The sequence below is a fragment of the Silene latifolia genome, chromosome 11 (genome assembly GCF_048544455.1).
Source record: "Silene latifolia isolate original U9 population chromosome 11, ASM4854445v1, whole genome shotgun sequence".
NCBI lineage: Eukaryota > Viridiplantae > Streptophyta > Magnoliopsida > Caryophyllales > Caryophyllaceae > Silene > Silene latifolia.
Genome location: NC_133536.1, coordinates 8,228,841 through 8,300,929, shown reverse-complemented (window position 1 = coordinate 8,300,929; position 72,089 = coordinate 8,228,841). Strand labels below are relative to the sequence as shown.

Sequence of the window (72,089 nt, the reverse complement as noted above, 5' to 3'; positions counted from 1 at the left end):
AGCAAGAAAGCTCCTGCAACAGTCAGAAAATAAATAGCATTGATTCTGGTAGTAATAGCAATACACCACACCGCGCACGTGTCACGAGCCGAGCTGGACGGCGGCGGCGACGCGTGCGTGGGGAGACTATAGTCTATCCCCTGTAGTCTAGTTAACACTTGTTAACTCACCTTCATATATAAACATAACATTCCCCCACTATTCTTCCAATGTGGGACAAATGTTATCATATTTATATTTTGGAGCAACTTCCAACTTCCAACAATCCTCCACTTGGTCCAAACTTAAGAAATAAGAAAAAGAATATGAAAAAATGGCTATAACCAGGTGAACGTAGTCTTGAACCTGAAAATAGCAAGAAATGAGAACAGCTCCCTCGAGTAACATATGACCCCATGAAAAAACCCTGTCTCTTGTATTTGAGAATAGCCCACATCTATTCTCATAGGAGGCGGCCAACACTCCAGAATCACATAAGTGACTCCATCAAGTGTGTACTGCACACACCACTCAAACCATTGAGGTATGGAACTCATTAAGGACTACCACATGTCCAACCTAATCCTGCAGTGAATAAACATGCTAAAAAGAGATAAATTAAATAACCTCCTTTATTCATCAAAATAAATAGAATACAAGCAATGCTCGACGACTTTGTTTGACCGCATTGAATCTGGTAAACCATATTGGGTATCCATCGTAAAAGCACTACGTAGGTGGGCACAATCCCATGTTTTTAGCAGTTTTGAAACTAGTTTCTGTTTAAGGCCTTTGTCAATGGATCGGCTATATTACTTTCCGACCTCACATAATCTAAATAGATAACACCAAACTTGATCAAGTTACAAACAATATTATGCCTTAGGCGTATATGCCTACTCTTGCCATTATAAGCCTTATTCTTGGCTCCATGAATGGCAGATTGCGAATCACAATGTAGCGGCATAGATGGCACGGGCTTTGGCCAAAGAGGAATGTCCGCTACCAAACTTCTCAACCATTCTGCTTCTCGACCAGCCAATTCGAGAGCTATAAATTCAGATTCCATTGTAGATCTCGCAATACACGTTTGCTTGGATGATCTCCAAGATACAACTGCTCCTGCTAAAGTGAAAACATAACCACTGGTAGGGTGTATATCATTACTCTCCGAGTTCCAGTTAGCATCACAATATACCTCCAAAACTAGAGGATAACCACAATAAGATAACCCAAAATCAGTTGTACCTTTAAGATATCTAAGCAAACGAACTAATACACTTTAATTGTCATGACCAGGATTATGAGTATATCTACTCAATCTGCCAACAGAATATGCAATAGCAGGACGAGATGAACACATAAGATACATAACACTACCAAGAATCTTAGCATAACCAGCTTGATCCATACTTTCAGATAGATTTTTTTTAAGTGCACACTAGCATCAAAAGGTGTTCTGGCAGGCTCAACACCAAAATAACCAAACTTCTTTAAAATTTTCTCAACATAGTGAGCTTGAATAAGACGATAACTTTTAGTAATCTTTAAAACTCTTAAACAAAGAATGACATCAACCTCGCCCATGTCTTTCATTTCAATAGAAGTTTTAAGCATACTTTTAGTAGAATCAATAACATCTAATGAAGTGTCAAAGATAAGTAAATCATCCTCATAAAGTGTTATAATAACACTACCACTAGCATTGGATTTCACATAGATACATGTATCAGCATCACTAGCTCTAAAACCAAGAGAAACAATCACACTATGAAACATTTCATACCATTATTTTGATGCCTGCTTAAGTCCATACAAAGATTTAATAAGTTTATAAACTTTATGTTCTTGACCAGACACTATAAAACAATCAAGTTGATCCATATAAATCTCATCATCGAGACATCCATCTGATGAACAAGCAAGTTATACATGGAAGTAATAGTAAACATCATTCTAATGGAAGCAATCTTAGTGACCGGGGAATAGGTGTCAAAATAGTCTAAACCAGACTTCTGGGTGAAACCCTAGCCACCAACCTGGCTTTAAATTTATCAATAGTCCCATCCGCTTTGAGTTTCTTCCTAAACACCCATTTACACCCTATAGGCTTACAACCACGAGGCAAGTCAACAATCTCCCAAATATGATTAGACATAATTGACTCAATCTCACTATCAATAGCCTCTTTCCACAAGGAATCATCAATTGATCTCATAGCCTCATCATAGGTCTTAGGATCCTTCTCCACAATATACATGTCAATCAACTCATCATCTAGATATCCACCATCCTCCTCCATAAGAAAATCAGGCCCAAAAGATTTTTCATCTCTAGGTCTCTTACTCCTTCTCGGTTCTATTGGTGGTTCACTAGATGTGTCAACATGGGTTGGGGAGATACCACCATTATCCTCATGGGAAGAAGCATCAAAGGTCAAGTCCCGCCCCCAAAGAAGGTTTCAAAGGAAAAAGTTCCTCAAAGAAAACAACATCTTGATACCGTCGTTTCAGTACCAAAAATAAATACCTAGCTACTACTAACGGAAGTCAGCGGTAAGTAGAGTCGATCTCCACAGGGAGACGGTCACTATCTACTTGTCTATTCGGTCTGTCTACGGTCACAAGATTGGGGGGTTCGAAATGTTTTGACTACACTAATAAGATAAAGCAAGAGAAAAGGGAATAAGATAAATTAACAAGGAAGAGAGAGGGAACTAGGATTTCGGGTCATCAATGAACGTCAATTAATTGCGGTTAAGGTCATAGATTAGTCGATGTGTCGCTCTAAGGGGCAACGAATATCTCCTTCCGGTCTCAATTCGCCCTAAAGCACAAATAGCTTAGCTTCCGCCCTTACTACGGTGCCCTAATGTTCGCTATGAGTCTCACCCTTTCCAACCTTCCGGTCCAGGTCAAGGTTTACTACGATAAAATGACTAATTGCGTCGACTCAATTAGACAGGAACAATTAATTGTAGCGATTAACAGCATAGACATAACCACAATAGACGATCTGTAAACTTAATTAGCAATTAACATCTGTCCATTGACTACCCTAAATCCTAGCAGAGTAAATTAATTAAACATACTAAATAAAACAAAAGAAGAGGAAGAAGAAATAAATAACATTGCAAAATAATAAAGAGAGAAAGGAGAAAGAATTACTAAAATGAATCCGGAAAAGGAGAGGGAAGCAGTCAACAGTAGAAAAGAGAAAAGTAAAGTATCGTATAGTGTAGTATCAGATGATCAGAGAGAGTACAAATAACGTCTGATGCTTTCTATTTATAAGAAATATGATTCTTATTTAACCTAATAGCGAAATAAGACTAAAAAGCCCTAGCCCAATAGCAAACCACTCGATCGAGTGATTTTAAACCACTCGATCGAGCAAAATTAAGCTCAAACCACTCGATCGAGCGAAATAAATACTCGATCGAATAAAATTAAGCTCAAAGCGCTCCAAATTCACTCTTCCTCCAAATGCATGCTAAACAGACGGTAAAAGGCTCGATTTCACTATTTTCTGGTCCATTCCTGCAAATAGAACAAAACAAACCAAAGTAGCATATTCGGGGCATTTCGTAGTATAAAACTACGATAATAGCATAGAAATACGTGCATAAAAAGGCCAAGAAGGACTATATAAAATGCACGTATCAAATCTCCCCAAACCAAACCTTTACTCGTCCTCGAGTAAACTAAATGCAAACTAATGGAATGGAAAAGATAACTTAGAGCTAGCTACAAATGCCCACTTAAACCAATTTAATGCAAGCAAACTAACACTTATAGCAAAACAATCAAATGCAAACGAGTTATAGGATGTTCATAATAAAGCTGAACCGTCGACCTTGCAAGACCTTTAAAGTTGGACTCTCACGAGTCACTCTTCTCTCATGAAGCAAAGGGTGAACATATATATGTAAGAGAGAAAGAAAAATAGTCACTCTCCTAGACTACGACCCACATAAACATGCATGCAACCAATATGATAGACAATTCTAGCTACCGTACATACATTCCAACCAACAAGGTCCGTCACAGCCGAGGGCTTACAAAAATATGGTAAAGTGAGGCAATGGGTAGGAAAAGGCAAAACATTTATGGGAATGTGGAGGTATAGGCGGCCAAGCTAGTACCTAAACAAAACCATATGACAACATCTAGTTCTCACTCAATTATAGAATTAAGCACATGTGCCCTTCATTTGGCACAAAACTCACCAAACCGACCTGAGAATACTCCTCAAAAGATACAGATAAAGCATAGGAGCGAAACCGTCTCATCAAACAAAATTTTTTTTTTCCTCTTTTTCTTTTTCTATTTTTTTCGGTTTTTTTTTCTTTTTCAGTTCTTTTCTTTTTCTTCTTTTTCTTTTTCACGTTTTTTTTTCTTTTTTTTTTCCTCTTCATAAATTACCAACTCCAAATCAGTGGATACAAGCCAAACTCGGCACAATAAAATATATACCGCAAAAATATACACTAAACTAGCTTGACAAGGCAGACTAAATTTGGAATGTAGCTAAGGGTTAACAAGCAAATTTGGCTAATGTGGAGTTAAATGGGTAAAAATGAAAGAAAGGGAAATTGTAAGCACCTCCGTGCATGTGACACCAACCACTAACCCGAATGTATGTAGGCAAAAAGCAATTGAATTTCATATATGTGCAAATTGATGAACATGCTATGCAAGGAGTAACCACTCACAATTCTACATGAAACTGGTCACAAATGACACCAGTTTATACGGCTCTAAATCTTAGAAATTATAAGTAGCTTGCCAAAATTTTTGGTCAAGTCTATTCGTTCAGCTAAATTTCAACATAAACTCGTAGTTATGCAAAAGACAAAGCTAAAAGAATATATAGTTCAATGCAAGGCTTAAGCAAAAAGACGAATGCAGTGCAATTTCATCATTGAAATCTACCGTTTCGACTCAACCTATATGCTAAAATAAACGTGAAAATTTCTATTTTTTCGAGAATTTTTAATTTTTATGAGATTTTTGAATTGTATAAAAATAAACAAACATGCATACAGAAATTAAACGTGACAACATAAATGCAGTAAAAACATAAATGCAGACACAGATATGGATGCATATACCCTCCCCAAACCGAACTGTACAATGCCCTCATTGTACACAACAGCTAACAGCAGCAGCACAAATAGGGGAAAGGAAAAAAATGCAAACTAAAAGAGAAATAGTGTAGATGCGAAAAACTCACAAGATACGCGAATAAGGGACCTCCCCAAACCAGCCAACAACGTGGGAGGTCACTACTAGCTGCAAAACATCGTCACAGGAAACTAATCCAAGCAAAGGGCATCTTAAACAGCTCGATCGAGGAAGTGCGTACTCGATCGAGTGGTCATCTTTTAGCAGGTACTCGATCGAAAAGGGTATATGCTCGATCGAGTAAAATCTGCAGCAAAAGTTCTCGATCGAGTACAAAAAAGTACTCGATCGAGTCATCCTTCGTAGAAACCTGCAAAGACGCAACAAAAACAACCCGCAAAACTAACAAAGCAAGCATAACTGAAATAGTCTATGGTATGAAAACCAATTATTACAACTAAACTGAAAACAAAAGCAATGTTTGAAAAAACAACTAAAAATAAAATCTCCGGGTTGCCTCCCGGGTAGCACTAGCTTTAGACAGGTCCCGGCTCGACCTTCTTTTCTTCAACAGTTGCTCCAGTCACTCAGAATCAAAGCAACTCAAAACTCTTAACAGTAGATCATATAACTGCGCATGTGCTACACAAGAGCATAAGTAGCACCAAAGTATGATAGCAGCATAGGAAAATAACATGTATAAACGTTTAAGTCTAACAAATTTCCAATGAGAGCTCCTAAATTTGTCAACAAAATAAAGGAGCTCGGGAGCAATCATCAATAATTTAAGGCTCCGTTTCAGATTAAAAAACTTGTGACGACAAGTACGACGAAAAACTATTAAATTACTTGTCCAGCTAGGAGGGGGTATGGCATTAAAATATGGAGCATGAGTCAAATGAGGCAATGTACTATTTAAACAAACAATAATATAATTATCGTCAACTACCTCGGTTTGGTCGCTCTTAGTGATGGAATTATCGACAAAGGATGATATTACCTCTTCCGCGCTAGGAGCGATCACTGACTCAACTGTCTTCTCATCACCCTCCTTAGTGGAATCCGTCCCGTAAATCGCAGCCTCAAGTGCATCCAGCTCGGCCTTGAAAAGAGGCGATTCACCGTAACCATTATCATCATCAAAATCGTCATCTAGAACGAGCTCAAGTGACGTTTCATTGCTCTCTCTGGCCAAATCAGTCGATCGAGTAGAATTATTACTCAATCGAAAGCTTTCCTCTTGATTTTCACTCGATCGAGTATATGAAACAGCTCGATCGAGTACTTTTTCTAAGCAGCTGTTCGATCGAGTAGAATTTTCTGTTCGATCGAACATTTCCTCAGGAATTTCACTCGATCGACCGATATAATCTATTCGATCGAGTGATTCTTGCTGATCAGTGCATAAATCTTCGCGTGAGGCATCATTATCTGATAGATCTTCATATTCCGAGTCGTCCCAATCATCAGCAACACTAGGCAAGACAGGTCCTTCGTGGGAAAGACCACTCTCTGCGTAGGTAACGCAGACTTCCTCTGGTTGCCCAATATTCGACTCAGCAGCTAACTGAGCTATTTTAGACTCGAGCTCATCAATTTGCGCAAAAATTTGTCTATAGTGTTCTTGCTTTTTGAGTGCAAGTGCCTTCACCAAAGACTTCAGTTCAGCAAACTCTTCTTTTCGCTTATCAGGAGGAGGAGCTTGTTGTTGCGGTGGCGAGATAACCTAAATTTGTCTATCGCAGTATTTGTTTCATTTCTTTTGGTACCCGCGTGTTAATCTTTAACTAGTAATTTAAAAGTTTTTAAAAATCTCAAAATTTTCCGCTTTAATTTATTAGTTATAATTTCCGCTTTAACGCGGGGTGTCACACAAGGGGTTTGAGCCAAGGACCTATCGTCGGGAACATTTTAGAGTCTGTCGACTTCCGCGGAGGGTCGTTTAAAGTCCATTAGACTACGTAAGGAAGCTCGCCAGCCATAAGAAGAAACCATACCTGAGATTTCTTTCTCGAAACAAATAATATTGAGGACAGCAAGACGTCGGTAGAAACTGCTGGGGGAATTTGCTTGCGTCGGTCTCAAGCTGGGTTGAATCATTTCTGGAAATCTGCTTGTGTCTGCTTCCAAACAAACTCCATCTCTTGAGAAGTACAATCGGCTGTCATGAATTCTCGGTGGTTAAAAAGTATAGATAAAGGTGTGTCGAAACACCGTCAGAAATCCGCTCGTTGTTGCAAGCGAAGTCCTTGCTGGGAGATAAAATATTACGACGGTTCGCAGTCTGCTTGACAAAATACGGGTCCGGACAAAAAAATAAATGTCCAAAAGAACCGAATATATGATATATGGTATTGGAGAAGAGGTGCACCAAAGATGGGCCCACAAACAACTAACTTTTAACGAACTTTTGAAAATTGGGCTGGAAAGGAGCTGGGGAAGAGGCACAGCAGGTGCTGCGTCCTTTTCCGGGTTTGTCTTCGTCTGAGTAAAAACTCGACAGAACCGTGTTTCATTCACAATAAAAAAAAACATAATTCTTCTAAAAACTCTCTCAAATTCTAACCATTTTCCGCCGAAATTTGATCAATCCACTCCATTAATCATGACTAATAGAGGTATTCATCGTATTCTTACTTTTAATTCTTGTTTTGATCAATTAGAGCCGAAAAAATTAGGGTTTCCTTTCCCCTTATGTCGAAAATTTGGGGGTTTTGCCCTTAATGGATTTGTTTGATGAAATTGACATTAAAAATAGATTATTGGCAATGTTAGGAACATAACTGTTGGGCCCAGAATTACCCTGCCTCATCAGACATAAGTCAGGCGACACTAAAAGCCAAGCCTGGACTAAAATCATCTAAAGCAAGACAATTAGGACGCCTGGTCAGGCATCAACCAGGAGGGAAACACAAGACATGCAACTAATAAGCCTGGCCTGAAGAGACACCACGTCAGGCATAAGGGCAGCATTATCGTTATTATTAAGCAGCCTTATCTATTATCTTGCCTGACACACATATTCCCGGTCAGGCTAACCAAAATCATTTTATTAAATAAAATATGGATTTAGGAATTAGATGATGAAGTGTTTGTGTAACACCCCCATTTATTCGGGAGCCTTTAGCTAGACATTCCCAAATAAATAGGACCGTTACCATCTCGGTTTCCCGAGGTAGTAGATAACAAAGTCCAACTCACCAAAGTACTTTAAATTAAAACTTTAATGATTACATGTTTATTACAAATTATCCTACTAAAACTTAGTGTAAAAATAAATACAACTCGCAGCGGAAATTAAATAAGTGATATAACTACATTTGTGATCTAGACTCCTGCAGGTCCGAAAGCTCACACGCCCAAGCTCCCCATATCCAGCTAACTCAAAACCTGTTATTTAAATCTGCTCCCCATTTAACCGGAAATATTAAATGGTTCACCACAGGATGCCATCAATTAAAGCAGGCATCAATTTTATTTTGACACAGAAGCAAACACGTCAACCAATGGTTGAGTAGGATAAAATATATTAAAACAACCAATCTTTCACAACTGTCAATATTCCAATCTCAACTGATTCACATGTCACATCTCAACATCAACTATCCACGTTATCCACCAGAGACTAAGCCTGGGGCAGTCCAAATACTCACACACGTTATCCACCAGAGACTAAGCCTGGGGCGGTCCAATCACCACTCACGTTATCCACCAGAGACTAAGCCTGGGGCAGTCCAATTCTCATAAACCATTCTCGTAATTAAACACGACAATCATGTATATAAACCATCCAATTAAATAACATCACAAACTAAATTGCCAATCAACCATATATCATAACCGTATGATAAATAACACCAATTACACAATTAGTTGAGTAGATTATCCTACCTGGCAAGCAAGCACTCCAATTACGCAATCCAAATAAATAAAGCAAATCCAATCCGATTATAATTCTTCACAATTTCCGTCACCTATATAATAATAACAATTACAGCAATTATAATTACTAACTTTATTTGTTTATTTATTTATTCCTTTTATTCAATTATTCAAATTAATTATTTACTATAATTATTAAAGGTTTATGATAACTAAAAACCCGATTTAACTACGAACCCGACTCACCCGAGCTAATTAAATAATTAAAACCCGTCACACTACAAACACATACCACCTTAACATGGTTTATAAACCATGGCCAACACCTCTCTTAAAACCCACCAAACCCGACACCACAAGCCACCACAGCCACCACCCAACCTCGACACCCCTAGCCTGCAACCCCACGCATCCAACTCGCCCTTAACCACCAGCTAAACCACCACCAACAACGCACAAACCCACGCCCTATCACACGACACCAACCGCAACACTCACCTGACACCCCATAAAACCCGTCCCAAAACCACTACCTAACACCACCTTCACCGCCACCTACAACCACTAATCAACTCACCAATCTACCCTCGACAAAAACCACCCAAAACCACCCCAATCCAGGCCTCTTACAACCACTAAAAACCCCCTCGAAACAGCCTGCCCAAAACACGAGTCCTTCCCCTGTTTTCGCCACCACCGCCATAAACCGCCACCTGCCACCATTCCGCCACCACCAAAAGGACCGACCACCTTCCCCCATCACAACCCCTCTATACCCAGGTCAAGTCGAGGTCAATTAGGGGTTGAATTACTCATTCTAATCACCCACAACCAACCCGTATAACCCCCCTGACCAGCCACCTTTAGCCGCCCTAAACGCCACCCTACCACGGTCAATGACGGTCAACAATGGTCAGGTTATAAACTTGGCAGTCCAATGTCGCTATAGGTTCAATTCCCGAGTCCTATGGTGGTCTATATAAGTCATACTATCGATCTAAAGTTGCTTGCATGAAAAGAATATAAACCGCTTTAAGCTGAGTTAATTACCTCAAGTCAACCAATTGATTTTGTTAATTCTTCTTTCTTTCCGCCTCCTAAAGCTTCTTCTTTTTATTTGTAATTTATTTATCAGATTTAAGGTGGTATTTATAGTGTAAGATTTAGAGAATACGAGCCCAATTAGGATGTTTTAGGTTTTGTAAATTGTAAATAGAAACTGTTTATCGTAATATATAACGCCCTAACCATTCCCAAATAAAACTGCAGAAATAATACTCGACGGACCGGGTACTCGGTCGAGTATAGAGCATACTCGGCCGAGTATCCTCTACTCGGTCGAGTATTCCTCATACTCGGCCGAGTATTCCTCGGCAGAAGCCAAACAGAATACACTTTTAACATTACTCGGCCGAGTAGGCACTACTCGGTCGAGTACTTAACTTATAAAAATCCGTAGTGTTACAATCTTCCCCCCTTAAAAAGAACTTCGTCCCGAAGTTCACACTCTACTATAAAACAAAGCACAACACTACACCACAAGACTATACCAACCACATATAACAACACCAAGGAACTATACAAGTCACCACAAAAATCATTATCCCGACTCAAAGCAAAACAACAAACAAAACGAAACACGACCGCGAAGTTCCAACCCAACCTATAAAACATGGACACTTAACACCAACTCCACAAACCACTCTTCCTTCCACAACATGGCTCACGATATCGTCTCAACTATAGCATAGGCTCTCAATACTGACTCCATAACATTACCCAATAACCACAATATAATGTTGCCAACCTTGTATTACTTCCATAACACTCAATAGCACTCAATCCACAAAAGAAGATCAATCATCAAAACGGAATGTTACATTCTACCACTCTTAAAAGGAACTTCGTCCTCGAAGTTTACTCACACTCATCCACATCATCATCCAGCTGCCAAAACTCTCGAACTCATAAATATCATCATCCACTTTTATCAACACTATCAAAAATTCTCACACTCCTAAACATCGAACTACTACAAGCATAGCCATGGCCTTTTAACACTATCAACCACTATATGTACCCATCCGTTCCTTATGCTACACCAACACTCTACGTCCAATAATATTACGACATGCACCACCCTCAAACGCTCTTTGCCGCATCCTACTCCTCTTAAGACACATGTTACGTCCACGTAACTCACTAATACTAGATCTTTAGCTATACCTCTCATTATTTTCAACACCACCACATGTGAAAGATACCCACCTATAATCTAACACTTACTATATCCAAGGCTCTCTTACTTAAACAGTTCTCATACCTCAACTCATTCTGCACTCCATCTAACCAATGCCACACAATCCTGATCATAACAAACACTCTAACTCTTCCACATTACCGCAACACGACATACCCCTCTATATAAACTATATAAAACTCTTATCGCCAAAAGCATAATTCACGATCCACACTTGTTACGTACACTCACACTAGATCCTCAAGTTCCTTTCTTTCATTACCGCAAGACTCGTACATAACTTAACATGACCCTAAATACCCAACACCCTACACTCACTTTCTCAACAAAGGATTATGAACCATCTGCATATATCAGATCATTACCACACATGTTCTACGAATCACTTGCCATTACCATGTCTACCAAGGCCTCATCTAGAACAAGATCAAAATTACTGTGACAACCTATCACAACTGTGTCCCATCAACACAATATCACTATACCATGATAACAACGAAAACATATACAACTCTCTTTCATATCATACTCTACCCTCATTCCCAAACCGAAACCGTAAGAAACATCAACAAACAAAACAACGGTCTACATGTCTAACCGAAATTCACAAGAAACGACAAAGAACAAAACAACAATCTATGCATAATCGGTCTCAGTACTTTCAAAACTCAAATCGTAACCGCCCCGTATACTCCACCACAACCGGACGGCTTCAGAATACCGCCAAAGAATAAACCGCACAGCAGCGAAAATGCCCGCATCACAACACAAAGTACCGTGCCCGGATCACCACCCGAGGCACAACACCCACATCGATAAACATCACACCCACATATAATTCCCATAAACACTGACTCAATATGACATTTCGAACAAGAAAACTCTTTCAAAACCGTTTTACTAGATTATAACACAACATATTATATGGAATAAACATACAAGAATCTCATGCCTATCATCCATACCTTTTCACGGAATAAACATGTATCATCAATACACATACGATTTTAACTATCCATGCCAGATCAACCAAATTATTACCTTTTGAACCTCATTCCATTAGATTGTCGTACCCAACATCTATCACAACCATTCATATAACAACTTAAAGACTATCACACCTACATTTCTCGTGAGGTCGAACCTCACACAAACATTTATACACATCATAGACCCATAATCACATCCAACTAGTCAATCCTGATCACGTAAGTTACCACTTGACAATGAATACCTCTTATCCGGACTTAACTCAGGTGCCCTTCATAACATATCTTCTTTTACACACAATTATCACCACCCTGAACGTAGCCATATCATCCGTACTCAACTACTAACGAATACCTCATATATCCATACCTTAAATCCTCACAACCAAACATTAATCACCTTCACAAAATCAACCTCATTAGAACAACTAACTTCCCCAAAATAACATCATCCTCAACCACTAGTGACAATACTATGACACCAACATTTTTCATGTGACTACTCTCTTACTATCACTTCTTAATATAATAATCCTTTTCCTCCCTTTGGTTCTCATCCCAAACGACAAACATCAAATATATCAACAAAAATCACCTCAACACTATTTCCAATTTCATCCGTAATCGTATCGTCACCCGACTCACCACCAAAATCTCATATCGTGCAAATTCTTTACCCAACTTTTGCTTTCTTTAATTCCTCGAAACTCATGATTATCATGTTGTCCTGGAACTTCTATATAATCAGAACTCAAATCCTCATGATAGTATCATACATCTCTACGATTCCTTACTTTTATATCACATATCCTCAGTGAACATGTTCCTAGTTTTACTCCCCTTATTCTTTTCTTTTACCCTCGACAAACTCCCTTAATGATTCAACTCTTCATTATTTCTGTCTAACTCTTAAGTGCTCCGGTTACCTTCACATTGCTCCAAACTCAATCCCCATTATTTTATGTCGATATCATCTCACTCTTTCTTACCATGGGTCTTCTCTCATTATACTATAACTCCCAATTGTCACTAATATATCCATAAAATCAACGTTTAAAGTTCAAACAATTGCATCTCCCTTTTTACATCACTAGGAAACCAAAATTCATCTCATAACGTTAGCTGCCCAAAGAATTACTCACTAGGCTCACATCGTGAAAATTCCAAATTCCCAAACTTGGTCACCATCTACAAATCCACGTCGCGACATAACTCTATCTAAGTTCACTATATACCCCTCTTCTCCATCCCTCTAAAGCAACCTTTAATTACATATATCCTTAAGCAACACAATGCTAACCGTCTCCCTCTATAAGTCCTTACACATCCCGAAATGTCACACTTACTTTTATACTACTCAATACACGACTATATCACTCATCGTATCTCACAAAACATGCTCTTTACCTCGATTAGCTCATCATTCTTCCCTTTTCTTTTTCCACTATCCTTCACAACCACATTAACACATGTCTTCCTTACCCAACACATGTCCCTCATAAGCCATCATTCTCCATGTCATACCTTCCGGTAACTTACGTATCAAGACCGTCTCACATATAAAAAAATGCGTTAAGACTCAAAACATACATGTGTATATACCCTACGACTCAAAACAATGAAAAACATAGCCACCGGCTCAAAACAAAAGTAAAAACATAGACACCGACTCAAAACAAAAGTAAGAACATAGCCACCGACTCAAAGTGGCCGCCCAACGAGGTACTCGGTCGAGTACATAACATACTAGGTCAAGTACAAGGTACTCGGTCGAGTAACTATATTACTTGGTCGAGTTTTCGACTCCGAAAACTCAACTGTTGCAGCGAAGGATTACTCGGTCGAGTATTGGGAATACTCGGCCGAGTAGACCTTACTCGGTCGAGTATAAGACTACTCGGCCGAGTTCACGACTCCGACGCTAAACGATTATCACGAAAAGATTACTCGGCCGAATATGGAATACTCGGTCGAGTATAAAAGACACTCGGCCGAGTAAGGACTACTCGGTCGAGTATAGGCGCAGTTCTCAGCACCGTCCAGTTTTCGTAAAACAGTCATATCTCACTCGTTACTTGGTCAATCTGGGCGTGTGACCTATCGTTAGAATCGTAAGAGGACAAGCTATCACCTCAACTTGGAATCACAGCAATATCTTTTCTAGAACTCGGCTTATGACAGTTTTAAGACAACCCTTCCAAAATCGGTTTGTATACAAATCAAAATTTCTTTTCAAAACAACTTTAACATGCATAAAACAAACAATAACGACCCAATGCTTCTAAAAACCAGTACATAGTTGAACATTTATCATATTCACATTAAAATTAAACACCACATTTACATATACAGACGCATGACCTTAATCACATGCTTCTACCAACAATCAAGCATTAAAATCATCACATTCATATGCACATGTACCACTACCATACTTCATGCTCAACATTGTATTAAACAGGTAACATGATCACATTCGATCTTCATGCTCAATATCAACCAGATACAATTTCACAATTCACTTTTCATCTTTTACCATGTTCCAACACTTAACATGCCAACATATTCCATGCTCAAAGTTTCAACATCAACAAATCGTCGATACATCTTTCAACTACTACCATATTCCACTTCTTTCCTCATTTAATCCAACCATGCACAAGATTCAAACTACTGATATCAAACACACATAACTCAAACATACAACAGTTTCCCCCCCATGTGACCGGCTTGAGATCGTAAGGGCCTTAGTGCGACTCCGGGACGTCTCCCAAGTCTTTGCGGTAGCTCCAAACAACTCTCCCCGGGTTCATTTTATTTAGACTCCCTAAGTTCATTGAGTTCATTAGTTTTAGGTGCCGGAATCGTCGGCTCTGATACCACTTTGTAACACCCCCTCATACCAAGGTACCTTACCAAGACTACCCAAGTATGAAAGGCTGTTACCATCTCGGTTGCCCGAGGTTAGTATAGATCAAAAGCGTCCGTCCTAAACACATTTATTAGAAGTACTGTAAAGTATTAATGTTTACTACAATTCAAATCCAAACCAAAACCAATAAAGTGAATACAACTGAGGACAACTACAAAATCATAGCTAAGACTCGTGGATCGTGATACTACAACGGTGATGACGACTTCCCCATGACCGCCAAGCTCACCAAAAGCATTACTCATCACAATCCGCTCACCATCCCCGAATGGATCACCGCAGGTTTTACAAAACAACAACACGGGGTCAGTACTACTCAATCAATATAAGACAACAACAATACAACCAGCTGATCATTGATCTCACACAGTAACCGACTACACACCGAAGTGTGTAGCCCTGCCAGATTACCCATCGCAACAGGTAATCCTCGCCGCCAGTGGGTGACCGCAGCCCATCCCCACCTAGTCCAGCTCATCAACGAGCGACTAACAATCCCTGTCCCTTAATGTGCACATCCCCTCCCGTGGCGGGTTCCACGGAGGGCGAACTAGGGTGTGAAGCCACTCCCGCAAGTGACTCCACCACAATCACACATACCACAGCATCACAGCTGTCACAACACCACAACCGTCACAACACAACCACATCACCACAATCATCACAACACCCATCCTCCCATGATCAGCAGATAAGAACAATTATGAAACAAACACAATCTTAATCAATTAACAGTACTGAGTAGGCGAAACCCTACCTTTTCGCAATCCGCTTACGCTGCAATCAACCATACAAATGCATAACAAATACCACATCGTCACCTACAACAACAATTACATGATTCCAATCACTAACTGCAAAACCCCATTTCCCCCAATTCATGATCAAAGACAAACCCTAAATATCAATCATTGAATATAAGGATGGGGACTTACCGAAGATGAATCAAAGGAAAGAATACAATTGCTATGATTACCCAAAGGCGAGATTCAGAGATGATTAGAGCGTCGTAGGATGTTTTAGGTTTTGTAAATTGTAAATAGAAACTGTTTATCGTAATATATAACGCCCTAACCATTCCCAAATAAAACTGCAGAAATAATACTCGACGGACCGGGTACTCGGTCGAGTATAGAGCATACTCGGCCGAGTATCCTCTACTCGGTCGAGTATTCCTCATACTCGGCCGAGTATTCCTCGGCAGAAGCCAAACAGAATACACTTTTAATATTACTCGGCCGAGTAGGCACTACTCGGTCGAGTACTTAACTTATAAAAATCCGTAGTGTTACAGAATATGTTGCCAAGATAAATAACAATCTATAACAAAATACAGACAATTGTTTAGTCTTTTCTTAATAATGATATCTAACTTAAACATGGATACAATTATCGTGAACATATATATGGCTTAAGGCAACACATTCCGCATATCACTAGACATGTTATTCTACCTCACATAATTGACAACATCAAACATAATGTTCAAGAGATCAAAAACAAAACTTGTTATACATTTTACATGTTATAACTTCTAACAATCTTCAAGGCTAGGAAGACATGCTAACAATCATTAATATATAATAGCATAACTACTTATTGAGAACATAAACTTTTTAGAAAAATAAAGAAAGTTAATAAACCATTAGAAAAAGAATCAAGTCAAAAATTCAAAGGGTCAATTTATAATGCATTTTACAATTTACTTGGTCGAACAGAAATTTTACAGCAACTTTGTCAGAACATAGGTCAACTTGTAAAAATCACCATAAATTGTCAAAATATTTTCTTAAAACGTGGCTTACCAATTTAGAAACATACATGAGTCTATTAAACAGTGGAGTTGGAATTATAACAATTAATTACGTAGTTTTTAAATGGCAAATTTTACAAAAACATGGCGCGAAAACATCACTGTACAGGAATATTTGGACTACTGTCCACTAAAATATTTATTTCTCCTAAACCGTATATTATTTGAACATGAAACCAGTGGCATATGAAAGTTAACTCACAAGGGTATCACGCATAAAAATGTCGGGCAATAATTTTAAACCAACAGTAAATGACAGCCAAAACAATTAAGGATAAAATGTCGAGAAATCAACCAAAATCACATTCTTCACAATTTCACTTATACCCATCATACTTCACATATTAATCACAACTATGCCTCCCCAAATACATACCATCACACTTTTCTATAACCATACACATATACCAATGCTTAAAATCATATCACATTCCGATCACCTTAAAAGCAAGGTTACATTCCCGTAACCGCAATCATCAACGAAATCAATAGTCAACCAAGGCAACCAAAACTCTTAAGGCAAACAAACGGTTTTTCATTTTAGATTACCCCACACTCTCAAATATTCCCTCAGGGTTACCGGTTCAAAACTGAAAGGGCCGGAAGTTTGGTTTGAGGGGGCCTACTCATCCCAAGCCTTAAGTGGCTCCTAACAGTTTCTACCCAGGTTCATTTTATTAGACACATCCTATGTTCATTATTGCTCATTGGTTAGGCCTGAGGATCGTTTTGCTCTGATACCACTTTGTAACACCCCTATTTATTCGGGAGCCTTTAGCTAGACATTCCCAAATAAATAGGACCGTTACCATCTCGGTTTCCCGAGGTAGTAGATAACAAAGTCCAACTCACCAAAGTACTTTAAATTAAAACTTTAATGATTACATGTTTATTACAAATTATCCTACTAAAACTTAGTGTAAAAATAAATACAACTCGCAGCGGAAATTAAATAAGTGATATAACTACATTTGTGATCTAGACTCCTGCAGGTCCGAAAGCTCACACGCCCAAGCTCCCCATATCCAAACTAACTCAAAACCTCGTTATTTAAATCGCTCCCATTTAACCGGAAATATTAAATGGTTCACCACAAGATGCCATCAATTAAAGCAGGCATCAATTTTATTTTGACACGAGAAAAACACGTCAACCAATGGTTGAGTAGGATAAAATATATTAAAACAACCAATCTTTCACAACTGTCAATATTCCAATCTCAACTGATTCACATGTCACATCTCAACATCAACTATCCACGTTATCCACCAGAGACTAAGCCTGGGGCAGTCCAAATACTCACACACGTTATCCACCAGAGACTAAGCCTGGGCGGTCCAAATCACCACTCACGTTATCCACCAGAGACTAAGCCTGGGGCAGTCCAATTCTCATAAACCATTCTCGTAATTAAACACGACAATCATGTATATAAACCATCCAATTAAATAACATCACAAACTAAATTGCCAATCAACCATATATCATAACCGTATGATAAATAACACCAATTACACAATTAGTTGAGTAGATTATCCTACCTGGCAAGCAAGCACTCCAATTACGCAATCCAAATAAATAAAGCAAATCCAATCCGATTATAATTCTTCACAATTTCCGTCACCTATATAATAATAACAATTACAGCAATTATAATTACTAACTTTATTTGTTTATTTATTTATTCCTTTTATTCAATTATTCAAATTAATTATTTACTATAATTATTAAAGGTTTATGATAACTAAAAACCCGATTTAACTACGAACCCGACTCACCCGAGCTAATTAAATAATTAAAACCCGTCACACTACAAACACATACCACCTTAACATGGTTTATAAACCATGGCCAACACCTCTCTTAAAACCCACCAAACCCGACACCACAAGCCACCACAGCCACCACCCAACCTCGACACCTCTAGCCTGCAACCCCACGCATCCAACTCGCCCTTAACCACCAGCTAAACCACCACCAACAACGCACAAACCCACGCCCTATCACACGACACCAACCGCAACACTCACCTGACACCCCATAAAACCCGTCCCAAAACCACTACCTAACACCACCTTTACCGCCACCTACAACCACTAATCAACTCACCAATCTACCCTCGACAAAAACCACCCAAAACCACCCCAATCCAGGCCTCTTACAACCACTAAAAACCCCCTCGAAATGTTGACCCGCCCAAAACACGAGTCCTTCCCCTGTTTTCGCCACCACCGCCATAAACCGCCACCTGCCACCATTCCGCCACCACCAAAAGGACCGACCACCTTCCCCCATCACAACCCCTCTATACCCAGGTCAAGTCGAGGTCAATTAGGGGTTGAATTACTCATTCTAATCACCCACAACCAACCCGTATAACCCCCGACCAGCCCACCTTTAGCCGCCCTAAACGCCACCCTACCACGGTCAATGACGGTCAACAATGGTCAGGTTATAAACTTGGCAGTCCAATGTCGCTATAGGTTCAATTCCCGAGTCCTATGGTGGTCTATATAAGTCATACTATCGATCTAAAGTTGCTTGCATGAAAAGAATATAAACCGCTTTAAGCTGAGTTAATTACCTCAAGTCGACCAATTGATTTTGTTAATTCTTCTTTCTTTCTGCCTCCTAAAGCTTCTTCTTTTTATTTGTAATTTATTTATCAGATTTAAGGTGGTATTTATAGTGTAAGATTTAGAGAATACGAGCCCAATTAGGAAACCATGTAACTTTCCTTATTCTAATTAGTAGTAGGAATTGTCATTATAATTATATCATTATTATTTATCATATACTATTAATCCTACCATAACTATAATTTCCTCATATAATACTTACTAATTTATTATTGCCATAACTTTATTATTTATTATTATAATCATAATTACCTTGATATATTATTATTAATTCCCGATATAAATCCCGATTACACTAATACCAATTTAATAAATTTGGCCCATATAATAACAACACACGGTCCAATCACTCGATCAACAACTAAGCCCAAAGCACATATATTAGCCAAATCCAATTCCCGACTTGAATTATTAATTTATTATTTAATTAACGTCTCACTTGTATTTATTATTAGAAATGTCATTTAATCACTCATTAAATTACATAAATTATCCTTATAATTTATTAGAAATACGGAGTATTACAGTTTGTGTAATAGATAACAAAAGAAAAAGGCGTCACAAGTCATAAGAGTAATGGCGTTATGACGGAACTTGTCAGATGGTATTCTAGGGAAGGAAAAGGTGAACACAGGGGTACCATTTGTAGAAAAATAAAATTAAGGGTACCATGTGTAATCTATCAAAGTTCAAGGTTACCATGAGAAATATCCAATATTATAATGATATAGTTAATTAAATTTTCATTTAAAAGAGAGAGATATACCTAACAATAAAACAATAAAGGGGGTATTATTTTTTAATTTTTATTTTATTGTCATGTTATCAAACTTAATGTCCATTTAACAACCTTTACATTAGGGGGTACCATGGGCAAAAAAAATGGAACCTCAAGGGTACCATAGACAGATTCTTAAAAATAGGGGTAACATGGAAAATCTGATAAAATTAAGGGGTACCACGAGAAATTTTCGTATCTCAATTATGATAAAAAGGAAGAAATAACTATTAGATATAATGAGTAGCAATTGTCCGTATTCGGTATTCGGTATCTGGTTGAATGTCGAACTAAGTGCAAAAAGATGGTGGAATTCTGAGTATATTATTTGTCTTACGTTGAAAAACAATGCAAATTTGATGAATATATACTACGTATAAATAGTAGAATTGTCCACATAAAAAAATAATCCAAGTTTGGTGAATATATTACTTATAAATGATAGAATTTTTCTACATCGAAATATTAGTATAAGGTGGGGTGTTTATATGATTATAAATAAGAGTTAACTCACGTATATATTAATCTTTTTTTTTAAAGAGATATTTTAATAATAAGTAAACAAATCATTAGACATAGAATGTAAACATTAAACCCTTATAACATTTTTTTTTGTATTATAAATAAGTTAATTAACTCATTACAACGGATAGACATTCAAACTAGTTATTTATATTACAAACAACTTAATTGGTGGACAATGGCTAACCATTATTGACACTCAGAAAGCCGTTTATTGTTTTGTTATACTTCTTTTTAATACGTATTTGAAATCATATCACAAAATATATCTAGTATCAATCAACATGCTAACAATCCTATGTATTAGTCCTCAATCGTCGTAGCGACTAGCGTGCTATACATCTACAACGTGCATGTATGTAATTGGGGTTAGGTTAGAATATGAGTTCATGCAAACTGCAGAGATGATTAAATGCGGGTTTGGGACGAAATAGGCTCTCATAATGATTATTTCGTTGGGAGAAGATAAGTGGGTTAGTATGTTTACAACGAGTGAACGAGTTACCGAAATGACGGGATGAGCCTATATAAATTTGGGAAATTACATTATGCTACCCCGCCTTTCTTGTGATAATGTAAATTTAATGAACACAATGACTAAGAAGACAAGAACAACTCTTGTTAGTGCAGTGTTGGTATTGCATGCCGAGAACATCATGAAGTTTGCAATCCCAAATAATATTGGGCCTGTTATCCCTCCAAGCCTGAAATCCAACAAGGCTGTTAAACATTAGTTTGGGCTCAATTGAAGGTGTATAAGAGCATCCGCAAAGGTGAGGCTCCCCATATTTTCTCTTTCCTTTTCTTATTCGTCCACCTCATTTTCCACTAACTTTTCCATATATCCTCCTCATTTCATAACTACATCTATGCAACAATGGGGTTCCCCAATTCACACACAAAAATTTGGGAACCTCCCCAAAAGTAACACAAATTGCCTTACTTTTCTTTTGGGGACCTTCCCTAAAAACAGTGGAGCCCCAAATATTGGGGAGGTTGGTGCAACAATGAGGATCCCCATATAAGGAAAGAGAGTGTATATGGGGAACTTGATTTCCACCTTTGCGGATGCTTTAAGGCCTATCTGTCTTCTGCAGGAGAGCGGATTCTCTATCCTATTTTGTGCTCTATCTCGTATCTCATTATACTCTTTTTGTGACAAGTTATTAACTTAAGTCACTTTTTTTTTTTTTTTTACAGAAAACGTTAATTAGTACTCCGTATTTGTTAACAAATAACATATGAACTTTAGGTATTTTTGGGGAAAAAAAATATTAGGTACCTGCCTGAAATACCTTCAGCATTATGTAAATGTGATGTATGGTAAGATAAAAGTAATACTTCCTCCATTCAACTCCACTCTACCACTTTCATTTTTCTACACTATTTACAAATAAACATTCAATTTCAATTTTCTCTCAATACATAAGTGGAAATATATTCATGTGGGATCTTGTTTGATTCGTCTTTACGAGTGCTTTAAAAATATCTAACTTTTATAATTTTTGCAAATACGTAGCTAACGATATTTACCGCGTAAAACACGCGTTGGCAAACGTGATAAAGTAAAGTGGTAGAGTGGAGTTGAATGGAGGTAGTAAAATAGAGATGAAATATAAAAAAAACAATTAGTCTTGCTGAAGACGGGTCGGAGTAAGTGACGGATAATGTCACTCACAAAACGGATAGAGGGGACAAGGTGGGGGCACCCCCATGTGCTTTCATCTCTCCTCTATTTGGGTCATTTGTAAGGGAAAATGGTATCCGTCACTCCAAAGTGACGAATACGTGCCGTCACAAATAAGATTTTGTGATAAAAATAAGACACGTGATCTCAAATTCACAACTCCTTTTGTATGCAGTGGACCCAAGTACTACCACATCTTTTTGTTTTGGGTTTGCACAAAATCTCATTGAAGACGGACGATATCCGTCATAAGCTTGTGACGGATACCGTTTTCTCTCACAAAATACCCATGGAGAGGTGAGTGGGAAGCACATGGGGTCTTTGCCACCTGTCTCTCTCCTTTTTGTGAGAGTCTTGACCAAGTGACGGATTAACCCGTCACAAGCAAGACGCTTTGGTGTGTTTGTTGGATACAATTATTAGATACGAATTATGTCATTTACATTGCATAAATGTCGTATTCAATTCATGGATTTTAAGGCATTCAAGCTTTTTCTCATTAGTCATAAGTCATAACTTTAACAAAGTTATTTAAACAACATAAACCATACATAATCCTTAATACATTGTAACTTGTTCACTTTTATATATGTTTGAATTCGGCTGAGTAGTCTGAATCCTATGTTTCATTTTCACCGTGTCTCACTATCTTTACCTTCTCACATATCTTCCTCTATGTCATTTAGACAATAACTTTATTCATTAATTATGAACATGGAAATAAACTTATTAATCAGACACAAGCTGAAACACGAAAATGAGATACAAATTTCGGACTTTTAATTGAGAACTGCGAAACAAGACTTACCTAAATCAGTCCCTATCTGAGTGCATCCCAATTCGAACTATATGTTGGGAGAGTTTAAAATTTGAAGATTGGGAACAATCAAATCAAATTGTATACTAATTTAGCATAATTAATGAAGTATTCATGTAAATGTTTCTTTAATTAATGGCATAAAGCAAAAATAATTTATCCTATCCTAGTTTTAGTAATAATTTTAAGACTTAAAACACCACAAACCAAACCAACTAATTAATTTAAAATAATATATTTCTAATCATCAAGTAATCATCATAATCATGTATTCCCTTCGTCCCGGTCATTTGTTGTCTTATTCTCTTTTTGGGTGTCTCAGTCAATTGTTGTCATTTTTATTTTAGGATTGCAATTTGATGAACAATTTGATCATTCATACTCAATTTGATCTACATCTACTTATAATCTTATAATTGACTCCTTCCTCTTTTCATAGTGTTTGTGCCAAAATCAAAAAATAATAATTGACCAAAACGGAGGGAGTATCAAAATTAATATCAAAGCGTCTTGCTTGTGATGGGTTAATCCCGTCACAAGCTGAAGACCTCTCATAAAAAGGGAGAGGAGATAAGGTGGAGCACCCCTCCATGTGCTTGCCCATTCACCTTTTATGGATATTTTGTGAGAGAAAATAGTATTCGTCACAAGCTTATGACGGATATCGTCATCTTCAGATTTTGTGAATTAATATAATTGAACTTTACTCTCAAAAATAGTGTGTGTATGATACTCGTCGGTTGCCGACACTTTAAGGCCAAAGGTATCCACTCAAGCTAAAGGCATACTAATGAATGAGGTCTACTTGTTGCCACTGAGAGTTGAGTTCAATTCACCAACAAATGCACAAATTGTACGTAGCTGACTAGCTGGCACTTTCTAGTCTCTACAATTTGCAACTAGCATCACTCACTCCCTCCACTTACTAGTTACACAAATTCTTACTAAAGACGGACACTATCCGTCTTTAGTTGTAGACGGATACCATTTTGTGAGACAAAATGCCCAAATTGGTGATAGTGGGAGGCACATGGGGGTGCCCCCACCTTGTCCCCCCTATTTGTTTTATGAGTGTAACTACCCGTCTTAAGACTTTAGTTGTAGACGGATACCATTTTGTGAGACAAAATGCCCAAATTGGTGATAGTGGGAGGCACATGGGGGTGCCCCCACCTTGTCCCCCCTATTTGTTTTATGAGTGTAACTACCCGTCTTAAGATTCGACCCGTCTAAAGCAAGACCAACTCTACTAGTTACTACTTGCTTCGTACAATTGTTTTTGCTCAGGAATAAGACGTACAATATTGTTATCATTTGACAGTAAAATATTTGTATTTTTCTAATAATATGTTATCATTATTTTCTCCCATTATTTTCAGGATAAAAAGTGACATCTCTAGTGATAACATTTTGTAGATTCACTAATTCATTTTATTAAAAAATGACAATATTTTATCGGTCTTATTTCAGACGGGAAAAGTGTCCGTCTGAAATAAGATTTTGTGCACTTACTATTGGTTCATTATGGGGTACCACCGTACCAGTGTACCGCCGCATGGTATCGAGTCTTTATATCACCTTCTGACATGCATTATGTAGAATTCATTACATTAATGATTTCTGAATTTTGTATATGAGAGGTTAATACTGAAACTCGAACAATTTTCATTTTCTTATTTGTATCTCATTAGTCTATTTGCGCTAGTGATTGATAAGAAATAATGTACCAAATGATAATATTGTATAGAAATCCAAATGATAGATATTTATATCGATTTTGTGATTGATGTCCGATAGTGAAAAGAACGAGTTTATCTAATACATCGTGGCATCAAAAATATCATTACCCTAAAATTTAATTTGTCCCGCTTGATAACATAAATTCTTAAAAACCAACTTTCAAATATTGCGTTATCGACCAAGATAATATTGCGTACACCCAAGGCTCTTTTTCATTTATATATAGGCATAAGAAACCGTATCACCATTCTAACTCGAATTTTGTTTGTTCGAAAACAAGAATACTTGAAAATCAATCTAGCCACCTAAGTATATTTTGTGTTGAATGAACCATCTCGACCAAAACCCTAACGTTATGGTTGAGGTCGAATATGGCTCCTCATTCGAATGTCCTTTGAACTTGAAGAGTGGTTAGTACACATACTTCTCCATACTATGTGCCGAGACTCATTTATGAGATATTAGAGGCTCCAGGATTTGAACATGTGACCTCTTGATCACCTGACTCTGATACCATGTTGAATGAACTATCACAACTAAAACCCTAAAATTTTAGTTGAAATCCAATCAATACTTTAATATCCTAATATTATAAACTTAGCAATCAATCAATTGTACCATTTCTTTTCGGGTTATCGACCGAGATAATATTACGTACATCCAAAACTCTAAATCTGTCACAATTGAAAATCAGCTAGTCTTGCTATAGACGGATATATTATATCCGTCTATAGCAAAGACGGGTCAAATAGCTTGAAAGTGGTGACATTTTTGGTCTCCACCACCCTACTTGTTGTTTGTCGTATTAGGAATGTGATATTATATTTGACCCGTTTTTAGTTGTAGACGGATATATGCCGTCTATAATGAGATTTTGCGATTGAAAAAAAGGATAGTGATAAGGCACCACTAAGTGTCACCCTCTTACATACATCCTTTACTAGAGGGGTCTTCACTTATTACATATGAGTGGATGGCGCCAAAATTAGATGTCACCAGGTGACGCCAACTCATTTTTCCTAACAAAAAATGTTGTAAGCAGTATATTGGTCCCTCTCCAACAATCATTAAAGCCTCAATCAATTTCCTCTGCTTTGTACACCACATTTTACACCTTCCATTTCTCTACATCTCAAAACTACTCATATATCTTAATTTCCATTCAATACATACGTAAATCCGACCCCAAATCATTTTGCGACTAATAAAATGATACATAACAAGTCGGAATCCGACATAACAAGCTTAGCAGCATCATCACCACCGCGATCACCAAAGCGACCAATCTACTACGTACAAAGTCCATCAAGAGATTCACACGATGGAGACAAGTCAGCTTCATTACATGCTACACCAATGTTCAATAGTCCAATGGAATCACCCTCACATCCTTCCTATGGTCGACACTCGAGAAACTCGTCTGCTAGTCGCTTTTCGGGGATTTTTAGGTCGTCTTCTGGTCATAAAGGAAGTCGTAGAAGAAATGATAAAGGATGGCCTGAATGTAATGTGATTATGGAAGAAGGGAATTATGATGATGAGAAAGGGTTTTCTAGGAAAGTTCAAGCTTTAATTGGATTGCTTAGTTTTATTGTTTTGTTTACGGTTTTTTGTTTGATTATTTGGGGTGCTAGTAGACCTTTCAAAACTCAAGTCACTTTGAAGGTAATTTAATCTTCTCATTTCTCTATTTTTTTTTTTTTTTGGTTTCATTTTGCGTTTAGAGAATATTATGTAACTCGGAAATACTTGTTTAGAACTCGCATACATGTTTTAAAGTTAAAATGGGTCAAATGGTAGTACCATTTAATAAGAGAAGTTGTCTATGGTAGCAAAGAGTTTGTCCTGGTTTACTGTCATCATTTGGTAGTATTTGGATCCGTTTTAATGGTAAAATAGATATATTCATTTTAAGTGAGACGAGTTATGAGTATTAATCTGGTTTTGTTTGTTTATTTTCTTAAATTTATCATATTTTTCAATCAGAATATAGCATTTTATGTTCTTTGTGACTTGTGAGGAACTTTAGTGCTCTTTCTGATACTAGTGAGCAGCGACGTAGTCAGAATTATTAGAGAATGGGGTCAAATTGAAGTAAATGTATTTGTTAAATTTTGATTTAGAGAAATTTAACAACGTAAAACGTCAATTGCTGTAAAAGCCGTAGGGTCTCAAGACCCCACTAGATGAATAGTGGCTACACCACTGTGTGATACTTACTAATCAGCTCCAAATCATGCTTTTTGTTGTTGTTGTTGTTTAAGACCGTTGTATGGTATACCATAGCGGAATGGTTTCGTTGTACCGTCTTATTTGTCTACTTGCCTTTCCAAATTACCTTAATTGTTTTTTTTTTTGAAATTGTCATCTCATTAATAATCAACTAAGCGTAGGTTACAATGAAGATAACAAATAGACAAAGGAAAATCAAGATTGCTAACGTAAAAAATACATTCAAAATAACTATCTAAATACTTCAGAATGCATACGCGCTCCAAAATCATAAATTTCTTGAATCTATGAATAATCGATGTCTTTGCATCCTTCTTGATGGAGGGAAACAGTGTAGCCGTCTTGATGTATTCATCCACGAAACAAATCTGATAATCTCCCCGTCGATTAAAACTTATTATATTGATAATTTACAATCCCACGAAACAATGGAAAAACCCCGAAAGAAGGATTTTAACAATGATCTCACCAAAAGGGAGACTCATTATTGAAAATAAGATAGATCTGCATAATATTAGTTGTTTAAGAAAGCTTTTGTGGGGCTTACCATCGATGGATGATCGATAGAAGCCCCCGAATAATAATGAAGGCTAGGTTTTTAGAGAGGGTTTTTTTTAGAGAGGGTTTTTTTTTAGAGAGAGAGAGAGTAATTATGTCCACAAATTACCTTAATTGTTGTTTATGCTTATGATGTACCTAATACAGTTGGGAGTAGAAAGTAGGGACACACACACATAATTGAAATATCTAAAAATAGTTGATTTTATGCATCACTTCTACTAAATCTGCTAATTGAAATATACTAGTCAAACCTGTTAATTCAATCTGTCATTTATAATCTGCTTGACCAATTTGCTTCTGCTAATATCAATCTGCTGATTACCAAACAGAGCCATAATATAAGCAACTGCTTTTGTTTTTTCAAAATAGTTAAATTTGTACATTTTGTATCAAAATAGTAAAGTTTATGTTTCCACTTCAACTTTTCTAACGTCTTCGCTGTATTTAGTCTTAACTATCGTTACAGAATGATACACCAGTGTACCCAAGAATTTCTCGTTGTTAAAAGCCCTCTGCTCCAAAATTGAGCTATCTAAAAACCCTTCATTTATTTATAAGTTTAATCTTAATTGCATGATTAAATATGATGTATATCAAATTGGTAATTAATTTCAACTGTCCTTAATTACTGCAGAGCTTGGTGGTAAATAATTTATATGTAGCAGAAGCAACAGATTTCTCAGGGGTGCCAACTAGAGTAATTACAGTTAATAGCACATTGAAGCTTGGCCTTTATAATCCTGCTACATTTTTCGGCATTCATGTCACCTCAACTCCCATTTCTCTCCTCTACTCCAAAATTGTCGTCGCCACTGGCCAGGTAAGGGACTAAGGGGGTGAAATCATCTTTTATACTGAATAATTTTATGTCGAAAAACTTGTTTACTATATTGTTCGCTTTCAGAAGTATTTTAGGAGAATAAGACGGTCTGACACAGTAGATACGTTTTAGAAGGTTGAACATGTTATTAAAATTGAATTGTTTCGGGTGTACAGTTACAAAATCACTACCAAAGAAGAAAAAGTCGAAGCACGATTCCAGTAATACTGTATGGAGATACGGTGCCCTTATATGGAGCAGGACAAAGTTTAGAGGTGTCGAGTGTTAGTGGCGGTCTAGTTCCATTTTTACTCGAAATGGAGATCCATTCTCGCGGAGATGTTGTAGGGAAGCTTGTTAGAGCAAGACACCGGCTTCATATATTATGCAATGTTACTATCGATTATCTAAGTACTAAGCCTATCAAGTTCAAGAAGAATTCATGTATAAGTAGTTAATTTCACAATGTTTTTCAATTTGTATTTGGAAATTGGAGGAACTTACTTGTGTATATGAGTGTGTTGGTTGATCAAATAAAAGTGTTTCAAGTATTTGCTTGCTTAGGCAGTTAGGTTTGTAATCGATAGTTTGGAAATGTCGATTTCAGCTCGTTTAGCTGGTAATTCCATCTGTATAGACTGAAAAGAATGTTTTAATCATTTATTTATTTACCTTTTTATTCTTTATAAGGGATATTTTAATCAAAGATTTGCCATGTTCTCAAAAAACAAGGACCAAGTTACAAATATCAAGTCTTATTAATATGATTTAATAAGTTGTGATATGTACACCATTATTCAAATATATCTCACACTCTTTATATACTCAATTAGTACTCAACAATTGATCTCTCATTACATCATTTACAAAGAACAACATATCATTTTTAGTTTTCAAATTTGCCTCCTCTCCCATAACTTTCTCATTCAACTCTTCTATCCTTTTCTTCATCGACCGATCTTCCATTACCCTATTAATCCCATCACTCACATCGGCGAAACACACCCCACTCATCTTAACGCCAATCTTCCACACGTTAACAATATATTCACAGTTCAAGAACTGATCACCAGCCACCGGCAAACACAACATAGTTTTCTTACATTCTATAGCTTCCATAGTCGAGTTCCAGCCACAATGCGTCAGGTAACAACCAATTGCCACGTGTCGCAACACAACCATTTGTGGAGCCCATGCTACAATTTTCCCAAAATTTTCAACTCTTTCAATGTACCCTTTAGGTAGCCCATTTCTCCAAGAAGGCCCAAGTACCCAAATAAATGGCTTTCTTAATTCTTCTAATGACAATGCTAAATTCCTCACCTTTGCCTCTCCAATTGGGCTAACCCAACTTCCAAAGGAAATGTAAACAACTGAATTAGGCTTTTGTTGATTTAGCCAATCCAAGCAACTTTCATCTTCTTTCCAAAAACTTGGGCTTTCACAAAGCCCATTACTTCTTAATGGGCCAATTGGGTATATTTTTGGCCCATTTATTTGGTTTGAGGCCCATTTACTTGAGTTGATGCCACTTTGTGTTTCATTAGGGAATGAGTTGACTAAGATGCATCTTAGTAATTCGGATCTTTCCATGGTTCTAGCCCAAAACTTGAATCTTGCTATTTTGGCTCCTTGAGTTCCAATAAGCCATGGTAAGTCTTCAATTTTCAATGGAGGTTGATAAAGATGTGATATATGCCCTTGAAGTTTTGGAAGTCCTATAAATAGAAGGATAATATTGAGACCGAAATATGTTACATACTCTACAAACACAAATTCTTATGTAAGACGATTTTACACTAAAGCTATTGTATAATTACTTATTAATTACTTAAATAACCTTGTGAGAGGTAGTTATTAAGAAGTTATTATAAGGTTATTTTGGGTAAATATTAGGTGGTTTTAATATTAATATTTGAGTAAAACTGCATTACATAAGACTGATCTCTAAAATTATTGCAAGTTAACGAAAAATACGTCTAATATAAGTGAAGCATTTTTTATCATCTAATATATAAAGCATTCCATCATTTCTTACCTCCATTTTGGCATAAAAATCAAAAAGGGTAAGGGGAACAATTTTACCCCTTTCAAACCAATTCTTTACATTTACTTTTTAACCCTAATTAAAAATAATAAAAAAAAATGGAAGAAGAGATATATCCTCTAAGAAATGCTAATGTGAAAAGTAACATGCACATGAGATAAAAAGTACTCCCTCCGTCCCGATTATTTGTTGTCCTTTGGTTTTGGCACAAAGACCAAGGAAATGAGAGATGACCAATTACTAAATGACAAGTGGAATAAATTGGGTGTGAATGATTAAATTACTCATCAAATTCATTCTTAAAATAGAAAGGACAATAAATGACTGAGACACCTTAAAATAGAAATGGACAACAAATGACCGGAACAGAGGGAGTAACTTTTATATACCTAAAACGGAAATGTACAAAAGTAACCAAGACACCTAAATAAGGAAAACAGGGTAGAGGGAGTAGTTAACATTGTCATGGGATGATATGTGAAACAAAATGCAAATAAATGATCAATTGTTCATTAAATTTATTTTTACAGCATAATTGATAAATTAATGACCCGGATATTTTAATATAACCGTTAAACAAATGATTGAGATAGAAGAGATAAGGAGCATTAATTTTCATATAAGATAATGGTTCAACTTGATCTATAGTCAAACGTTGTATTGTAGAACAATTTAACCCAAAAGTTGGAAATTCTAAAAAACAATCATATACTTCTTGAAACATAAACAAGTTTATATTAACAAGCAATAATTGTACGGAGTACACATACAACTTGCAGTTATAACATACACTAAAATTTTAAAGAGACGGTGTCTCATTAAATAATATGTAGTCCGTATCACGTATGATTCTATACTTCTATTACGAGCTTGGCAATAATCAATTTTCTAGAACAACTCGTTGCAAACAATGTCCATTTAATTATTAATCCAATATCGTTGAATATAATGTAGTACGTACTACATAGTAATCTTTTATTTTTATATTATATAATACATTCGTAGCAGACGATTTCAACGTCTACGGCGCAGACATCAAATTAAAAATATTAGTTTCAAAGTATATTTATGAATATACGACAGATGTTCCCACAAATAATATGATATTGGTAGTTGATTTACAACTAACTTATGCATGTGATTCAGCAACATTATTGCTATTCATAATATTGGAAAGAGTAAATTATCAATTACACCCACGCCAAATACACATTTTTACATTAACTCCCACGTCAAATTTTTTTATTAAATTACACCCAAGTTAATAGCTCAGTTTACAAATTGCACCCAATATCGGAATCCGGCCACTTTTCCGTCAAAATTCAATTTTTTTAAAAAAAAAATTGATTTTAGGACGATTTTGCCCTTGTTCTTTCCTCTTCTTCTTCCTTTTCTTGACTCTTCTAATTTATTCTTCCTCTTTCTTTATTTATTCTTCATCTTTCTTCTTCTTTTTTTCTTCCGTCCAGATTTATTATTATTTTTCTTTCTTCAAATTTCTTTTTTTAATTTCTTCTTTCTTCTTCTTTCATTTCAAGTTCTCCAGATTTATCAACCCAAATGCACATTATGAATTAGGGATAAATAACAAATAAAGTAAATAATTTCCCTCACATCAAACAAATGAATTAGGCGGTGCGAATCTGGGTTGATGAGCAACTCTTGGTGGTCGTGCTTGAGCCTCGGTGTACGAATTGCAGGTGGTTTGGGGAGATTTTTCAATATTTGTTGGGTTTGGGGAATAAAGCAGACAACAACAAAAAGTCGAAAACAACCACCCAAAAAGTCAATTGATAAAATTAAAGGGAAATAATTAGAAGTAAAATGGAGGAGATATCAATTAAGGTTGGATCAATGCTTATTGATTTTAATTTGTGTATGGAGTATAGGTGTTTGGATTTTTTATTTATTTGATAAGGAAAAAATGATTGAAATCGGGGAAGGCTTCATGGTTATTGTTGTAATGGAGGAGGAAGAAGATGAAGTTGTAATGGAGGAGAAAGATGAAGCTCAAAGGTGGAGGAGGAAATAGGGGAAGTAACTCAAAATCACACAAAATCAGACTAATAGATTCGGGGGCAAAATTGTCATTTCATAATTTTTTTCGCCGGAAAATGGGGTTGGGTGCAATTTATAAACTGAGCTATTAACTTGGGTGTAATTTAAAAAAAAAATTTGACGTGGGAGTTAATGTAAAAATGTGTATTTGGCGTGGGTGTAATTGATAATTTACTCTATTGGAAAATACAATTTCATAATTGTGTACTCTTGTGGAGTTAGAGGTGACTAGCAGGGATGCTCACTCGGTTAAAGAATGGCAATGAAGTCATTTGTTAAAATTTTCGAATGTTTTTTGAGTTTACTTTGCGTTACTTGTTCGCCCCTTTAAAATACCCCAAATGTTGTTCCTGACTCTATCACCAATTTGTAAATTGAGTATGTCTTAGACTCTTAAATAAAAGATTAAATGATATTCAAGAATTTAGGTTTGGAGTATAAGATTATTAATTGGGCATCTCCATTGCCTTAAAATTTCGGTTAGAGTGGTCTTCTCATATGGTATCAGAGCGAGTTTGACCAAGAGGTCACGAGTTCAAAATTTACATTCCAGTATAGGAGTACTATTTAAGTTCTTGTAAAAACCGAATGTTTAACTCGTAAAAAGGGTCGAATCAGCTTGATAGGTTCAAAACTCGGCCTTTTTTTTTAAACAACGCTAAACTAATTCAATGTTAAGGCTTTATTATTATTGTTGCTTAATCAACTCAAATTTTCTTAAAATAATAAGAGTAATTAAACGCTAGCTAGGTGATTAAGTGCAGCCATGTGATAAGGATTGAATTATTGACTTCATAATACGTGAGAATCATTAAGGATTTAAGGTTTGCACCATTGACCTCGAATTTTGCTATATATTACTAATACTCAGTGGTGGAGCCAGGATTTACAGTTAGGCGGTGAAAATTTTCAACAAGTAATGGCATATAGTAAACTTGAAAAAGTTCGGAAATATTAACTAAAACTTTCGAATTTTTTCTTGGCCAGCCTGCGCCACTGCTAATACCACACTAGGCAAAAGGAGTCCTATGTAACTTCTGCCGTTTATGTATTTTTATCGCATCTACGAAGTATTATTTTACCTTCTTCCTCAATTTCAATTATATATTTACCTTTCTTATGCGGAGTACTTTGTAAAAAGTATACTCCTCAAAGATAAACAGTCATATTAAACCATTTTTTGACGCAATATCATGCGTGCTGGAACTATTGTCATGAGTTATTTGTAAACCTCTAATCCCTTGAACAAGTAATATGTACAATACGACGTTGAGAAATTAAAGATGATACGTGAATTTCCCGATAGTTACTATGAATATATAGTCGAAATTAAACAACTAGAAGAATAATTAAATATTATGTAAGCTAATGTTACATAAAAACTATTGTAAATAGTTATGTAATTCTATGATAATTGTCGTGTAAAGTTGTCTTACACAAATACGAAGCACTATCTATAATAGACGAGAATTGTAAAGTTACCTGAATCGGAGATGTGTCCGGTTTGAACCAATTGAGGAATAGAACTGAACAAAGAATACGTAGCCAACATTGCAGGCCAAAACCCAACTAATTTAATCCCACGTTGTTTCCCTACGTTAATAGCCCACGAAGCCAAAACATCAACTATCATGCATGCAACAACTCCATCGCCATCGCCATTGCAGTCGTCGTTAAGATTGCGAATTAGACGGTCAAGGTGAGCCGGCATGTGATCTTCCATAGCCATCTCTATGGCAAAGAAATCACGTGGCTCAGTCTCATCTAACCCGTCTGGGATTGACTTACAGTCAATCTCACCCTTGCTTGCTGCGTTGACTTTCGCGAAGATCGAACGGTGTATAAACTCCGGTAGGATAATCAACGGTTTAAAACCATACGTTGTTAAACAGGATGCTAGGTTTAACATTGGTGTTACGTGACCTTGTGCTGGATATGGTACCATTATTACTGTTTTTTTCCGACTTGTTTGTAACTTGGACTCTTTATCGTAACCCATGTTAGAAAAACCGATATAAATTTGTTGCTGTTGTTTTATTGGCTTAGTAGTACATGAAAATGAATGTGTATATATGAATGAGGACACAAGTGGTAGCCTGGTAGGGATGTAATTTGAAGGAAAAAGTCAAAATTCATTAGAAAAACATTACCCACGTGACGTTTTATGATGAATTGATGATAGTAGAAGATTGTGACCATTTTCTAGGATACATTAACATGGGCAATTGGTCTCCCTTGTGACGGGTTACCATTTGTGGCGGATATTTTGTGAGATAAAATGGTAACAAAATGGGTTAGTGGAGAAAGGGGACCACATGAATAGTGTTGCAGAGAGAGAAAAAGTGGATACTTTGTGATGTAAAATGGTATCCGTCACTCAAGAGTGACGGATATGTGCCGTCACAAACAAGAATTTGTGTAACATGGGAATGTGAGTATGTATGTTAAAATTATGTAAACGGTTTGGAATATATTTAAATAGAATAAATTTAAGGAGTTTTTACTTTAAAATTAATTGACGATAGATGGAATAGTCTCTTAACCTATAAAGTGGTAAATACTAGCCTGTTTTGTTTTATCAATGTAGAATAACACTCCACAACATGTCGGACTGTTGGGTTTCTTCCTATGACATGGAGTTATAACTTATAATGTAGTTATAATGGCTAGAACATATAGATCTATTAAATTTTGTTGTTATTTTATTTTTTAATTATTTTTTTTTAAGAATTTTAAATTAGACAATATTAATCATGTAAATTATTTATGTCTAAAGAATCGGGAGTCGGTCTCAAGACCCAGCTAGACAAATAGAGGATCAGGCCAATAAATAAGGGTAGTACACTTATATGTATCATGTGTCACATGCATATTCTCGACTTATGAATAAAAATTATTCCATTTTTTAAAGGAAGAATAAATTAAATATTTTCTTATAAAACTCTTGTAGTTTGGCCTCCATTTTACTCGAATATTTTTTATTGATTTCGGGTTTTTTGGTTAATGGAACTATTGTGCTTAAGTTTTTGAAATATTTTTAGTTTGTACGAGAAATAAAGAGTACTTTCATATAAAATTAGTAGGGGAATAGAAGCTAGTGTACTACTATTATGGAAATATGTACTTCGCGAAAGAATGATATTGTGTACGATTCACGCAAGATTATTAAATCATTTTGCTTACAAGATTAGTTGGAAGATGATTAATATAGAATGTGCAAGTACACGAAGTTATTAATAAACTATGGCTATGTTTCTAATTAAGTGAAACGTGTAGCTTTAGATTTTCTTTATTTAGGTTACGTGTAGATTTAAATCGGATTAAGAAAATTGTTTCATTGATTATCGATCGAGTGACGCCGGTAGTAAACGGTAGGTGCGTTGCCACAATGGCTTAGATTAATATAATGCAACTCCGTAATAAAATTTGAAGTATATATATGTAATTTTGGCATTCAATCACTTCGAATTACTTTTCTTTATGAAAGAATCCATGGCCGAGTCATGATAAGGGAATTATATATTATTAGTATTGGTATCCGGCTTCGCCCGTGCTACCTCTACTTACCATTAATTTTTTTTTATTAAATAAAATTATTTAAAGTTGCATAATCCATAAATTTATCATTAATATCTTTTTCTATGACATATCCTAAAATTACGATGAAATAAATTTTGAGACAAATTCACTACTCCCGCTATTAATATTTTACTCTTATTAATGAAACAATAGTAATAACATTTCAATATTTGCCCGTAATCATTTTTACTTCCACTACTCCCGCCGTAATTATTGTTACTGTCAGTACTGACGCATTAATATTGATAATTTCATTACTCCCGCCGTAATTATTGTTACTTTCACTATTGCCGCGTTAATATTGATTATTTCACTACTCCCGTTGTTGTTTCTACCACTTTCACTAATCTCGTTGATATTCTTTTCTTTGCTGACGAAATTACTTTTACTACTTAGACATGCAATTTTAAGTGGATTATATATTTGATTATATATTTATATAAATATATTACATATATGCATTAAATCAAATCGAAAGAATGATGCAATATTATATATTATGGAATCTAACTTGAACTATTTATAAACTACTTATATTATATTTTTGTATGTTAAATAATTAACATCTCTATACATCTAATAAACTATAAAGTTTAATAAAATTGCATAAATTTTAAATTTAATATATAATTTTATGATGATAACCATTAATAACATAAGTGTGCATGTTTATAATAATTAATTATTTTATTTTAAGGAAATTGACATCTTCTAGTCTTCTATAAATAATTAGGAAAATTACCAAACATCTTCTTTCTTTTAGGCCCTGTTCTTTCTGGCTTATTTTCAGCCTATTTCAGTTAAGCTCTATTCGGTTCGATTCGATTCGATTCGATTCGATTCATTCGTTTATTATTTATTCGATTCATTCACTTCCATTCTCCATTCGATTCGATTGATTCACTCCATTAAATTCAGCTCATTTCGGCTTTACTAATTTAAATAATAGTTATTATTAATTTTGTTAACAATAATACTATTTTTTTAATATTAATATTATTTATTATTATTTATTATTATTATTATAATTAATAATATTGTTAATAATTTATTTATTTATTTATTTATTTATTTATTATTATTATTATTATTCTTATTATTGTGATGATGATGATGATGAATATTATTATTAAAATGAATAATAATGTTATTAAAGTTAATGTTAATGTTATTGTTGTTGTTGTTGTTGTTGTTGTTGATATTATTATTATTATTATTATTATTATTATTATTATTATTATTATTATTATTATTATTATTATTATTATTATTATTATTATTATTATTATTATTATTATTATTATAAAAGGATGCGCGCAGCTTTTATTAAAAGGAAAATAAAAGTTTACATGAAATTGGTGGGGAGCCGAGAGACAATCTGGGCTCCCACACCCTTAGCAACAGCAAAGCTAAATCTAGTAAAAATGTAAGCGGCCACCCGAGCCCCCGCATCCTGAGATACCGAGAATTTCTGGATCCGTTTATTATTATTATTATTATTATTATTATTATTATTATTATTATTATTATTATTATTATTATTATTATTATTATTATTATTATTATTATTATCGTTGTTATTATAATTACTATTGGTATTATTATTAAAATTCATAACATTTATTGGTATTATTATTAAAATTCATAACATTTATTATTAATATTATTAATGAGGCACACCGAACCGACTTGACTCACTTGCCAATACGGGGTCTTACAAGTCAACACGCTTGCCAACATGGTTACAAATTCGCTTGGTACCCTACGAATCACAAATCGTTAAAAGCGAATTCTATCAAGTTGATTACTGAAAATACATGTAACACATTTTCTATAAGTGAATCGCGAATCGGTAAGGCGTATTCATAGCGAATATGGTAACCGTGCTTGCCAAACCATCATTTGAGGTACACATAAAACCTATAAATATCTCACTTTTCACCAATCAATGGTAAAAACTTCTCACCAACAACTTCTTCTCTCTAGAAGTAAGACTACTCGAGCTACTACAAGAGGGCACAAAGATCTTAGCTTCAAGCAAGGTCCCGACTATCCATCATTACCGTAAAGCATCAGAGAAGGACCTTTTGCATACCCTCTGAGGCCTTTGTTACGCGTGAAAGATCCATCCGAAGAGAGCAAGCATAGGCTCGAGATGCCATATGAGAGTAGGGCGTTGACTCGACCTGAATTCGAGCAACGCTTACTTGAGTGTTTTTATTCTAAACAATTATTTTACTAATATCATTATTAATATGACCTTATTATTTATTATTGTTATTAAAAATATTATTAGTAGAAAAATACTATTTTTTCATTATTATAATTTATGATTATTCATATATAATATTATAATTTTTTTCTTAAAATATTAATTTTATATTACTATTATACTATGAATATTAATATATTATAGTTGATAATAACAATAATATTGAATACTATTATTATTATTATTATTATTAATATGATTATTTCAAATTTCAATTCACTTTATTCGATTCGATTCGATTCAAATTTTCACTCTATTCGATTCGATTCGATTTAGTTCACTCCATTCATTCGATTCGATTCACTCCATTCGATTCATTTCACTCACTCTTCGATTCTGATTCTGTCACTCTAAAAAGCCAGAAAGAACAGGATCTTAGTCTCCTTGAAATTGATCATCTTAATTAATTATTTTATTTTAAGAAAATTGACCATGTTTAGTCTCTTAGAAAAATTTAGGAAAATTACCAAACTTCTATATAATTTAATTTTAACCCAAACTATATAATATTTGCATTGAGATCCCTTAATCGGGTCCATCACACGGTGCTATCGATTTAAAACTATATAGTATAATTAATTTGTATAACTTTCTTTAATTATATTGAAGTCCCTTGGTTTCTGGATTTAATATATAGTATTGATTGATTGATTATCGATGTTAGGGAGCTCGATTTACACAAAAAAAAATTCAAATTTTTTAGTTAAAAGTTTTGAATTTTTTAGGGATTACTTTATACTATTACCTCTTTTATTTGCCCTCGTTGAAAATTTTCACTTCTGTTAATTTCAAATCCGGATTCCACCACAATATCCAATAAATAAATAGCTTGTTCTGATAAATTTATAAGCACATAAAAAATTACCCTATCGTCGATATTTTGTTTCATAACTTGTCGACATGCAAAGCGCACAAGTGATATAATCGCCAAATGACCTAATCATTAAGTACTTTATATTGCCACTAGTGTATTATCATTACTAATTTACTATGTAGGTCTTCACTTGATCATAATAATGTATAGTATTGAACTTGTGAATAACGTTGTACGTCTCACTTTGTTGATACATCATTTGTAGTCCCTCTAACAAGATCGAGAATATGTGTGTTTTATTGGCGCCGCAAAACATATAGTGTTTCTACACTCGAAAAAAACTTTGTTTTCTCATTTGAATTATTAGCTTTTTGCGCATCGATTGAAAAGTTTGTCGACATGCAATTTTTTTTTTTTTTTTTTTTTTTTTTTTTTTTTGATGACGAGGAGGTTGGATCCTCCCGGATCACAGACCCCACCCTGCTGCGCGCTGTCTGTGTGAGTTCTTTCCGCGGGGATTATTCCCTCTCCCGGCCAGTCACAGGAAAGTGTTCATCTAGGGAATCGAACCCAGGACCTCGCAATTCCTCCTTAGGAGGCTTTGAGGTTACCCTGGAATTCCACTAGACTCACACATCTTGGGTTGTCGACATGCAAATTGCATTGCCTTGCTTAATGAAATCAGTAGGTAGACTATACATTTAATGTATTATATTATATGGTATAGTTTGTTAGCATTAAGATGAAATTTTTGAATTTTATTTTAAAAATTATGAGTTTTATTAGGAAGTTTTTTAGTTCATGCTTTAAAATATAAAACTAAAAAAATTACAATATAACTCAAAAACATTACATATAAGCTCTGAAAAATTTGAGTTTTGACGTAAAAAAACTAACATGTAGCTTTTAAACTTTATAAAACTCGAAAAAAATATACAAAAACTCAAATATGGATTTTTTGTGAAACACAACCTTTAAAAAAACATTTTGCGAAACACTACCTTTAAAACCAAAAATTGTAAAACACAACCTTTAAAAACAAAAAAGTTGTAAAACACTACTTTTAGGCCGGAGTTTGACCAAATTAATAAAAATCCGTTGATAACTCGCCATTAAATACGCTATAAGTGCACCAAAAAAATCAATTACTCTATCACGTGTGAATGTGTGATGTCCAAACTCTTCCTTCAATTTTATTTCACTTAATTTTAGATCTGAAATCACCTTAAACAATCCCAAATTTTTACATGTTAGAAACCTTCTTCCTTGATTTTTTTTTCCGTCATGAAAGTTTTAAGGCGACAGGGATGCCATAACGACATTTGAGAAGCGGTGTTGACGAAAATTCTGAACTGTCACTGAACATTGTGAAAAAAAAAGAGGGGTTATTTAGAAAAAATGAAGCAGGGAAGTGGTGAAATTGATGACAGTGAGATAAAGAGGGAGGGAGCTTTTAGCGGGGAAATTAAGAAAGAGAGGGATTAATTGGAGGAAAACAAACAAAACATAAAAAGTAAAAAAAACATGGCACGTGCGAGCTATTATGACACCGAAAATGAATAAAGCTGACGGAATCCGGTCAAAAAGTAGTGTTTCGCAACTTTTTGGTTTTTAAAGGTTGTGTTTTACAATTTTTGTTTTTAAAGGTAGTGTTTCACAAAAGAAAATTTTTTAAAGGTTGCGTTTTCACAAAAAATCCAACAAATATATATGGATATCCGTGAATCTTATTTATATAAATTCAGCGTATTTAATACAATCTTATCTATATAAATTCAGAAGACAATACTCAGTGTACATCGCGCCACCTCATTAATGCATTATTTTTGAAAATCAATGTTATGGTGGGACCCATGAGTGTGCAATGTATTTAATTATTCAGATATCCGTCTTTTCAAACATGCGATAAATTCCGTCTGGCAACAAATTATATAAAATCATATTATGAAAATATTTTTCGAATTAATATTATGATAAAATTTTATACATTCCGTATAAATAAAGTTAATAACATATACGAAGAAGTAATTACAAATGCGAGTAAATGTAATTGAATTACATAATTTTTAAAACAAAATTATACAATAAAATTACATCATTTCAGAAAGGAATTACACTTATATACAAGATCGAACATAAACGGAAATGAATTACAAAAATGAATTACATGTATTTTTGTTATTATTATTGTACCATGCAGCAACATAATCACAACATAATTTTTTAAAACTACAGGGTACAATTTTTTTTTTCAAAAAATCAATCATGACAGAATATTAACTTGGAATATAAACTCGGCATCTTAACTATCAGCCGCGCACACCGAAATTGGTAGGTGACAATGATAGAAAACCGAGTTAATATAGTCTTCAACAAGCATTTAAAGCTATTTTTAATTTTTTTTTACTCTAAAAAAACAAATAAATAAATTTTATTTTAATTTAAAAGTGATTAAAAAAAAAATTAATAATTTTTTTTAAATAATTTATTTAATAAAGAATTCACAATTGTTATAACAAATATTGTTTAAATAATAACAACACAATAAGGTAAAAGTCGAAAAATTTTAAAATATGTTTTTTTAGGAAAAATAATCCTCTCAGATCCGTATAGAAAGCCGTTCATCACCGATGATTTATGTACTTGGAGCAAAAATTCTGGCAATTTTACTATCAGTCTCGCACTCCGAATTCGGAAGAAGACAATGACAGTTTCGCATGCGTGATAAGATGTACTGTCTTAACTGGTAGTCATAAAGGTGATAGAGTGCATATTGCTCGACTAACACTTTCTCCATCGGACACCAAGAGATTTCCCAGACGTTTTGATGAAGACAATTCCCCATCGCTGTTTGTTTTGCAATGACGATAAACAAGAGTCAATTGCAGTCTTTATCTCAGTTCAACATCTATCTTCCAAGACCAGTGTTTAGTCATGGCCAGCTTTATGTCACACTTTCCAGGGTCACCCGAAAAGAAGGCTTGAAAATTTTAATTTGTGACTCGGATATGCGTACTTCTATTACGACTACTAATGTAGTGTATCATGAAATTTTTCAATTTTTAGAATAATTTGCATATGTTAAAGTTGATTATTAGATTATATTTCTTTTATCCGAATGTAAAGTTTTTTATGTATGCAATTTTTATTTATAAGAGTTGATTACGTTATTTCCTTATAAACCAGTGCATGTGAACACATGTTTTAACAAATTTAAACATTAATTATGTATATCGTTGATCTAGACCAATTAGATAGGTACAATAGAAATGCAAAAACAGATATACATAAAAAAAACATTAATACTGGCCCAAATACATACCCGTGCAATTTTGCACGGGTTTAAAACTAGTTTAGATATAAGAGGTAAAAACTCTGAAATACCCCTACTATTTGCTTTAATGGTCTAGATTGAATATGTTGGTGATGACATTTTGTGTAATTAAAAGATTGTAATAAGGATATATTGGTCCATTTTTTGCCAAAAAAAGAAAGGGTTCATTAGATTGGATTGGAGAAAGTATTATTTTGTCCTTTTTATTTTCTTTTCCAATTAGTTTGCAAATGTAAATCTTTTTTTTTTGTTTGGTGATACTCAGGAGTATCCAGTAGCAACGGTTGGGTAATCTTCTTTAGGGTATTAAAGATATCTTAATTGGTAGATCCCTCTCAAGTTTATTTTTTCCATTCACAAGAGTGGAATCGATCTCCTTACTACTTGTTTAAGAGATGAGGATCATTACCACTCATACAGTCATACTAGCCCTGGTCAAATTTCAGGGCAGGGACGCCCGCTTGGTCCCGACCTGCCCCTCGGGTTTATTTTAACCCGGTCCATGTGACCCGTGAAAAGCCAGGTTCAACTAGTAAGAATTTAGGGCTTGGCCTGTCCCAGACCCACCCTCGACTGGACATACCCATAATTTGATATTATTTGGAAATTTTATTGAACAACCCACTCTTGCCCGCTGAGACCCGTCCTCCACCCGGACCGCGCCGGTTTCAAGCCCACCTCCATTAGGCCCAACATGGCCCGTGTTGACCTGCCCCCTACACCGACCCAATTCCGGGTCCGCCTAGCCAAGTCCAGCTTAGCCCCAAATCGGCTCGGCCCGAGTGTTTGGCCACCTCTAAGGCTGTAACTCCTATCAACCAACTTTGATAAATTACGCCGTTGAAAGAAAATGGACCCTTAAAACCCCTCTTTAAACCTCTTCTTCATCTCCATCTCCATCACCAGTTCACCACATATCACTTCACCACCTCTTAATTACCGACGATTAATCGACAAACAAGAGAAAATTCAACAAGTATAAACCCATATCTCTGATGATGCCAAAATGGCAAAAAAATTGAGCAAAGCACAAAGAACTGTGATTGAATTCAATCAATGATAACACCCTACAAAAAAATAATCAACAAAAATGAGCATGTTTTGATCTTGGGTTATACACATTGGTGTCATACAAATGCTGAATTAATGCCCCAATTTTGCCGAAGCTGCTAATCTGTTGACTGAATTAGGGTCTTCCCTTTTAATGGTTAAGCTGGATGCTGAGAGATACCCGAAAACGGCGTCGTCTTTGGCTATTAAGGTATACCCTATTTTGCTGGTGACACTGGTGGATTGTCTGTGTATGTTATTTCGTATTAAAGTTTGTGTCTTTTTGATTTTCGGCCAATAGTTTACGTTTACTCTATTTTGCTATAACTGAAACGGAGGGAGTAGTATATTAGTTGTTGCATTGTTTGAGTTTTGTATTCTTGAAATTACCCTTTTTGTTGATTGTGGTTTCGTTAGTAATGTACTTATGTTTGATGCTTGATTTGTTTACGTTCTCTCTTTTTCGCAATGCTCGTGTGATCTTCATAAAGTTTGGTTCTTTGATTGTATAATGTGGTTTTATACTTTCATAATTCTGAATTTCTATGGTTTAGTTTGTTAGATTCTCCTACTTTCACTATGCTCTTGTGATCATCAATTCTTGATGAAGTATTGGTCTTTGATTGTATAATGTGGTATCGGTTAATCCACACAATTGCTGAGTTATCTAGATTCCCTCTTTTCCGTAATTTTTGCATTGGTTTAGTGATCTTCATATAGGTTGTGGGTTTGTTAGGGGGATTTCGTTTGTGCTAAAGCTTGTTAAGGTGGGTTAAACACTAGAGTGGCAACCCATTGACAGGCCCTTCCTTAGCTTTGATCGGATCAGGATTCTCGCTGGGAAGTAGGAGAAGTACGATTAGGAACCAATTCTTGAGTTTATTGCCTTTGCCTTATGCAAAACACCACGAGAGTAGAGTTCACATTCGTTAAAGACTCCCATCTCAAGCCCGGCGGGGGGGGGGGGTGTTGAGTTTTGACTTTTGGGTACCATTGAGGCCATTTTCCCCTATTTTCGCAACCTATGACCAATTGTTGGAAATGATACTACTTTAGTGAGGCATGTTGGTGGAGAGTTCGATCCCTAGGCCTTTCTCCATTCAACCTCATATTTCCTGGTTTGCTTTAAATTTAGTTAATTTGCATCTTTTTCTTCATATTTCCAATGGAGCCAAAGTTTCATTACTCTTTGGTTCTGGATTATGATGGAATAAAGCAAAATGGCTCACTAAAGTGGAAGCCCTTCTTTCTCCTGTGAAGTAGTGGTCCTTCGATGCATCTTTTTCTTCATAAGTCTAGTTCGTTGGTTTCAATCAATCTCCTAAGCTTTTAGATTTAATCAAGCCTGTACTCACCATTGTTGAGTCTTAGATTACCGTGCAAGTGAATGAGAATCATTGCACAATTGAGGATCAAATCCATAAAGAGCAATTATGGAGCACTAATCGGTTCAATCCTAGGAGTTTATCTAAGTCAAACGAAATATGATGGTTGGTTGAAACTAAGAGAACTAAAGTACTAATTAACTATCTAAAACAAGTAAATTAAGCAAGCTAATAAATGAAATGAGGTTTAAGCAATTAGGAAAAGCCGATGTTAGGTCCAATTTAGCCTAGTCTGACTTTAGTTAGCCTGACTTAATTAGGCTGTACTCAGGCTAAAACAGCCGATATCTCCAATGAAATGCCTTACTCTACAGAATTTCATTTACAGGTCATTAAATAATAAGTTAGGGTAAACTCTCACCTTCCTCTCGGTTTTGTGAATATTCCGATCATCTCACCTTTCACTCCCTTGATAAGGGTTCTTTCTAATCAAAAGCTAGGGGAGCCCTCATTGAACTCTCACTCTCGTATTGAACCCAAATTGGTTAGACTAGTCGATATGGGGTTAATGAATTCCTGAACCTAATCAACTCTCTTTGATGGTCAAGGGTCAAGAAAAGCACGCTTGAATGTTTGAAAGTAGATCTAGGTTTTAATTCTAAAACAAGGTTTGAAGCCCTAATTCCATTTTGAAAGTCTGCGGCGGAAACTCCAACCTACTGGGTCATCGGGCTTTACTACTAAAAAATCTGGCCGACCCAATCGGGTCCTTATTTGTGACCTGAACAGTAGCATGGGAGCCCGACTGGGTACTCCTTCATCAGGAGTGGGTTCGCGCTGAAGGGTCCTTCTTGAGCAGAGGGATCTTCTTAGCCTTCCTTCATTAATTTAACTTTTGCCTTCAGAGTTCGTCATAAGTTGTAGGAACCGTTCCTGAACCCGCTTTTACCTACAAATCCAGTTACACAGATGAATCTAACCAGAGGAAAATGTTAGCAAATGGTGCATGCTCGAATTGATTTTATTATCAGTAACAAAAAATCTTACGGCTCCAAACTTTAGGGCTTATCACATTAATCGCATTGCAACTTCTTTTATCTTTCTCTCAACTTGCTTCGCTTAGACCCTTAAGTTTAGCTCCCTTACTTTCAGCAGCACATGCTTCTTCGATTGCGAATAGGGGCCTTGAAAATTCCTTTTCATCTTCTTGTTCCATACACCAATTTTAGTAGATTCTAAAGTCACTTTACCAGTTGGAGCAGATCTACAAACCTACAAGTCAGGTAGAGCATACATGATTCGTAGTTGACCATTTTAATGTTTACATCACCCCATCATTAATTTCCAGATCAAGAACTTGTTTTTGTAAGATACTAGCATGAAAAGAGCCAGTTTTTTTCATAGACTGATTCCAGCCTTTCTTCTCTAGACATCATAGACATGTGAGGTACGACTTAAAAAGTCACCTTTTGCATTTGTTGCACACTGCCATCAGCTTGCTCTTTGTTGAGTAATTTCTTGTAGCTTCCGCCTCCCTATGTTCATGTGTAGCATGTTAAAACAATATGTTCATGTGAGTGTATTTGAGAGTACCTGATCATCTGAAATTCTTATGCAAAGTTCTTGTAGCATGTTAAACCCCCTATGTTGATGTGTAGGTTTATGTTTTTGCCGAATCAAGCGAGTTCAAGCCCCTTCTCCGGCCCCTACAGAAGTTACCAAAAAAAATTTAAGTCGAAGGTCAAAACTTTTCCTGTCGTCATTGCTAATTGCATTATACTTGTACAAAAAAAAAAAAGTAGGGTTATTTGATGAGAATAATCCCAACTATGCCTGCCTGCTCAAAATAATCTCGACTTTTCGATAACCCAGAATAATCCATATGATACCATCATTTAACTTTAATTGCTATCCTCCTCTTCTTTACCTGTTATCACCGGTAAGTCTAATAATCCATATTGATTTGTTAAACTTATACTTCTGGTGCAGATAATAATGTTCATTTATGTAGACAACAAGACATTGCTGAGGAAAACCTAGCTAAACCATTTTTGACTCTGCAGGGCTTGAAGTAAAACAGCTGTAAGTCTCTGATTACCATTATCATTATCATTACAATGATTTCCGTTATCATCACATGCTCAAGTCCAATACCTAGCAAAATAGTAGGGGTGGAGGCTTTTGAGTTTTGACAACAAGATTAGCTCACAGTGTCTATTGGAACTCGTAACAACACCTAGCAAAATACTAGGGTTGCCGACTTGCCATGACTTGTTTCTTCAGTGAATAAGAAAAAACTCGGAAGAAAATGCTTGGATTGGCTGTATGTAGAGTTCTGCTCTGGCCTTTTGGATGGGACTATTTCGTACTTCCGTTTATTGCAAGCTTATAGTTAAAAACTTACAATGCATCATTTTGTTTGAATTGACAAGGAGTTCTGCTCTGGGCTTTTTAGGTGGGACTGTTCTGTACTTCCTTTGTATTACAAGTCGCAAGCTATTCCAGAATCCGAATAATGTGAGCTTTCTCATATACTTCGTTTTAAATTTTGGGACTCAATATAAGTGTGGTTTTTATTTTTGTTCCTCGACATGGAAGATTACTTGGCATATTATTGAAATGTGCATTTGCGTAAAAGCTAGACTGAAAATTTCCATTCGTTCCTACTTTTGATTCTAGTATAGCAGTATCCCATAAGACTCAGGGCTGCATGGTCGACTGCTCGTAGTAGATACGATTCAGACAAATGCTAGCGTTCTTGTTGCTGTTGGTAAGACATTGGATGATCTGGCTTTCGGAAGTTTGTAACATGTTCTGCTCGATGTTGCTAGTCTTTTCTTTTCGCGGTTATCATAGTTTGTAAAATTCTTGTCTCTACTCTCTACTCAATGTTCAGTTCTCAATTGGTTAGGTGTATATACCATGGTGCCCAGCTTCTGAGATACTCCGAAGCAGGTAGAAAAGCTGGAAAACCATTTTAATCTTTACAAGGATCGACGCATCTGGTAATGAGCATCCAAATTTTCAGGTTAGTGAATCGATAGCAGTACATACATGAAGATGAATTTTCAAAGAGCAATGTACTGATCTGGGTTTGAATTTCTTTACATATAAAAAGATTGGAATATACGGAGTACAATTTTTATATTGGTTAAGACGATTAATGATACAGTTGTCAGGTTTATCAAATACTACGTATGAAAAAATATGTCGTCTGAAATTAGTTTACTAGTTGGATGACAATTTATATTTCACATTTCGGGTCACTTGTTCTAATTTATTGGCGGAAAACTTTTTAGGCAATCTGGTACTCAGGTAAATATTGTTTTCTCCAATACGGAATAAAGCTAGACAAGAGTTGGGCTAGACCATGTGGCGGGCTGGACCGGATTAGCTCAGGCCTAATCCATCCACATTTTCTTTTTGGAAGGTTTAAAAGAAAATGCTGTCTTTGGGAGTTGGGGTATATCTGTTAGGTTTGTGTCGGGGTCAAGGCCGGCTTTATGGAGGATCAATTCTAACTCATCCGACTATCCTGAGGAAGGTCGTGTTGAATCGAGGTCTGGATCAGGTGGGTTAAGGAGAGAGTGATCCGGTAACTGTGTCGGGTCGACCTATGATGTTTGCCATCTCTAATAAAGTATTAAATACAGTTGACAAGTCGAAAGCTTTAAAATTGGAAAATGCACGCTGTGTCTTTAGGTTTGACATTTTTACCGAAATACCTAAATTTTTGATCCGGAAACTTTAAGAGGTCATAACTCGTGTTTACAAGTTTAGAAAGTGACGATTTTTTTTACAAATTGATCATCTTTCCGAGAACTACAACGTGAGAAAAAAAATTGTCCAAGTTTGGAATTCGTGACCAAGAGATATGATCACCCAAAGTTTGTTCGGTCAAAAAAATTTTGACATACAAAAACTTTTAATCACCGGATCCACCTACGTCAATTGTTTTTTTTTCAAATAGTGTTCTCGGAAAGATGATCGATTTGGAAAAAAAATAAAAAATCATCACTTTCTGAACTCGTAAACACGAGTTATAGCCTCTGAAAATTTTTTGGATAAAAAAATTGGGTATTGCAGACAAAATATTTAAACACCAATGACACCGCTTTAAAATTGAAGCATTCAAACTAAAAAAAGTGACAAATATCCCTGATTCAGCGATTCACCCAAGTGATTAAAGCATATGAATGATTGATTGATTGATAGTGTTTTTTTGTTTTTGTTTTCTAACAGTCCGTGAAACACATTTATTTACCACAAAATCTCATTATAGACGGTCACTATCCGTCTATAATGAAAGACGGGTCAAATACAATACCATTTTCCTAATAAAACAAAGGACAAGTGGGGTAGTGGGGCCAAAATTGTCACCACTTTCATTGTATTTGACCCGTTTATAGCTATGGACGGATATACCCGTCTATAGCAAGACTTTCTGTTTATTTACTTTATTTCTTGGCTTTCACACGTCTTTCTCCACGTCAACGAAGCAAAGACGAACATATCTACCATTCTACATTGTGTTGTTCTCAGCTCTTACCAAGTTACTATCATGAACGAGTAAATTGAAAGGGACTTGTAATACATTTGTACAAAGGATTCAAATTTTTAGGGCTAAAGTCCCATCACAGGTGGGACCAACTACTAACAATTATTGCAATTTTTTATCGATACTTTGCTACATTTATGACCAATGTTTAATGGAGTAAAATACTAACAAAATAATACAAATAAATGATAAAAATAAAATTATTATTTTTAGAGTAGAGAAATGAAGGGAAAATACGGATCAGAAAAGGAAAATAAATTAATATTCATTTAACTCCACTCTACCACTTTTCAAAAAAAAAACATGAAAAATTACCCTTTTATCCTTATTACAATCTCTTATTTATTTACTTTGTCACTACTTGTCTACTTGGTCCACTAAAATGAACACTCATTTGTACTTAGAGCATCTCCAATGGTTCTCTACAAGGATCTGCTTGCAACTTTTGCAAAATAATACTCCCTCCATTCAACTCCACTTTACATGTTTGCTTTATCACGTTTGTCAACGCGACTTTTACGCGGTGAATATCTTTAGCTACGTATTTGCAAAAATTATAAAAGTTAGATATTTTTAATGTACTCTTAAAGACGAATCAAATAAGATCCCACATGGATATATTTTAACTTATGTATCGAGAGAAAATTGAAGTTGAATCTCCGCTTGTGAATAGTGTGCAAAAGAGAAACCTGCAAAGTGGAGTTAAATGGAGGGAGTAAGTATGTAGCTTACCATTGGAGATGGAAAATTGGGATGTAGCTTGCAAGCATGGTAGCTCTACCAAGCTACATACTTGCTTTAGAAAAAAAATAAAACGTAAATTTTCATTGGATGAAAACAAGTACGTGGGACTCATACAAGCTACAACATCCTGTAGTTTGCCATTGAAGCGGTACGTTGCTAGAAAGTTGATTAGTTTTAAAAATCGATGTGACAAACCAAGCTACGATGTATTGTAGCTCACCGTTGGAGATGCTCTTATACTCCGTATTATTTAATAAATCATCTTCCACACACTTCTATTACTTATTTATTAGAAGATCCACAAATGATAGACGCTTGGTTGAGTTTACTTACCTTTCTTGCTTACATCATTTTTTTTCTACAACCATTTCAAGCTACAACTTACTCCAACGGTGAAGTCGATTTCCTACTAGCTTTATGTGACCCACTTAACACACTCTCCTATTTTTGTATTCAATTTTTAATTTTTAAATATAAAATTAAAACATTATAAATGAGACCACTATTTTCCTATTGGTTATATTTTTTTGTGGGTCCATTTAAGCAAGTAGCTTCATGGAACTATTTGCTCAATTTTTTTTTTAGCAAAGCTAATCTATTTGGATTACTCCAATGGTTGAGCTACTAGCTTGCAATTTCTTAAAATTGCAAGCTAATCATTTTTCTTAACCATTGGAGATACTCTTATCTCCTTAATATTTGTGCATTTTGTAATTGCAGAATGAGTAGAATGGAGAAAGTAGAAACTAGAAAATAACAATGGCCAAAATTGAACACCTAATCTCGTCTGTAAATACTTACACGGTTAGACCAAAATCATAGAGCCATGTGGAGCTGAGTGATCGATCATCTAAAATCTATATGGACCTAAGTGATCAATAAAGGGTACACAAATTCTTGTTTGTGACATGCAAGATATATCCGTCACTTTCTTGAGTGACGATACCATTTTTATCTCACAAAAATCTCCACTTTTTCTCTCTCTGCAACACTATTTATGTGGTCCCCTTTCTCCACTAACCCATTTTGTTACCATTTTATCTCACAAAATATCCGCCACAAATGGTAATCCGTCACAAGGGAGACCAATTGTAAAGGGTAAGATTTGTCCCAACACAACTAAGGTTCTCTCTTGTATCATCATTGTCATATTGAAAGCTATGTCATTAAATATGTAATTGGTCTCCCTTGTGACGGGTTATCATTTATGACGGATATTTTGTGAGTTAAAATGGTTACAAAATGGGTTAGTGGAGAAAGGGGACCACATAAATAGTGTTGCAGAGAGAGAAAAAGTTGGTACTTTATGAGGTAAAATGGTATCCGTCACTCAAGAGTGACGGATATGTCCCGTCACAAATAAGAATTTGTGTTAAATATGATGACCCTAACATGTTTGGTTTTTCTAATTTCATGTTCGCCTCGTACGGCTATTGGGGTGTAGCAATGGTGCTTTAGTTAAGTCAATTACGCATCCACCACTTATTTTCCAAACTCCATGGCCCATTTTAAGACACATGGTAGGCTGTCTTTTCCAACTATGTGGATAAGAGCATTCCCTTATCATTTTTATTTATTTATTCAATTTATTTTTGACTATGACTCCTATAATCATATTATTGGTAAACCTGAGAAATAGGTTAATCGGGTTGGATTCGAGTTTATAAAAACTCGGGTTAGGTCGGGTTTGGGTCATTTTCAGACCGGGTTTATCATGTTATTTATGGATAAAATCAGTGCGCAACAATAAACACTTGGATCGGGTTATAATGAATCGAGTCAATTTGGGTTTGGGTAAAGCTCGGATCTTGAGTTCGAGTGTCGGGTACGAGTCGAGTTATTTGGGTTGGCCAGTTTTGTCAGGTCTAATTATTGGTGTCGTGACTCTTTGTCCAATTTTCGTGTCCCGTTGGCACTAATTATTAATGCAAGTATAAAAAGGATTATGGGTCAGAAGATAAAAATAGTGATATACAAGACGGGACACGGATATAAGATAGAAAATCCAACATATTCATATGCAGAGGGCAGTGGCGTCTAATATTCCGGGCGACCACGGGCGGCGGAACCGGACCTTCGATTTTGGCCACCGAATTTATAAGCTTTACCAATAAAATTCAGCACAAACCTCGCTGTGTAGGATACTTATTCATTCATATTTGGGACCTCATTTTTTTATACTGCACCGAGCCTCTATTTACTTTAAGACGCCCCTGATCATATGATTGAGCCTTATTTTATGTGGCTTTGATATATTCTACGTTATTCCACCTTATAATTTATGCACCATGAGTTATCAAGCTTGGTGAACATGTGCTCAAGTTATAGCTTATGATCTCTCTTGTCTTCTATCGCCCTACAAAAGCTAAGTTGTCGGGTCATTGTGCTAGTAACTTATTTCATTCGTTTCATTTAATTGTGTATGTTAATTCAAAAATAAGGGAAATTTAAAAATAATGTACATAGTAAATATATATAACTACATGAAAAATATAAGGTTTTCAATAAAAAAATCCAGTCCACCTCAAATCGTTCAATTGTCACTTTACTCGTGAGTACTGACTACTGAGTAGTAGTGAAACTTAGAGAGCTAGCATGGGCGACCGTCACCCTAAAAATTGGAAAATTAGTACTTAATCATGTCAAGAATTTTCGTCTGGTCTAATGATCAATCCTGATTCTGCCACAGATTATAAGGCGACTAACCGACTAGGTGAGGTGAATACATAAGTACCGAAAATGACGTAGCATGCTTATTTATTACTAAAACGACTTTACATATGTACCGAAAATAAATAAACCAACACGTAAGTTAGTAAGTTAGTGACTCATAATCATGGGCGTCTTAAAGTAATTGGAGGCCCGTGCATCACAAAAAAATGAGGCCTCAAATATAAATGTATAAGTGTGCTACACGTCGACGTTTGTATCGAATTTTGTTAGTCAAGCTTATAAATTCGGTGGCCAAAACTGAAGGCCCGGATCCGCCGCCCGTGATCGTCCGGGTTATTAAACGCCCCTGCTCATAATAAATGAACAAGTGTACTATATTTTGAAGTTTCTATAAAATTTCATCAATAAAACTTGTAAATTCAGTGACCAAACCCGAAGACCCGCCGGTTCTTGCACTCGTGTTTGCACAGGGCCTAGACGCGCTTGCTAATGGTCAGTCATGGACTCATGGTGCCATGGTGGTCCATCAAAGGCCGTTTAGTTTTAGATAAACATGATTATTGAAATCTTTTAAAAATGATCTCTCGTAGATGATTTAATAATTTTATGAAAATACATACTATTTCATGCATAGGAGTATAACTGTGAGAATTAATACCTGGTACTCTGTATTCTGTAACTACGGAGTACTAATACTACAGTCTATAGAAATTTACAACATAAATATATTTCACTCCCTCCGTTCGGTCAATAATTTACCTTAATAGGGACATCAAAGTTTCGATTTTACAATATTTTATTGTAAAATCGATTTATGAGAGACTTACTCCTCTGTAGATCGTTGTCATTGTGCTGTGTGTAGAATCAATAATGTGTATATTCCCCCATCAATACTTGAATTATTGACATCTGATGGAATATACTCAATTCATTATTTATAAATTTTATATGGTTACCCATCACTACTCCAGATTCAAATTATTTGATTTTATAATACTGGAATCTCTCTTGCTCTTATCTTCTATGAGTTGTATCCATCGTATCCATGTTAGACTTGTGCAATTGTGCAATCCAGAGATTGATAACTAATTTAAATTCGTTCATCTAATAATACGAACGAGTATATAATTGTCAAAACCAAAATATATATTCTTGTCAGGACACCCGGAAAAAAATTGATCATTTAATCCGATTATCATTAGTTTTAGGATGAAAACTCGGTCTAAATTTTTCGTTTGTCAATATACAACATTTTATACAACATTTCATGCCCGTTCTGTGACTTTGAATGTGTTGATACAATAGAAAATACTCACTATATATTTACGGTTTTTCTAACGTGTGCCGTATAATAGGAAAAAATATAATAGTTGAGTCACAACCAATCACCTTAAGGTTTTGTTTGAGATGGATATCAGAGCCAGTATGACCAAATGTCACGGGTTCAAATCCTGGTAGCCTCTAATAATTACGAAGTGGAAATTCCTCACATGTTATGAGGGGCCTTTTACTCAACCATGGCCTTAAGGTTTTGGTTGAGTACTTGAGTTGGTTCATGAAAATTCGGCGCATGGTATGAGGGGGCTTGTGCACATTAACCACTCTTCGAGTGAGGGCATAATAGGAATATATTTAATACCGTATAGCGGATGTCAGTAAAGCCCTGTTTTTTTAGGCTGAATTGAAATTTGCTGATATAAAGTGAGTTGAGCGGAACTGAAGTGAACTAAAATGAGGTATGTGAAAAGACAAGAGCCAAACTCGGTATGTGAATAGATATTCATGTGACATATCATGTGTTATGTGTTCATATTGTAATATCGTTTGTTTGTCGTTTAACAGGGTGTATCATTGCTATTTTGTACTGTATATTCTTGATTCTTATTCTAACACTGTATAATACAGTATGTTTATTACTCCGTATGTCAGTATGTGGGACATTAGACCAACGTGGATCTTGCCTAGCTCTAGACGTCAGCCTATAATTCATTAAATTATTGTTAATTGATTTCAAATCAAGTAATGTCAACAGATTTGTTGATCTGAACGATTATGAGTAAGTATTATATTTCCAATGATTAGGTTTTATGATTCCAGATTCCTTGTTTACTCCGTAAGATAATACGCATTCTTTGAAAAATTAAGTCGAGTAAAGGAAAAACAAGTAGCTTTAAAAACGTATTCCTAAATCTTTATATGCTCTTTTCGTAAAAAAAAAAGTGATTATATTCATGTTCTCTAAAACATGTTTAAAAATAGTCATACTCAAGTGAATGGTATGATTATTTAAGTTGGTACTCCGTACTATATATGACTAGTATTGGTGCCCGGCTTCGCCCGGGCTACCTCTACCTACCATTAGTTTTTTTTTCATTAAATTAAAGTGTTTAAAGTTGCATAACTCATAAATTTATCATTAATATATTTTTCTATAACATATCCTAAAATTAAAATGAAATAAATTTTAAGACAAATTCACTACTTCCGCTATTAATATTTCACTCTTACTAATGACACATAGTAATAACATTTTACTACTTGGCCATTATCATTGGTTACTTTCACTACTCCCGCCGTAATTATTGTTACTGTCACTACTGTTGCATTAACATTGATAATTTCACTACTCCTGCCGTAATTATTGTTACTTTCACTATTGCCGCATTAATATTGATTATTTCACTACTCCTGTCCTGTTGTTGTTTCTACCCCTCTCACTAATCTCCTTGATAATATTGTTAATTTTACTATTCAAATGAGTAAATTACTATCATATAACTATATCCAATAATGTTACTACAATTCTTTTATTTACCTTCTTGTGAAATTACTTTTATTACTTAGGCATGCAATTTTAAGAGGGTTATATATTTATATAAATATATTGCATATATGCATTAAATCAAATTGAAAAAATTATGCAATTTATATATTATGGAATCTAACTTGAATTATTTATAACCTACTTATTATATTTTTGTATGTTAAATAATTTAAATATATATATATATATATATATATCTAATAAACTATAAAGTTTAATAAAATTTCATAGATTTTAAATTTAATATATAATTTTATGATGATAATAATTAATACCATAAATGTGCATGTTTATGCTACTTAATTATTTTATTTTAAGGAAATTGGCCATCTTTTAGTCTTCTATAAATATTTAGGAAAATTACTAAACATCTTCTTTCCTTTAGTCTCCTTGAAATTGACCATCTTAATTAATTATTTTATTTTAAGGAAATTGACCATCTTAATTAATTATTTTATTTTATGGAAATTAACCATGTTTAGGAAAATTATCAAGCTTTTATATAATTTAATTTTAACCCAAACTATGTAATATTTGCATTGAGATCCCTCAATCGGGTCCATCACACGGTGCTAGTGATTTAAAACTATATAGTATAATTAATTTGTATAACTTTCTTTAATTACATTGAAGTCCCTTGGTTTCTGGAATTAATATATAGTATTGATTGATTGATTGATTATGTTAAAAGTTTGTACATAAGGTATTAGACAAAAGATGTTACGTGAAGTGAATGGTAGGATTATTTTAGTTGATACTCCGTACTATATATGATATCTTGTATGGTAAATATTTCAAGATCAAGGTTAAACATCCTAATTGCATTATATTAATCTTCGGATAATTCACGCGGTACCCTTAAAGTTTGTCACTTTGTACGAAATACCTAAATTTTTGATCCGTAAATCTTAAAGAGGTCATAACTCGTGTTTACGAGTTCCAAAAGTGATGAATTTTTTTTGCAAATCGCTCACCTTTCCGAGAACTACAATTTGGAAAAAAAAAATTGTCGGCTTGTCGCATTTGGATTCCGCTACTAGGAGTTATTGTGTGTCAAAGGTTTTTCGACCGAACAAACTTTGAGTGAGCATATCTCCTGGTCACGAGTTCCAAACTCGTCAAACTTTTTTTTTCAAATCGTGGTACTCGAAAAGATGATCGATTTGAAAAAAAAAAAATCTTCATTTCTGAGTTCGTAAACACGAGTTATGGCCTCTTTAAGTTTTTCGGATCAAAAATTTGGGTATTTTTTGCAAAGTGGCCAACTTCAGAAGTACCGCATGAATTATTCGTATAATCTTTGGTGTTTGTTTGATTATCACTATAAAAATGTATTTTTAATCCGTTCACATGAACCGTCCAATTTATGTGTGCTTGAAATTCATGAAAATTTACTAAACAATCCCTTGATCATTTACAAATTTTGAAAATGTAGACAATTATAGTTACAACTTGTAAAATAGCTCAACAACTCTGTGTAAGAGTTTAATAAATTTGAGGCGGTTGTACAATACTACTATACAACTCTGATTGTAGGATATTATTTGTGAATCGATATTCATGTGACATATCATGTGTTATGTGTTCATATTGTAACATCGTTTGTTTGTCGTTTAACAGGGTGTATCATCTGCTATTTTGTACTGTGTTATATTCTTGATTCTTATTCTAATGCAGTATAATACAGTATGTTTATTACTCCGTATGTCAGTATGTGGGACGACAGTAGACATTTAGACCAACGTGCATCTTGCCTAGCTCTGGACGTCAGCCTACAATTCATTAAATTACTCCCTCCGATCCAGACAAATGGTAACGTACAGAAAAAGGGAAATGGATCCTCTCCATTTCCTTTCTCTCCATTTCCTCTCACAATCCCCTTAAATAATAATTTTTTCTCTCACCCTCATTTTCCTTTATTTTTATGCGTAAATTTAGAACCGTTAGATGATAGCAAGATACGATCCGGGCCATTAATAGGTACTTGCCTCTCCATTTCTTTTGAGGAAATGGAGAGGAAATGAGCTCCAGAAAAAGTGGTTATTTAAGAAAAGGTGGAAAAGTAAGGGGTAAAGTAGGAAAGTTTGATTGGGGCCACATGAGTTTAGGTGGATTAAATAAGTAGTTGGTGAGTGAGTGAGTGGATGATAAAGTTGTAAATAGATAGTGGATGTAAGGGTAATTTAGTCTTTTTTCATGCCAAATATGGTATGTTACCATTGGTGTGGTTCATCCATTTTAGGTAAGGATCGGAGGGAGTATTATTGTTAATTGATTTCAAATCAAGTAATGTCAACATATTTGTTGATCTGAACGATTATGAGTAGGAGTATTATATTTCCAATGATTAGGTTTTTATTATTCCTTGTTTACTCCGTAAATTAATAAAAAAAGGCACTCCGGTACACGATTGCGTCTTCGTTAGGCGAGGGTCCGGAAAAGGGTCCCACCATAAGGGTGTAATTGGGACAAGCCTTTCCTTGCCATTTTGGCAAGGAGGCTGTTCCAAGGACTTAACCGGTGCGCCAAGGCTCCCCTTCTTACTCCGTAAATTAATATTCTTTGAAAAATTAAGTCGAGTAAAGGAAAAACAAGTAGCTTTAAAAACGTATTCGTAAATCTTTATACGTTCTTTTTGCAAAAAAAGATTATATTCTTGTTCTCTAAAACATGTTTAAAAATCGTCATATTCAAGTGAATGGTATAGTGGTATGATTATTTTAGTTGGTACTAGGGGCGGATGCAGGAATTTAGGTTTGGGGTGGCACAATTTTTTTTTTGCCGTAGTTCTAATATTATTTTGCGTTTAATTACGTATTTGTACTCTTTTATTGACATACATACATGATTAAATTTCGCAAAAGTCTACATATATTTCTGTAGAATACTGGAAATAAAAGTATATCTTACATAGATAAAAATAAGCAATGAAAAAGGTGCAAATTATTAAATGTTCTCATATTTTAAAGCTAATAGGACCAAAAAGGAAATTAAAAAACAAAATAAAGTTGTCAGTGGGGATCGAACCTGGGTTGGAGGTTATAAGTTCCCTACACTTACCACTACACTACTAATATTACATTACATATATGGGGAACTAACTAATTTATATAGCTGACATTTTTGGGTCATGTGAGGGCACTTGCCCTCACTTTCCCTCCCCCAGATCCGCCCATGGTTGGTACTACGTAGTATATATATGCTATGTTAAAAGTTTGTACATAAGGTATTAGACAAAAGATGTTACGTGGAGTGGTAATATCTTGTATGGTAAATATTTCAAGATCAAGGTTAAACATCCTAATTGCATTAATATAATCTTTGGTGTTTGTTTGATTATCAGTTTATCACTATAAAAATGTGTTTTCAATGCGTTCACATGAACTGTCCAATTTATGTGTGCTTGAAATTCATGAAAATTTTATTAAACAATCCCTTGATCATTTACAAATTTTGAAAACGTAGACAATTGTAGTTAAAACATGCCCGTGTGATCAATACGGGTTAAAACCAAATCCAAACCTAGTCATTTATTAGATTTCATTTTACCACCATGTTTCTTTGTAATCTTATCTATATAAATTCAGAAGACAATACTCATTATACAGCGCGCCACGTCATAAATGCATTTTTTTTTTTGGAAAATCTAGATTATGGTGGGACCCATGAGTGTGCAACGTATTTAATTATTCAGATATCCGTCTTTTCGAACATGCGCTAAATTCCGTGTCGCAACAGATTATATAAAATAATCTTATGGAATACTTCTTCGAATTAATATTATGATAAAATTTTATACATTCCGTGTAAAAAAAATGCATAACATTTACGCAGAATTAATTACAAATGCGAGTAAATGTGATTAAATCACATAATTTTTAAAACAAAATTACACAATAAAATTACATAATTTCAAGAAGGAATTACAGTTATATACGGGATCGAATCTACAACGGAAATGAATTACAAAAATGAATTACATGTATTTTTGCTAATATTATTGTACCACAAATTCACAACATAATTTTGTAAAACTACAGGGTACAAATTTTTTTTTCAAAAAACAATAATGACGGCATATGTACTTGGAATATAAAACTCGGATCTTAATTATCAATTCACACCAAAATTGGTAGAGTGACAATGATAGGAAACCGAGTTAATACATCTTCAACAAGCATTTAAAGCTGTTTTTTATTTTTTTTTTTACTCTAAAAAAACAAATAAATAAATTTTATTTTAATTTACAAGTGATTAAAAATTTTTTAGTAAATTTTTTTTAATAAATTTTTTAATAAATAATTCACAATTGTTATAACAAATATTGTTTAAATAATAAAAACACGATAAGGTAAGTCGAATAAATTAAATAACTTAAATATTTTTTAAAACCAGATAGTACGATGTTGTTGAGCGCTTAGTGAGAGATCTATATGCCGAATATGGTGAAACTCTTCGATGTTAATCAATCAGAATCGAAATGAACATTCACCCGGTAGTTGTGGTTTTTACGCATCCTATTTACGTGGAGAATGTTCATTTCCAGTTAGATCACTGATCACTGATATAAAACAATTAGATAATTACAATAGAAATATAAAAATAAAATATTTATCAAAAAACATTCATACCGTCCTAAATACAAACCCGTGCAATTTTGCACGGGTTTAAAACTAGTTTTCTTAAATGCATTATCCATGCTCGTTACATAAAATGAGATATCATCATTTAGTAATACGAGATCAACATACTCATCAATAAGTACGGAGTATATTATTTTATTGATATCTTAGTAGCACCCGGTGGCATTGTAGCAATGTTGTTGCCATTTACATACATCATAGTCCGTAAACAATACAAATTTTGCCCAAGTTATTGAAGAGAATTTTCTTAACAATAAATTGCCAAAAATTCATGATGTTATTACAATGAATAATCTTTGAGATAGGAGTACAATTACTCTAAAACACAATACAAAAAATAAAAATTGAAGAAAAATTTGTTGACCAACAAAAAAGGAGGAGCCTTGTAGACTTTAGCAAAGCTTCTCTACAACAATCACCACAACAACATTATCCCTGTTTCTCAACAGCTCCCGCAAATTGAAGTAAGGGAGAGTCGGATGTGCGCAGCCTTACTCTTGTGCCAGCAAAGCTTCTCTACCAAGAGCTAAAAAATATCTTTACTAAAATGTCTTCACTATGCAATGGCAATTATGCATCATAAGCACATAGACTATCAAATCCCATGTATTCATTGTGTTGAATTTTGTAAACCATGTTTGATATACCTACCCCACCTGTAATCATAAAATCAAAATAATTACCAAACCAAATATTTACCGAAAATTGATAGAATATACGGGTTTACCGAAATCTTAAATGCTTACCGAGTGAAATAGCACTGACGAAGATGGTGAACGCCAAGATAAAGATGATAAGAGAGGCTCTTCCGAGAATAGCAATAAGTCTCCTTACAAGAACTTGCCCAACTAAGGCGGCAAAAGTAGCGACAGCGACAAGGTAGGCAGCTGTGAGACGCGTAAAATGTATGTTAGCTTTTGAAGGATGGAAACATAGTATAGAATGGTAGAAGATGAGTTTACGGTTGAGGTTAGAATGAGGGTTTACCGTATGGTACTGGGAATCGGTTGAGAAGGTAGTATTCTACGACGGACATAGACGAGGAAAACATCATGGCGAAGGTAGCAGTGGCACTTGATACCTGTTGAACATATGCATCACGGTTAATCTCATATAATACAGCAACAAAGAGACTGTCTTTGGACGAACCGCGATGAAAATTTAATAATGTAAGGAAGTATGACCTGAGGAATGATGCCAATCTCGAGAAACAGAGGGCCGAGAATAAATCCTCCACCAAGACCAAGTAAGCCTCCAACCATTCCAGCACACATGCCGATAAAGCAGTACAGAATTAGTTTAGGTATTGTCCAGTGGCTTTCTTCGTCTCCTCGGGAAGTCAACTTCCTCTTTCCGGTGTAGAGCATGTACGCTTCGTATCCTGATGCTCCGACTGCAATCGGGATCTGAGAAAGAAAAATCAAAGAGAAATGCAGTTCAGCACATTGCATATAAAGATATACTCCATAAGAGAGATTATCATTGCATCACAGCTGAAAATAAGATCTTTGTTATCGGAAAGATACCTGCAATAGGTTGGTCACCCAATATGCTATTGAGCAAGTAGAGGTATACTTCTGCAATTGTGAAGATACAGTTTTCAGTACTTCAGTAATTACCAATTACACAAACAAGTTTAGTAGAAGTTCAACAACGTACCTGGACGATCTCGAGTCCAAGAATTGCAAGCCAAACGGCACAAAGAACGGCCACTTGTGGCCAGTGCACATTTTCCATAATAGGTACCTGGTGAACCCAAAACAATTCAACATTAGGATTAACCGCGTCTCATATGTGAGACCGTCTCATACTAGACTCAGGGAAATGAATATCCTTACCACTTCTTTCTTCTCAGGAACGGCAGGAAGAGCTTTGTAGTCACCACCATCACCATTTGTTACCCTTTGTGCAGCTTCCTGAAAGACATTTAGCAACCGTGTTAGAAAAACGACATAAATCAGATCAAAAAGCTGCAACTGAGGGGATTAGCAAAGTTAAGGACCTTTTTCATGATAGTTTCTTTCTTCCATGTATCAACACCCTTGAGGAAAGCCTTAGTTGAGGTAACTGCATTTCATAGTGCAAAATTAGTCACCGATATATTCAACATTTCCAACAACAAGAATCGAATATCTGAGTTTTGTTATAGTAGTGTACATACAGATGAAGAGAATGATAAGCAAGACTGTGATCATCCAGTCAGCAAAGATGACATTGAAAGCAACACCGATACTGATTCCAAGTACCAACATAGGTTGGAACAGAAGTGCGAGATCATAGTCGATAACAGGCATTTCTAGAGTTGGATGCCTTTGCTTAAGATTGTAGTAAACAGTCGAAACTGCAGCCCCCATAATCATACCTGAACAAATAATCAGAAGTTTACAACTAAGCTATCGAAGTTTGTAAATACTGATCTGAAATCTGAATTTTTTTCATCAAATCTGAGCTAAAGAGCTTTATGACATATTCTAATTGTAAATTAGTAATTCAAATCATTGTTGATCGCGTTCGATCAATTTCCCTCAATTACCCTTGTCAAGATACTCATACTTCATTTTAAGCCAAATACGAAATGTTCAGCAAAACCAAAATTCTTAAGATTAAACAGTTAGTCTTGCTATAGACGGATATATCCGTCTATAACTAAAGACGGGTCAAATAGCTTGAAAGTGGTGACATTTTTCCCCCACCACCCCACTTGTTGTTTGTCCTATCAGGAATGTGGTATTGTATTTGGCCTGTCTTTACAGACGGATATATGCCGTCTGTAATGAGATTTTGTGAAGATTAAAAGGGAAAAAGAAATACTTCATTAAATTTCTTGCTGTAAAAAGTAAGCTTTTTTTGCGATCAACAAATTTAATACTAGATCTTTTCCAATTTCAATCACACTATGATAAAAACTCAAAAGTACAGAATTTACAAAAGAACAAACATAAATTCTTATTTAAGACGGAGATATCGAACAACTGAAGGAAAAAAAGGCCAAAATATGAAATCCTTACATTTTGATATAGCTGTTGAAGATTTGGAATCAAATCCAATAATAAGAGTAAGCATAGGAACAAAAATACCACCACCACCAACACCTCCAACACTCCCAAATGCAGCTCCAAAGAATCCAATCAATGAACCTACTATTATTTCCCATCCAAATTTCATGTCCTGCCATTTAATCACAAATTAATCAACTAACAAATTCATATCCTAAAAACTCAAATTATTGTAATTAGTGGCGGAACCAGGACTTTTAGATTTTAACAAATTTCATTTTTTTTAATTGCTAGGGGTGATCGGCTCTGCTAGCCCCTTAAAGTTGACAATTTTGACTATAAATTCCAATTTTTTCAATTTTAGGGGACGACCGTCTCTGCTAGCCCCTCTAGTTCCGCCACCGAGTACAAAATGTAAAAATTTAAGTGAAACTCACCGGCCAAACATGAACATAACCACTTGTGCCTTGCCATAAAAAGTTGACAACTTTAGTTAATAGACTAACTTCAACTTGTTCAATTTCAATCTCAGTTGCTGCAATTTCTTTTACAATTTCCTCATTTGCTGAAGCAAACAGTAAAAAACTACCAACAAACACAACACTAAACACAACAAACTTGATCATCCAAGATTTACCCATCTTATAATTCTCACTTTTTTACAAATTTAAGAATTACCCACAAAATTGTGAGTTTGTGTTTGTGTGTTTGTGTTGTGTGGTGTGATGTATGTTATGCTGGTTATTTATAGTATGTGTGATTTTTGATTTAACAAGTTGGGTTGATTTGCTGGAATTTATTGAATAATAATGATAAAAAAAAAGATGAGCAGAAAAAAATGAAGACCACTAGGAGTGTCTGGTTGATAAGCCAAGTTAGATAGCCAACTGTCCCATGGCCCTGCATGATTATATTTATTAAAATTAATTAATGACATTGGGTGTGAATGTGATCAATATACCACTTTGTTTTGATAATCTTCGGAAATATACGAATGCTTGGTTAAAACCGTTCTAATTTAAGGCGAAAATTAAGAGAAAGTTGTGACAATTGATTTGTAAGAGGTCTTAACTTAAGATCACCTTAAGCAAGATGTACCGTACATAAAAAAATATCGATAAATATAACACGGCTTGCAAGATAATAGTGGTCTACATAAAATAGTCTCAGACCTTATTTGTTAAAAGCGGATTAATATTAGCAAAAGCAAATTTAAAATGCAGAGTTGACTAGCATAATGATTTAGCATGTTTGACTAGCAGATTTATTTAGCAGAATTGTTTGGTGTTTGGTAATTGACAGTTTTAGATTAGCAGATTGTTTAGATCCTTTGTAAAATGACAAATAAGGATATGAATAAATTATTTATTAAATATATAAAAGGAAGGTTAGTATTTTTTCGGGGGTAAATAAGATTTTTTTTTTCTTTCTAAACCGCTAATCCAATATGCTGGTAGGAGCAGCATATTGCAAAATAGCATATTGGACCCCAATATGCTATTTCAATATGCCATTAACCAAACGCTCTAAATAGTATATTCGTAAGTCAAACAAACCTCTCAAATATGCTGAAATTTGATCAATATGCTATTTACCAAACAGAGTCTAACTCTCAATCGAGTTTTGTTTAATACTCCGTATTAGAAAGATACTTTATCTAATCTTCTAGACTTGGTAAACAAGACAATCAAGTCGGGCGTGGGTCGAGTTACTTTTGATTTACAACAATTCTGATCAGTTGATTCATTTTGGATCATGGTTAGTATTTTTACAAAGTTATTTAAGGAGAACGATTGCGACAATAAACATTTAGATTAGATTGGATTAGCTCGAGTCAATCCATGGTCAAATTTGCACCTCTATTTGGGTTCAAATCGGTTCGTTCAAGTATGTTTTCAATATACCAAGTCTAGCATCATCTCAAATCAAAAATTTAGGGTAATAATTGGTATTGTCCTTAACTCCTTACTCAATCACTCTAACTTAAACCTCTTTGAGACATTTTTAAATAGAACTAATTTTTAAGTATATGATCACTAATCTTTGTTTCCCGTCAAGTCATCAACTTTTCAAGCAATTCACAATGATAAATGGGAGGCATTATATAGTGGAGTATTAAATTTGTTATTCTATTATCGAATTGGCCAATAGTGTAACACATTGAATTAGGTCTGCATACAGAGTTTCATTTAAGACGTACAAGTAAATGTGTGACATATTGACTTTTCTTGAATCTTGATGCTCTTTACATCTTACGTGCTCCATTTGCTATACCTTGTGCCTACATGTGAAATACTTTGTTTATTCTTTTGCATTGATCTTATTCGATTCTTTTACTGACCAAACTTAGTAAAATAAAAATAAAAAAATAGATTGAGGCATCGAGCCATCGCGGTTAGAAGTATAGAGGGATTATGGTGTTGACAAAATATTGGTAAATTTGTTAAACAAAGTAAATATATATAAGGAAATTTGTTCATCACGATCCTATGAGAAAACAACGATTTGGCTACCAAACTTATATTAGTCACTAACTTGCGATCATCACAAATAGGATTATACATCTAACAGTTGTCATACAAGATTGTCTGGCCAATGATGTATAAGAATCCGAAACATATGTATTCTTTTCCGAAATTTAATTCAAAGTTCATGTTTTTAATGTGTAAATGGATGAACTCAATACTTTATAATAAAGTTCATATTCTTTAACATAACGCTTTCTGGATCTTTTATCACAAAGTTCGATTTTTTACACCGCATCTGACATATATATACAACTTAGTTGTATAGTCCATGAATTGTGCGATCATTTACCTTTTAGTCGCGACTAAATTTTCAGAATTTTCTTACTTAAAAGTAATTTTACACCATTTGATGTAGGTAAACATTTGTATCAACATATATAAAACATATATTTTGTCGATACAAGACAGATCATATAAATTATATTGATAATCTGATATGATAATGTACTCCGTATTAATATGATGTCATATTATATTATTTAGCTTTTCATGCAAATATAATCGAAACTTATTACTAATTAGATTCCGCCTCTCGTCCCTTTTTTTTTTTTTAATATATATCCTATGCCATATTATTAGGCTAGAATGATTGGAAAAGAGTATGCCACAAAGGATATGCTTGGTTATAGAATGAGATAAGATAAGAGCCATGCCTTCTCACCAAAAAAAAAAGGACCAAAGTCATTAACGCTTCTACAACCACTCCATCCTTTTTTGTAATTTTGTACGTACTATCTACTCCCTCCAAGTTTGATCAATCTTCCCCTTTGCTTTTTGCACCAAAAATAAGGAAAACAATAAAAAATGGATAAAGTAGTATGAGTTGTTGAGAGAGAAAATAATAAAAAATGAATAATGAATAAAGTAGGATAAAGTAGGGGAAATTGTTGACTTTTTAGGAGAGAGGATGAATAAAGAATGAATAAAAGATAACCAAAAAAGGAAAGGGGAAGATAAGAAAATAAGCTCAAAAGAGAAATAGGGAAGATTGATCAAACTTGGAGGGAGTATATGATTTAATTTACATCATATTCGCATCTAACCTTAGTAAACTTAAAAGCACGTGGTCAAATCAAACAACAATTTACTTTGCACCATACCTAATCTCACCTGTAAATCTAGTTAATATAATAATACTCTTCATATTTAATTTGATTTCGGCGTGATTTTATATCCACGGTATAATTTTAAAAAGTTTCGAAAAACAGACTCGATCAACTCGGTTTGTCGGGCTCTACTTCCATTGGTCTGTGCTGGCCTGCTCCTGAGCATGGCCGATTTGAGCTGAAAGCAAGGCTCACCTAAGTCTTTAACCTGTAAAAACAAATTAAAATAAACGTAATGAGCCTAGTTAATAAAGCTGCTCCTGAGCCAGCTCAGCTCGGCTTGTACAACATGCCCTCCTAGACTGGTCGGTTCAGAGCTTCACCAAAGGAGCCCAGGCAATCCTCTAGCCGATCTTATCCTAACCCGACCCTTGACTAGGACATTGAAATAGAAAACTAAATAAGTATAATAATTAAAATATAGAGTAAATAATAATATGGCATATTATAAGTAAATATGAGCTAATATGCACCAAGGCAGAAGTTGTACATGATCGATCAATCATTGAATTAGAAATAAATTAAGTCGTCAATCCAACGTGTAGTATTGATCTGGTCAACTAGTCAACGATGGCTATTTTACTCTTATTACAAGTTTCCAACTAATATAAGCTCGCCAAATAAGCCATACTTTTTAAGTCAATATATTATATATAATCCAAGAAAAAAACAAATTATCACTCGTATGTAAGTCTACCAACGCGGAATTCATAAAATTGTCATGTTTTTGGCTGCTTCATTATTAACATGCATGTCATATTATCACGCTCCGTTACCTATAAGTATTTAGATCAACTGATAAAAGATTATTCTTATTTAATTAGAGTTTTTGAGTTCAAACCCTGATACTAGACCTGACAAAATTGATTTGACCCGTATAACCTGACCTAAACCCGACCCGACACCCGAACCCAAGACCCGAACTCGAATTGACCCGACCCAGTATAACTCGACCTGAATGTTTATTGTTGCAAACTAATTATTATCCATATATAAATAACTTAATAATAGCTGAGCCGAACCCAAAATGACTTCCGACCCGAAGTCTACTGACCCGAAATTGACCCGACCCGACCCGAACCCGACCTGATCTAATAATGTACACTTAAAAAATATTGTCATGGTCAGCTGATAGATAGAGTACGGTATGATGATTATACAATTTGGTGGCTTGATGGCCTAATTTGGTTATATTTTCGTCATATATCATACCAACTCTAATGTTGCTTATGTTAGCAAAGCTACCGACTACCGTAGAATTCTTCACCCACAAATTTATGTTTTTTAAAATGCATTTCAAGTCTCAACTAGCTCAAGTTATATAGAACCTTCTCATGAGAAAGTAGGTTATAATGGTAAAAGGATATGCATAAAGGTTTATTGGTTATAGTCTTATAGATATAACGATCAATAATCAGGTGCTAGTGTAAAAATATGAACCTATTTAATTGGCTTATAAAAATCAGTAGGTCTCGTGAGAGACCGTTTCCCACTAAATTAGTGGGAGACATAACATGAAAAATAGAAATTAACTTCCTCCCTCCCCTTATCATGTGAGAGGTCTCTCAATAATGTTATTGATATATCGTTTCTTTAAAGTTTTTGTGACTCATGGGCTAATGTGTTTTATGGCCCAATTATCACGCTATTTAAACCAATTTGTTGATGCTACCCAGAAAGTCTCCCGCTTGTTATCGTCAGTTCGTCACGAGCTTGTGAGACTTTTCTTACTTGTTTTCCCACTTGTAGCTTGTGAGAGAATACAAACTTGTGACAAATGTTGTCATAAAGGAGAATTTGCAGCTAGATTTGCAGTACTTTATTTTAGTTTTTATAATTTGTTATTTTAATTTTTATGTAGTGTTAAACTCTCAATTTATATTTTTTTGAAAATAATTTTTTTACTTGGGACTTGGGAGTAGAGAAAAAAATAAGTTTGTACGTTTCCACCTTTTTCCTTCTCTTTTGTCATGTTTCATGAATTCATGACATCTTTATCATTCTACTTTTAATCTTTTATACATTAAATTGTTAAATATAACACTCTTAAATATAAGAAGATAAAGTTACAATGAAAAAAAATAGATAAATTTTTTTTATATGCGGAAATAAAATAACTGTAATACTCCGTATTTATAAGTCTTGGGGTACTCTATCGAGTAGGCCTTACTCTGTCGAGTAAGGGTAAGTTGCGTTTTAGAAAAGTTTCTGACCTGTAGGGTACTCTATCAAGTAGCCTTAGGTACTCGATAGAGTAAGGGGGTACTCTATCAAGTAGCCTTAGGTACTCGATAGAGTAAGGGGGTACTCGATCGAGTAGCCTTGGGTACTCGATCGAGTAGCCGGTTTTACGGGGAGTTTTCTCGGGTTTTGTTAATTATGCGATTAAGGTATATAAGCTTTGTCGTCATTATTCTAAATCACTTTTGCAAAACCTAAATTACTGTTTAAGAGAGAAAGCAAGCAAGTTCTTCATCCTAATCGCATTATTAGCAATACCCGGAGTTTGGAAGGTCAGTTCTGAGCGTTGTTCATACCGTTGAGTTCCTTGCGTCGAGGGTAAGATCTATGTACCCTTTTTTATTGTCTTTCCTTTAAGTTGGTTAAACCCTAATCTAGGGATTTGGGGGTTTTTGAGTAGTTTGTGATTTGGTAGCATTTGTATGTTGTATGATAGGAGGAAGTTTCGTAGAAGAGCCTTTTTGAGACAGCTGTAGAGACCGTCTGATAGTTGTGCTTTCCAGGTAGGATTTCCTACTCAGTATTAGTCCCATAATGGGATATTGGTTGATGTATTGTGTTTGGTTGTTTGATATAGTAATTGTATTGTGATTGTGGTTGTGATCGTTGTTGATGGTTCGCGAGGCGTGGCCTCGGGCCGAGTGGGGTCACTTGCGGGAGTGGCTTCACGCCTAGTTTCGCCTTCTCGTGGAACCCGCCACAGAAAGGGATGTGCACATTAATGGACAGGGTTATCGCTCACTATGTGGAGCGGGAATTTGGTGGGTGCGGTGCGGTCCCCCATCGCGGCGGTGGTCCAGTGGACAATCGGTGATTGAGATGATTGGAATTGGTGTGGTTGTGTGTGTGATTAGTTAAGGCGTCTGTTTATCTTATTATTGATATAATGAATTGTGTGATTAGTCTTGACCCCGTTTAATGTTTTAAAAGCGTGGTGATCCATTCGGGGTGGTGAGCGATTATTGAGCGGTATAATGTGATGCGTATGGGATAGCTGGATGAGTCATCACGTGGCGATTAGAAGTCTTCCCGCATTGTCGACGATGTTTTATAGCTTTGATAGTTTTAGCGATGAGACCGTCCGAGAATCTTGTATTTCTTTTTACCGATTTGGTATTGCTATGTAATCACTTTAAACTTTATTTACTTTTAAAGTTGTTTCGTTATTGTCTTATGAATATCATGCCTCGGGTAACGAGATGGTGGCATCCTTATACCCGAGTGGTCCTGGTAAGGCACTTGGAGTATGGGGTGTTACAAATGGTATCGAGAGACGATCCCGAAACCTGTAACTAATGAATCTAATGAACATAGGGAGTCAAATAAAATGAACCCGGGTAAAAGTTGTAGGAGCTAATGCAAAGGCTTGGGAGACGTCCTAAAGTCGCGAACTCGCCCTACAATTTTGAACCGGTCACATGGGATATGAGTCGGGATCGCTATGTGTTTACCTTGTATATTGTGTATCTATATAGTAATGTGTGGTATGAATCAGTGGATGTATGTATGTGGAGAATGAGGAATGTGTAGAAAAGATGGTGATGATGTGATTTCGTGTGTTGTTGATTGAAAACATGTTGCATGATAGTTGGTTTACAATGTTGGTTAGAATTGTTAGAAAAGTGTATGAGAATGATGAGTAATGTGTTGGAAATGGATGAATCGATTGGAAAAGATGGGGTAGCAATTGCATGAGAATATGAATTTTGTGATTATGAATATGTTTAAGTGACGAAGTGTATTTGTAATGTTGTTGTATTAGTAACATGGAAATAGGATTTGTAATGTATGAGAATGTTGTGTTACGAAAAGTTATAAAATTTAAAGTATGAGGTTAGTACATGACTAATGAGTTAAATAATATATGTGCATGATGGATGTTGTTGCTTGATTTTTGAAGATGGTAACATGAGATTAGCAATACTGGTTTTATGTGTACTGAGTCGTTTTGTCTACCTTGTTGTTGTTTAAGTCGTTTGGGAAGTAAAAATCAATAGTTGTGTTTTTCGTTTATAAAGAGGTTGTCTTTAAACTGTTATAACTTGAGATGCATAAATGATTTTGATGTGATTCCAATTGGAGGTGATAGCTTGTCTTTTTACGATTCTAACGATAGGTCACACGCCCAAATCGACCAAGTAATGAGTGAGTTATGACTGTTTTACGAAAACTGGACAATGCTGAGAATTGGGGTACTCGATCGAGTAACTAGGATACTCGATCGAGTAAGGTGGCACTCGATCGAGTACCTTAGCTACTCGATCGAGTAGCCCTAGTGATTTGTTTTACGTGCTTCTGATCTTCACCTACTCGATCGAGTGGCCTGTACTCGATCTAGTGACCCCTGTTTTGGGTCATATGCTTATCTTTTGACATTCGTGCCTATTATGTTTAATTCAAAGTTGTTATTTTACTTCTTATTGCATTGTTTTACATGTAAGTTGGTCTTGATTCGTGAGTTACCCAATCTTATGGGGTGGTGAGTGACATCTTATGGTGAGTATGAGTTCGGTGGGAGGA

General features: G+C 35.1%; 3 protein-coding genes and 1 long non-coding RNA gene across 8 annotated transcripts; 2 read left to right on the top strand and 2 right to left on the bottom strand.

Moving 5' to 3' along the window:
• The first annotated feature begins 26,060 nt into the window (after positions 1-26,060).
• LOC141610910 (uncharacterized) lies at positions 26,061-29,400 on the top strand. The gene is made up of 3 exons (XM_074429222.1): positions 26,061-26,829; positions 28,592-28,777; positions 28,954-29,400. The coding sequence occupies exons 1-3, from the start codon at positions 26,374-26,376 to the stop codon at positions 29,233-29,235; spliced, it is 924 nt and encodes a 307-aa protein (XP_074285323.1). The 5' UTR covers positions 26,061-26,373; the 3' UTR covers positions 29,236-29,400.
• A 161-nt stretch (positions 29,401-29,561) lies between these two features.
• On the bottom strand, positions 29,562-34,924 carry LOC141610909 (UDP-glycosyltransferase 82A1). Its single transcript, XM_074429221.1, has 2 exons — positions 34,365-34,924; positions 29,562-30,495 (listed from the first exon to the last, which is right to left on the bottom strand). Exons 1-2 carry the CDS (start codon positions 34,879-34,881, stop codon positions 29,603-29,605), a joined length of 1,410 nt encoding a protein of 469 aa, XP_074285322.1. The 5' UTR covers positions 34,882-34,924; the 3' UTR covers positions 29,562-29,602.
• An 8,792-nt stretch (positions 34,925-43,716) lies between these two features.
• LOC141612677 (uncharacterized) lies at positions 43,717-48,463 on the top strand. 5 transcript variants are annotated; one of them, XR_012529139.1, is made up of 5 exons: positions 43,717-44,142; positions 46,915-46,996; positions 47,246-47,338; positions 47,712-47,773; positions 48,168-48,463. It is a non-coding gene; the product is annotated as an uncharacterized LOC141612677 (long non-coding RNA). The 5 variants fall into 5 exon arrangements; XR_012529142.1 differs by having other exon boundaries at positions 47,936-48,463; XR_012529141.1 differs by having other exon boundaries at positions 47,712-48,026.
• A 12,467-nt stretch (positions 48,464-60,930) lies between these two features.
• LOC141610908 (sulfite exporter TauE/SafE family protein 3-like) lies at positions 60,931-64,590 on the bottom strand. Its single transcript, XM_074429220.1, has 11 exons — positions 64,132-64,590; positions 63,707-63,866; positions 62,860-63,060; positions 62,701-62,765; positions 62,537-62,614; positions 62,358-62,444; positions 62,225-62,275; positions 61,883-62,104; positions 61,686-61,779; positions 61,445-61,585; positions 60,931-61,354 (listed from the first exon to the last, which is right to left on the bottom strand). The coding sequence occupies exons 1-11, from the start codon at positions 64,333-64,335 to the stop codon at positions 61,269-61,271; spliced, it is 1,389 nt and encodes a 462-aa protein (XP_074285321.1). The 5' UTR covers positions 64,336-64,590; the 3' UTR covers positions 60,931-61,268.
• Positions 64,591-72,089: the final 7,499 nt, after the last annotated feature.

Coding starts and splice junctions, on each gene's coding strand:
- LOC141610909 (XM_074429221.1), bottom strand. CDS start 34,881: ATGGGTTACGATAAAGAGTCCAAGTTACAAACAAGTCGGAAAAAAACA. Junction 30,496..34,364: donor CGGACACATCTCCGATTCAG/GTAACTTTACAA, acceptor TTCTATTTATAG/GACTTCCAAAACTTCAAGGG.
- LOC141610908 (XM_074429220.1), bottom strand. CDS start 64,335: ATGGGTAAATCTTGGATGATCAAGTTTGTTGTGTTTAGTGTTGTGTTT. Junction 62,276..62,357: donor TTGGACTCGAGATCGTCCAG/GTACGTTGTTGA, acceptor TCACAATTGCAG/AAGTATACCTCTACTTGCTC. Junction 61,780..61,882: donor AGATTGGCATCATTCCTCAG/GTCATACTTCCT, acceptor TATGTTCAACAG/GTATCAAGTGCCACTGCTAC.
- LOC141610910 (XM_074429222.1), top strand. CDS start 26,374: ATGATACATAACAAGTCGGAATCCGACATAACAAGCTTAGCAGCATCA. Junction 26,830..28,591: donor AAACTCAAGTCACTTTGAAG/GTAATTTAATCT, acceptor TAATTACTGCAG/AGCTTGGTGGTAAATAATTT. Junction 28,778..28,953: donor TTGTCGTCGCCACTGGCCAG/GTAAGGGACTAA, acceptor TCGGGTGTACAG/TTACAAAATCACTACCAAAG.